General features: G+C 41.7%; 3 protein-coding genes and 1 long non-coding RNA gene across 5 annotated transcripts; 2 read left to right on the forward strand and 2 right to left on the reverse strand.

Annotated features, from left to right (window-relative positions):
* The first annotated feature begins 16,488 nt into the window (after nt 1–16,488).
* LOC110692085 (flavonol sulfotransferase-like) lies at nt 16,489–17,340 on the forward strand. The gene has a single exon (XM_021869069.1). It carries the CDS (start codon nt 16,489–16,491, stop codon nt 17,338–17,340), a length of 852 nt encoding a protein of 283 aa, XP_021724761.1.
* Nucleotides 17,341–19,904: 2,564 nt separating this feature from the next.
* LOC110692086 (protein STRICTOSIDINE SYNTHASE-LIKE 10-like) lies at nt 19,905–39,055 on the reverse strand. Its single transcript, XM_021869070.1, has 3 exons — nt 38,970–39,055; nt 37,139–37,237; nt 19,905–20,442 (listed from the first exon to the last, which is right to left on the reverse strand). Exons 1-3 carry the CDS (start codon nt 39,053–39,055, stop codon nt 20,007–20,009), a joined length of 621 nt encoding a protein of 206 aa, XP_021724762.1. The 3' UTR covers nt 19,905–20,006.
* LOC110692143 lies at nt 25,101–26,094 on the forward strand. The gene is made up of 3 exons (XR_002505399.1): nt 25,101–25,141; nt 25,291–25,347; nt 25,963–26,094. It is a non-coding gene; the product is annotated as an uncharacterized LOC110692143 (long non-coding RNA).
* LOC110692144 (elongation factor G-2, mitochondrial-like) lies at nt 38,450–52,840 on the reverse strand. 2 transcript variants are annotated; one of them, XR_002505400.1, is made up of 20 exons: nt 52,260–52,655; nt 50,378–50,599; nt 48,726–48,847; nt 48,494–48,644; nt 46,300–46,371; nt 45,651–45,746; nt 45,469–45,557; nt 45,192–45,258; nt 43,956–43,994; nt 43,691–43,751; nt 42,776–42,885; nt 42,556–42,699; nt 42,343–42,464; nt 41,729–41,854; nt 41,411–41,531; nt 40,063–40,163; nt 39,912–39,972; nt 39,248–39,301; nt 38,970–39,168; nt 38,450–38,787 (listed from the first exon to the last, which is right to left on the reverse strand). XR_002505400.1 is itself a non-coding variant. In XM_021869145.1 (19 exons), exons 1-19 carry the CDS (start codon nt 52,653–52,655, stop codon nt 39,061–39,063), a joined length of 2,262 nt encoding a protein of 753 aa, XP_021724837.1. In that variant the 5' UTR covers nt 52,656–52,840; the 3' UTR covers nt 38,450–39,060. The 2 variants fall into 2 exon arrangements, 1 of the variants encoding a protein (XP_021724837.1); XM_021869145.1 differs by having other exon boundaries at nt 38,450–39,168; nt 52,260–52,840.
* Between the last annotated feature and the right edge of the window lie 18,951 nt (nt 52,841–71,791).

Below are 71,791 nucleotides of genomic sequence, written 5' to 3' on the forward strand. Positions count from 1 at the left end.
TTTTGGCCATAGGCCTTAGGTAGTTCTTGGTGAACTAAGTATGGGAGAGTAGCCGGCTGTATAGGTACAGGTGGCATGCCCCTCTTTATTGAATGCGTATTTGAAAAGTATGGAGTGTAGCCGGCTGTTTTACCAGTAGGCATGCCCCTCTTAGTACAAAATAGATGAAGTGAAATAGCAAACTTTTATTAGTAGCTCTCGGCTATTTACATCATTCAAAAATAATACTTTTTGAGATTATCTACATTCCAGGTTCGAGGCAAGGGTTGGCCATCTGGTGTTTCCAGGCGGTAGGTACCGTCTCGAACCTCTTCATAAATTCGGTAGGGTCTTTCCCAGTTGGGAGTTAGCTTGCCTGACTCATTAGCCCTACCGACTGCTTCCATTTTTCTTAGAACAAAATCACCCACTTTGAGTGGACGCCTATGCACTCTTTTATTGTATGACCTTGTCATTCTCAGGCGGTAGATTTCATGGCGCAGGGCCGCATTGCCCCTTCTTTCTGGAAGTGAGTCCAATTCTAGACGCATGGACTCCCCGTTCGCCTCTTCGTCATATAGCATTACTCGAAGAGTCGGCTCATAGTTTACAATTGGAAGAACAGCTTCTGCGCCATAAGCTAGGAGGAATGGAGTTTCTCCAGTCGCCCCTTTTTCAGTCGTCCTAATGGGCTAGAGAACATGTGGTAGTTCATCTTCTTTTTAAGACCGTCTGAGATGATTTTATTGAAAGCTTCTACTTGGCCGTTTGCTTGAGGACGGTCGACTGATGCAAAGCAGTGCGAGATTCCTTGATCTCCCAGCCAATTTTTGAGAACAGGCGTCTCAAATTGGGGACTATTATCAAAAACCATAGACATGGGCACCCTAAATCGAGTGATGACATTTTTCCAGATGAATGAAATCACATCCTTCGTCTTGATTCCCTTAACAGCCTTTGCCTCTACCCATTTAGTAAAGTAGTCGACTGCAACAAGTATGTACTTCCTACCGCCTGTAGCAGGCGTATAGGGACCCAGAATATCCATGTCCCACTTAGCAAACGGTAGTGGGCTATGGATGGTATTGAGATCAGTAGCCGGACGATGAATTAATTTGCCAAACCTCTGACACTTGTCACATTTTTTCACCATCTCCATTGCGTCTGCTTCTAAAGTAGGCCAGAAGTAGCCCTGCCGCCTTGCTCGTTGAGCAAGCGACCTGCCGCCTATATGGGAAGCGCAATAACTAGAGTGAAGATCTTCTAAGACCTCTCGTCCTTTTTCTGGAGTAACACATTTCAAGAAGGGTTGAAGGTACCCTCTCTTGTGAAGTTCTCCCTTTATTATTTCAAAACTGGACGCTCGCTTTTTCAGTGAGGCCACCTGGTGATGATCATCCGGCAAGGTGCCGTCTGTTAGGTATGCTCTAATTGGGTCCATCCTGGTGGAACTTCGATCTAGAACCCCAATAGGATCTTCTTCAATACTTCTCTTTTCCATAACTTCCCAGAAGACGGTTCTTGGAGTATCACAGGAGGCCGAGGAGGCCAATTTCGAGAGAGCATCCGCCTGATTGTTTTCGGATCTTGGTACTTGAGTTAGGTGAATCTCTTCAAGGGATCCGACTGCTTGTCGTACCGCCTGCAAATACTTGATCATGGCCGGATGGGTTGCTTCGTACTCGCCATTATACTGGCTCACTATCAATTGTGAGTCAGAGCAGGCGTCTATTTTTCTTGCCCCAGCCGCCTTACACATGCGAATACCGGCCAGCAAAGCTTCATATTCTGCCTCATTGTTCGAGGCTTGGAAGTTGAAACGTAGGCATACTCATACCTGTCACCCTCTGGCGACTGACTTATGACGCCTGCTCCACAACCGTTTGAGGTGGAGCTCCCGTCCACATAGACCTTCCAGACTTGGTCTGGAATTTCAAAATCCGAAGGCCGAGTCATTTCTACATTAAAATCAGCAAAGGCTTGCCCCTTTACTGCTTTCCTGGGCTCGAATGTGATTTCCAGGCTCTGAATCTCTTTTGCCCATTTGATCATTCGGCCTGACGACTCCATGGTTGTCAGTGGCTGCTTGATCGGTTGATCTGTGCACACGACGATTGAATGCGCCAAGAAGTAAGGCTTCAATTTTCTAACGACCATGAAGAGAGCAAGACCGAATTTCTCCACTAAGGGATACCTCAACTTGGCATTTTTCAATACATGGCTGACAAAGTAGACCGGGAGCTGGAAGCCGTCTCTTTCAGCAAGGAGGACGACACTTAGAGCATGGTCAAATACTGCCAGATACATGTAAAGCACTTCTTTGGGCAAGGAACTAACCAGCCTTGGCAAGGAATGCAAGTGAACTTTCAGTTTTTGGAAGGCCGCCTCAGCATCCGGCCCCCATTCAGACCTAACTTTCTTCTTTATTTCCTGAAAAAAGTAAAGGCACTTGTCGCCTGACCAGCTGAGAAATCTTCCCAAGGCCGCCAGACAGCCTGTTAACTTCTAAACCTCTCGGACAGTGCGAGGCGACTGCATGTCAATGACCGCCTGCACTTTCTTAGGGTTGGCCTCTATGCCTCTCTAATTAATGAGGAATCCGAGAAACTTCCCAGACTCAACCCCAAAAACACATTTCTTGGGATTGAGCATGACATGGTGCCGCCTGAGTGTGGTGAATGTTTCTCGGAGGTCCTCCAAATGGTTTGTCTAAAGCTTGGACTTAACAATCATATCATCTATGTATGCCTCGACATTCCTCCCAATTTGGTCAAAAAAGACCGTATTTATCATTCTTTCGAAGGTGGCCGGGGCGTTCTTCAAACCAAACGGCATGACCGTGAAACAATATAGCCCTTGATCAGTGACGAAGGTTGTCTTCTCCTGATCTTTCTTCCACAAAGGAATCTGATGGAAGCCAGAGTAGGCGTCCATAAAGCTCATTAAAGCATGGCCGGCTGTTGAATCGACCAGACTGTCGATTTTGGGCAAAGGATAGCTATCTTTGGGGCACGCCTTGTTTAAGTCAGTGTCATCCACACACATTTGCCAGGTCCCATTCGGCTTCTTTACCAGTACAACATTTGCAACCCAGTAACTCAGTCCGGGAAGTAACATTGTCGAATGAACCCTGCATCAAGCAGCTTTTTAACCTCGGCGGCTGCCGCCTGACTTCTTTCTTCACCATGGTTCCGCTTCTTTTGCCTGACCGGCTTCTTTTTCGGATCCACAACCAATTTATGTACCGCCAGGTCAGGACTGATGTCTGGCATTTCATGAACATCGAACGCAAAGATGTCTTTGAATTCCTTCAAAAGTTGGTGAAAATTTTCACCCAAAATCTCAAGAGCACTCGTCCCAACCTTGACTGTTCGGTCAGGACGTGAGTCGTCCAGCACGAAATCCGTATGCTCACCAGCCGGCGGAGGGAGGAATTCATCCGACCACTCCTCCACCAGTGATCGCTATCTTTTTTCTCTTTTCTCGGCCCCCAATTCGGTAGCCTTTCTTTTCTTGCCGCCTGCCTTTTGAGCAGGCGCATCCTCCTTGACAAAGTCAAGGTCAGTTTTTTCACCACTTGGGCCAGCAACCACCACAGTGGGTTTGATATCCGAGAGGTAGCACTCTCGAGCTATCTTTTGATCTCCCCTTAGGGAGCCGACTGTTCCATCATCCTTCTCAAATTTGAGCAGCATAAGAGAGGGGATAATGACAACTTTAGAGTTGTTCAGGGTGGGTCGTCCCAGGATCATGTTATAGGCTGAGAGTTCCTCAACCACTAAGAACCGAACCACCATGTGACGGCCCTCCCCTTTCTCATCCAGGCGGATGGGTAGATCCACTCGCCCTACTAGGTGTACGACTCCTCCTCCAAACCCTACTAAAGGGTGGGATACCGGATGTATGCAATCAGTCTTGTACTTAAGCTTTGCCAAGCACTTGCTACTGATGAGATTAGAGGAGCTATCGGTATCTATGAGGATCCGGCCAACTCTTTGGTTGGCCACCTTGCACTTAATGACAATGGGGTCATCATGCGGCCCCTTAACTCCTCCTAGATCTTCTTCTGTGATGACAATCTCTGGGAATGAACTCTTGGCGATCCGTTCTTGGTGAACGGAATTAACATCTAGCCGCCTGATATTGTCTTTGTTGCCCCTAATAGTGGGGCCGCCTCCTGAGAAGTCGCCTGCTATGGTGTAGACAACTGCGTCATCAGTATCAGAACTGTCGGCCGACTGATGATTCTTTTTGGCCGACTGCTTGTTCTTTGAGGAAGTGTTCCCCTTAGACTTCTTGACATAGGAGTCAAGGTCGCCTTGTTCAGCCAGGCGGTCCAGATAGCGCATGAGGCTGATACATTCGTTAATTTCATGACCAACATCTTCATGATAATGACAGAATTTATCCTGGTTCCGATTGCTTGCAGAACCCTTCATGGGGGCCGGCTTCTCGATTGAGATCCGGCTCTTGATTTCTTTGAGGATAGCTTGGCTATCCTTGTTGAATGCATACTTCGGAGAGTATGGTTTGAACTCTTTCTTCTTTTTCTTGGCCGGCTGTTTAGAGGAGTCGGCCGCCCAGACTTCTTTCCTCTTTTTCTCATCTTTATTGGCTGACTGCTTTGGTCGGCTTTCTTTTTTGTCGGACCTCCGTCCATCCGACTGCTTTCCAGTATTACAGAGATCAGTCGCCTGTATATAGGCTTAAGCTTCAATCAAAGCTTCTTGGAGAGTCGCAACCCTCTTTCGAACCAGGTCAAACTTGAAGGTCGACCCATCCTTAAGACCTCTGAAAAAATCAGTGTAGGCTACCTCATCTGGCAGCCCTTGAATTTGAATCCTCATCAGGTTGAACCGCCTGATGTATGAACGAAGCCCCTCCTTTTCACCCTGCTAAATTGTCCCTAAATCAAGGGTCATCTTCTTTGCAGGAATGTTCATAGCAAAGTTGGAGGTGAACAAGTAAGCAAGCGTCCTGAAATTATTCACACAACCAGTCGGCAGGTTGCCGAACCATTGTTGTGCGATTCGTTTGAGTGTTGATGGGAAACACTTGTACCAAGTAGGATCATCTAACCCTTGAAGGTACATTAGGTTGGTGAACGCCATTAAGTGGTCTTCAGGGTTAGTGGTGCCATCATAGGCGCCTACTAATAAATTTTTAACTTTGGCCGGCTGGGCGGCCTCAGTAATTTTTTTGGAGAAAGCGGACGGCTGTTCTCCAAGTCATAGCAACCGCAGTTGCCAGTCCAAAGGTTGGACGCTTTTTGCTGCCTGTCCTCCAAACAGAGGTGGCTGCAAGAAGTATTGTTGTTGCGGTACGTATGGCATGTTTGGTACCGCCTGCTCTTTATGAAATCCAAAACGACAGGAGGTACCGCCTGTCTGACTCTCATAATTTGATTGAGTATACCTCATAGAGGTATTGTGCAGACTATCTTGGAAGTCTGAAGTGGAGGCCGACTCTGACAGTTGGTCATTCTTCTTCTGCTCTAACAATAGCCGAGCATCTGAGTATGTTTTCTTTGACCCATCCGCTTGTATATGACGAATGGGCTTCCTCTTCCCTGGTGAGGGAAAACGATATTTTGTTAAGTCGATCACAGGCGGCTCCCACTTCCTAGAGTTAGGGTGGGGGGTCGCCTCTCGACCCTGAACATGCTTCCTTCTTCCTGAATGAGAAGGTTTTCTGGCCGACTGCTCCTTAGAGGGAGCAGGCGTCTTCTTACTGATCAATTCTTGGATCTCCCCCTTGAACCCCCTCATGAAGGTCATGAGTTCATTCCGTGTAATAAAGGCAGATCCTCCGGTCGCCTGTAGCTGATCAGGTGGTGAGCCGGCTGGATTGCTTGGTCTAGCTTGGTAATCTACCCATCCTTTCCTTTCGGTGTGACGGGTGCGTCGGGCCCTTAGGGTCCCGTTTGAGGCCGTGTGTGTTTCAACCTCAACCTCATTATCAGTATCGTGGTCTGAGTAGACTTAAGGGTCATCCTCTGGACGTCTCTCTTCTGGATTCAGTACAAACTTAGATGCCATCTCGAAAGTACTCTCCCCACAGACAGCGCCAAAATGTTTCGGGGTTTTCTAATGTCCTGCGGGAGAGTTACAACTCCGAGACTGGAATCGGGCGCCTGTACCTGCAAAACAACGGAGACTCCGGGAGTTAGGAGCTCCGCCTCCGACGGTCAAGTTAGTACTTGTTTTAGGAGTAATTAATGCGGAAAAAAGGTAGAGTGTTTTCTCTAGGTGAGAGTAATTAATTGGCGTAATCCCCTTTAATGAGGATTAGTAAATGTATTTATAGTCTTGGGACGTGTGCCAGTCCTAGGTTTAGGTCAACCTAGGGCTGATTGGGCTTCCACAAGTCTTTGGTCCTAGGTGGCCGGTTTTCCTACTTGGCATGGGGGAGGCCACGTGGCGTAACACAAGTGGTCCATGGTGGACCGATCAACGCCTGACATGTGGCAGGCTCCTAATGGCCCATGTGGCGGACACATGGCAGGGCCTGATTGGTCCATTTGTCAGACGATGATTGGTTAGGGAAAAATCCCCTAATCACCAAGATGGTAAACAGTTCGGCTGGGGCCGAAGGCTTTTGATTTTTCTTTCTGCTTTTACTAAGTGCCTTTTTCATGCTGATTAACCTTTTGTTTTTGGTTTTTTAGTGTTGCAGAAAGGGAACTGCGACATTGACTATAACAGGCTTGGCATCAACGCTGCTAGGCGAGTGACGAGGAACACCCCTGCCATCACTGATCCTTCGTCTCGGGCCCCCTCTCTGTGCCAGTCAACACTTGAGATAGTGAGCCCTGCCGAGTATTCAAGGCAGAAGTCTTGGTTCTTGAAAAGGGATCCCTTCTATCTCTTGGGCCCAGAAGAACAAGTTGATGCTACTGCTGCTGCTGCTACTATGAGGGCAGAGAACTTTGACGAGCCATCTACTTCTGCTGCTAATCCTAAAGTACTCAGCGCAGAAGACGAGGAATTGTTGAGGACTTCGGTGAGCCTCAACCTTTCTCTCTTTTTTTTTTATGATGTTTGATGATGATGCTCATACTGCTCTTTTCCCCCTTATCTCTTTAGTTGCAGTCTGACGAAGAAGAAGAAGACAGAAGAGAGCCAGCTAAGAAAACATCTTCTTCGGACGAGTCTTCTCCCGAAGAAATGGATGGTCAGAGGAGGAGAAGAGTCGTCATAAACCCTAGGCAGTTTCAAGCTGCCGAGACTGTTTCTAAAAGACCTCGGCTAGGTGAAGACCAGGCCGAGGTGATTAAAGAGAAGACTCCTCCTCCCTCCGAGAATCGAGATGAGGAAGTTCAGCAGAAGACTCCCCCGAACTTAACTCCTTCACCATCTCCTCGGCACTTGGCCGAACCTTTTGTTGATGAGGTTCGGAAAGAAGCTAATGCGCTGATTATCCAACCTGAGGATGATGATGTGCAGATATTGGATAAGGAGCCCAAAAATTTCAATGTTGAAGGTCTGAAGGAGGTCGAGGGAAAAGTTGAGGAAGCGAAGAATTTTGACATGCCTTCGACTTCGGCTGGCAACTCCTTTAGAACCTTCTAATCTTCTGAGATGGGGTTTGAGTCTTCCCCCTTACTGGTCGTTCCTAATGCTGCTAGGAACGCTCTTCTTTCTCATCGAGCCTCAACAATTGAGTTCTTCGGTGACTTGTCTGGCCTATCCGATTTGGAGAAGGCGAGGGTCTGGTCCCTTCGGGCCCCAGCTGGGGTGTCTGAGCCCTTTGTGAGGGTTCTAAACCCATTTGATGAGAATCAGAAGTTGCTGATGCAAGTAAATTTGCTTATACTTAAGCTTTTTACTTAAGTTTTTTCTTAAGCTTAAGCTTTTTCACTTAAGGTTTTTTTTTTTTTTTTTTTTTAACTTCGGCTAATGTAACCTTTGAACCTTGTAGGCCGTTCATAACCATTTTATGGCCATGGGAATGAATGAGGAGTTGAAGGGAAAGGCAGAAAAAGCCGAAGAAGCTGAGTGCCGAGCTCAGCTTGCTAAGCTAAAGGGCCAGAAAGCCGAAGAAGAATTCGCGACATGCCGAGCTCAAATGGACGCGACGGCTACCATCTTCCGCAACTTCTGTTAGGAAATAGAACATTCCATCTTTCCCTGGATAGACGAGGGACAGGCCCTGATCCAGGAATATGGGGCTGCAGATATTCCTAGCTTCAAGGCTCGGGTCGAGCAGAAGATGCAAAAGGAAGCTAAGGCTCGGCAGAAGGTGGCCGAGGATTTTAATGAGAGGGCTGCTTTGGCCGAGGCTGAAGCCAAGCAGAGGAAGTCTGAGCTATGGAGGCTGAGATTCTGCGACTAAAAGATCAGCTGGAGGCAAAAGATGCGGAACTTTACAAGGCCCAGGCCGAGCTAAATGGCGTCTAGAGCCAGTTAGAAGTGCAGACTGATGAGGCCGAGCTAAATGGCGTCCGGAGCCAGTTTTGACAATGGCTTCAAGGTAGCTTGGCGCCTGGCTTTTCATGCTGATCCGAGCATTAACTGGGATGCAACTGAAGAGTGGTCGATGGATCCCAACCACCCGAATCTGCACATAGCCCACGATGCTGAGGTTGCTTTCCTCACTTGTCAGACCGAAGCTGAGGCTGAGGCTGAGAGGGAAGCTGATGAAGCCAAAAATAAAGAACCTCATCCTGCTTCCTCTTCAGCCGGTGCTGGAAGTTACAAGGGCCTAACTGCTCAACATGATTCTGCTGATGCTGAAGCATAGAGATTCGAGCAGTCGTCTTCAAAATCAAGCGGATCCACTTGTGCTTAAATTCTATTTCTGACGCATCTGTTTTTGCCTTGATTTTTGCTTCAGCTTGCCTTGTACAAACTCTTATTTATTTTTTGCTTTAAGTAGTTGTACTAAGTTCGGCAGCTGTGTTTTCCACTTGTGGGCGGCTGCCGATTTAGATTGTTTCTCTGTATTTGGTCTGAAACTTTTAACTTGAACGTGTCTCGGAGATCCGAGCACATTTGAATTATTGCTTTGCTTCATTTCCTATGCCTTGCTCTTTTTCTTACTTTGTCTTCTTGCTTTTTTGCAAAAATTTCCTAAGTACTGAACTTAGGCTCGGATTTTTCTAGCTGAGTGCTTCTTGCCCCCCTTAGAAATCTGAAGTTGAGATCTTCAGGTTTTTGAGGTGCTTTCTTCAACGTTTTTGGTACAGCCGAGGCTTTGCCTTGGCAAAATTTTTGTAATAATTCAAATTTTGAAGTTTCTGCTCATTTTCTTTTCCCTTCTACTTTATTTTTGAAGGTTCTGATTTCGTTGCTTAGAAGTCTTAGACTCCGAGAGCAATATTCTCCTAATCCTTATAATTCATCCGAGGGAATGGCTATCCAAAACACAATGCCAGGGAACTGATTCGTCTAAAGTACAATGCCGTTGGTGGGCGATACTTTGGGGGGTGCAATCATTGTTCCCGGAACTGATTTATCGAAGTAAAATGTCGTTGATGAGCGATACTTTGGTGGTGAAATCATTGTTCCTATTTTTTAGGCAATGCTCCAGATTCGTCCACGACCTCTTTGACCGGAGGAACTAATTCGTTCGAAGTGCAGTGCCGCTGGGGGGAAATACTTAGGGGGTGAAATCATTTATCCTGGTCTCGGCAGGTTTGACAGCTTTCCGAAGTGCAATGCCGCTGGGGGGCAATACTTCGGACAACGCCGAAGGGAATTTTTTTTAAAAAACATCGAAGACAGAAAAATAGAAACTTGCTGAATTGATAGAAATGGTGGCTCAAAGTCCTTTCATTAATTTAAAGAGATGAACTTACATGGATTGATCTTCCCTGAATGGCTTACACATGATAATTCTTAAGTACATCTGCATTCTAGTGATTTTTCAGCTCTGTTCCGTCCAACTGCCGAAGTCGGTATGTTCCAGGCTGAAGCTCATCATAACTTTCATAGGGTCCCTCCCAAGTGGCTGAGAGTTTCCCATGAATGCAGCCTTTTTACACAGCTGCAGCATTCCGAAGGACAAGATCCCTAATTTTGAGAAGTCTTGCGTAGACTCTTCGGTTGTAAAATTTGCTGATTCTTTGCTGTTATGCACCCATTCTATCTCGAGCCGGATCTCTAACCTTGTCTAGAGAGTCAAGGGATTCTTTCATGAGCTGCTCGTTTTCTTCGGCCGAGAAGAGATTTACCCGCAGACTTTCTGTGCCGATTTCCATTGGAAGAACGGCTTCGGATCCATTCACCAACTCAAAAGGTGAATGTCCCGTTGCCACTTTTTCAGTCGTCCGAAGTGACAAGAGGGATCCTAGAAGTTCCTCTATCCACTTAGACTTTTGATCTTCAACTCTCTTCTTGAGAGCGTTGAGAATACGCTTGTTTGCGGCTTCGGCTTGACCATTACTCTGCGGATGACACACTGCAGAATATGCCAACTTGATGCCGAACAGATCAGTATATCGCCTTAGCGGCAAATTATCAAATTGCCTCCCATGATCGAAGAGAAAGACCTTTGGAATTCCGAAGCGAGTGATAATATTCTACAAGATGAATTTCTTGACAGTTTGTTCTGTGATGTTCGAAGCTGCTTCGGCCTCGATCCATTTGCTGAAATAGTCAATGCCGACTATTAGCCATCTTTTCTGATATGGAGCATCGGGAAATGGCCCCAAGATATCCAGCCCCCATTGAGCAAATGAAAGCGGGTTCAGGATCGGCTGAAGATCTCGGGCTAGCTGATGGATGACTGTTGCGAATTTTTGTCATTTTTCACATTTTCTGACTAGCTCCTTAGCATCTAGGATCATGGTAGGCCAATAATACCCAGCCCTTAATGCTTTGTGGGCTAAAGCTCTTCCCCTAATGTGGCTTCCACGGATGCCAAGGTGGATCTCTCGTAGGATGTAGTCAGCATCTGTTGGTCCCATGAATTTTAGTAATTGGGCTAAGAAGGACTTTTTCAACAGCTCTTCTCTGAAGATGATGAACCTTGAGCTGATTCTCTTCGGTTTGGAGGCTAAGTTCCGGTCTTCGGGAATTTTTCCCCGAAGCTTGTAAGCTAGGATGGGGTCCATCCAACTCGACTCTTGTGTGACGGAGTAAATCTCAGGCGCTTCGTCCACACTTCTTTCTCAGCGCACCTCCACATATACAGATCGTTTCAGCTCAATCAAAGTTGAACTTGCAAGTTTGGAGAGTGTGTCAGCTTGTGCGTTCTAACTGCTTGGGATCAGTTCGATTTCGAGACTTCTCAGCTTTGCAATAACTGTTTTGATCTTTGCGAGGTAAGCTATCATTGAGGGCTCTTTGGCCTCATATTCACCTACGTTCTGATTTTCGACGAGCTGAGAGTCTGTCTTTAAATAGACATGCTCGGCTTCTAATGCTATGCACAGATCTAAGCCAGCGATTGTTGCTTCATATTCGGCCTCATTATTTGAAGCTTTAAATGAAAATTTCAGTGCATATTCAAAGGATTTGCCTTCAGGCGAGGTTATGACTAGCCCTGCCCCTGAACCATTTACGGAGGGGGATTCGTCCGTGAAAACAGTCCACACTTTCTTTTCCTTGTCTAGTGTCTCTTGATAAGAACACTCGGGCAGGAAGTCTGCCAAGGCCTGAGCCTTAATGGCTGCTCTCGGCTGGTAGCTGATGTTGAACTCAGTGAACTCGAAGGCCCACTTCGCAAGCTTACCAGATTTCTCGACTTTACCGAGGACTTTTTCCGGCGGCTGATCAATTAAGACCACTATTTGATGGCAATCGAAATAGGGCCTCAGCTTCCGAGCGACTACCACTACTACATAGGAAACTTTTTTGAGTAGGGGATAGCGAGTCTTGGCATCCGTCAGAGTGTGACTGACGAAGTAGATCGGCTGCTAAACTTTTTCTTCTTCCCTCAGAAAAACCGCGCTTATAGTGGCCTGGCTAACTGCCACATATAAGTACAAAGTTTCTCCTTCGACTGGGCATGCCAGCGTCTGGAGTTGAGCCAAATGTTCAAGGAGTTGCTTAAAGGCTTCTTTTTGCTCGTCTTCCCAAATGAGCTCTTTGGTTTTTGGAAGTTTCAGCGCCTTGAAGAAGGGTAACCCTTTGTCCGAGGCTCTGGAGATGAACCTAGACAGGCAGCCATTCTCCCGGTGAGACACTGAACGTCCCTCTTTGTTCTTGGTTCGGGAAGATCAAGTGCTGCCTGCACTTTGGCGGGATTGACATCAATCCCTCTTTTGCTGAACATGAAGCCGAGGAACTTACCTGACTTCACGCCGAAGACACACTTCTTCGGATTCAGCTTCATTTGATTCTTCCAAGGGTGGTGAAGGTTTCGGCCAGGTCCTTGACATGGTCTTTGTCCTTTTTTCTTTTGACGATAAATTCGTCAACATAGACTTCCATGTTACGGCTTTTTTGCTTGGCGAATACCTGATCAACCAGCCTTTGATATGTTGCCCCCGCATTTTTCAATCCGAAGGGCATCATTTTATAATTATACACCCCGACGCTTGTAACGAAGGCCGTTTTTGCTCGGTCGTCGGGATACATGAAGATCAGATGATACCGCGAGAATGCGTCCATGAAACTATGCAGGGCATGTCCGCTTATCGAGTCGACTAGCTGATCGATCCTTGGCAAGGGATAAAAGTCCTTCGGACATGCCCTATTTAGGTCCGTGAAGTCAACGCACATTCTCTAGGTGACATTCGCCTTTGGAACCATCACCACATTGGCCAACGATTCTGGGTATTGGCAGGGTTCAATGAAACCTGCATCCAGAAGTTTTTTGATCTCGGCTGCGATATCTTTGTTCATATTTGCGGAGTAATTCCGCTTCTTTTGCTTAACCGATGGACATTAAGCTTGTGGGAGATGAGGTTCGGGTCAATGCCGGGCATGTCTGCTGCCGAGAAATCGAACACATCTTTGTTGTCCCGAAGGAGTTGGATAAGTTCAACGCCGACGCTCGGATCAAGTCCGAGCCCGATGTTGACACATTTTTAAGTATCCCCTTCGATCAACTCTATTGGTTCAGTCTGATGGTCCAGTTCCATAGCTTTGGCACTGGACTCTTCACAATCTGGCCTGCTGTCAATATCAGCAGGCTTCCCAGACTTCGGCTGGTGTTTTGAGTCTTTCGGCTCATATGAAGAACTAGATTTTCCTTTCCCCAAAGATTTTTCTTGCGTTGGGGTGCCTTGGGCCGAAGCACTTAAGCCTTTAGGCTTCTTTGTGCATCGGTCCTTTTCTCTTTCTTCCTCATCATCCCTATAGTCGTGGCGACTTTTGAATGGCTTGAGCTAGTTACATCTTCGGAGGCTCCTTTTGTCTGCCTTGAATTCTTTCGGAGCGTCCCTCGTCCGAGACATATATCATCATCTGATGGTACGTCGAGATGACTCCTTGGATCTCGTGAATTGTGGGTCTCCCCATAATCACGTTGTACACAGATGGAACGTCAACGATCAAAAACTCGGCCATGATATTCTGGGCTGCTCGGCCTTTGCCGATGGTGACAGGAAGAGAAATTTTCCCATCAGGATATGTTAAAGAACCATTGAATCCAGATACCGGGTAAGGTACTGGAGTCAGGTGCTTGGTCTCTAACTTCAGCTGGTCGAATGCTCCCCAGAAGAGGATATTCGCGCCACTTCCACCGTCGACGAGAGTTCGCCAGACGTTGTGGTTTGCAATGCCCGTAACAATTACCAACGGGTCATCATGGGGGTATGCCAACCCCCGGCAGTCTTTGGATGTGAACGTGAAGTTCGGCACCTGAGACTGGGGTGCTTGGATGTCAGCATGATTTACTAGATGGGCCAAGCCCCTCAAGTGGCGTTTTAGTGCTTTCCGAGAGTATATTCCTCCGAAAATGACAAGGATATTAGGATTGTCTTTTCCTTGCGGCTTGTCCTTTTTCCGAGGGAAATTTAGTTCTTGTCGAGAATCTTTCTCGGCTCTTTTTTCTTCGCGACGGTCCGCGAGATATTTTTTCAAGTAACCTTTTTGGACCATATCCTCAATCTGATCCCTCAGTTGGATACAGTCCTCGGTGTGATGCCCAGGAGATTCGTGGAATTCACACCATCGATCCTTGTATTTCTGCTGATGCCACGATGGTAGTGACCTCGGCTTTTTGTATCTCCTCTCATCCTTAGTTATGTTGTAGATTTTAGCACGTGGAAGAGCGAGAGGAGTGTATGATTCATATCTCCCCATGAATGGAATTTTTTTCTTTCTTCGGCTCAGGAGCAGAGGACGGTTCCGAGGCTTTTGCCTTCCCTTTCCTCTGGTCCTGGCCTTCGGACTGCTATCCTTTTGCCTTCCCAGTCTCGCATTGAGACTGGGATTTAGTTTTGTTCCATTCTTCGACCCGTATGTATTTATCCGAGGCATCTAGAGCTTCCTCCAAGGTCTGCAGTGGATGCATGACCATGAAGTCAAGGAACTTTCCAGCTTGCAGGTCGTTCCGCAATGCAAAAACGGCTAGCCCTTGATCCAAACTTGTAATTCTAGACAAGTCGTTGCTGAAGCGAGTCAAATAGTCTCGGAGGCTCTCGTCCTCCCCTTGTTGCAGACCCATCAGTTCTGCAGTCATTTTCTCTCGGCGGATCGCCTTAGAAAACTTGCTTTTTAATTTACTGGAAAGGTCTTTCCAACCGGTTATTGAGCCTTCCTTTACTCCCTTGGTGATCCACGCTTGTGCAACACCCTTGAGAGTGGTGGAGAAATATTTACACCGGGTCACTTCGGACCTAGGGTCAAGTATATGTGCCCCTCGTAAGAGGCAATGTAGTCCTTTGGATCCGAAGTACCATCATAAGTTATGTGCGCCGGGATTTTTACTATTAGCACATGCTCTTCAAAAATCCAGTTTTGGAAGGGTGAGCTAGTGGGCACCATCACGACCTTTCCTTTGTGTCTAGCCGATAGGACCTCGTTTCTCCCTCTCAGAGAGGTGGAACTGTCTTTTTTCCCTGGCTGTGACGACTCGGGATAGGGCTCAGTTCCCTTAGGATAGGTGAGGCGACTATGCACGCTCACCTCCCTTGAGCCAAGACGTTCATGAACTTTTAGGCGAGCAGGCTCTTGCCACGCAGAGGTGGTATTGCTGCTTTTGTAGCTCTGGGATTTCCGGGTTTCGGAATTTTCAAAGAACTGGGGATTCTTTTTCCTTTCCCGCTCTGTCATTCAAGTGTCCTCTTCCCACTTATCCCCGAGCTCCTTAAAGGGTGGAGTCCGTCCACTTTCCTCTTGGCAGGTCCTCCTTCTCAAATTTCTCGACGGAAGAGGCGAGTGATCACGGGGTTGTGGAAAGCTGCCTCCTTGGGCCATCATGAGGTCCATGAAGACCGCTACGGCTCGCGCAACTTCCTCCGTAGAGGGCCCCGTTTGAGGAGTTGTTCTCGGTTGAAACCGAGAATGGAAGCTTCGAGAGGGACTCTTAGCGTTGGACTGCTTCGGCCGATATGAGCTGGTCGGCTGGCGAGTATGATGGGATAATGAATTCTCCAACGCTACCCTTTCCGGGGAAGAGGGAGCTTTCGAAGAAGAAGAAGTAGGTTCCGGTGATGGTGGAGCAGGTGGATTCCTCCTCACCGTAATTGGACCTCTCCTCGAGGAGGAAGGGTCGTTCCTTTTAGTACTCCTGGCACTTTTACCACTCTTAGTTATTTTTGCTAAGATTGGTTGATTTTTGGCTTGTTTTTTAAATGTCTTCCCCACAGACGGCGCCAAATTGTTTCGGTTGAAAACAATAGGACCTTCGGCTGGTCCTTTTCGGTGGGAGAAGACTGATCTCGGTCCAAGTTATGACTGGGCCGAGGGTTTCCTACACAACAAACACACGTAAACTAGCCTCGGGGGTTGTGCCGAGGAAGGCCCCTCCGATGCTTAAGTCAGTACAGTGTTTTGAGAGAAAGTTATGCAAGAGAGTTGATTGCTTGAGGCTTTGTGTGCATGAATGTAAAGAAAGACAGTTGAAGGCTTTTATACCTTAGCTCAATAGATGAATGGGCCTTGAAATCAAGTGGGCTTGCCACGTTGACTGGACCATTGACTAACTTGGCATTTGGACTGGAGAGTTGAACCTTGCTTTTAGGCTTTTGTAATTAGAACACTTGGACCGGCCCAATTGAAATTACTTGGACCCAAACATCGTCTTTGTTGGGGGCTTACTTCTTTTAATATGTAGCAGTTGGGCTGCTGCAGACTTATACTAACAAAACAAGCTGCTGCTTTAATTCATTCTTTGACTGCCTTTATTTGATTTGTTTGTTAATGCTCTATTATTGCGTGCGTTTGATTTAGCTTGTATAGCAAATTGGCAACTTCTTATTTTTTAGTGAACAATATCTGTATATAAACTAAGAACTCTACGTGCTTCAGCTACCAACGAAGTACAATAGAAAAGTAACAAGAAAAGTGTATAATCTACAATATGAACCTGAATCAAACAAAGTAGGAAGACAAAGAAGTTCAGAAACTGATAGAAAGCCTTCCGAAAGTTCCCTTAAGGGGCTCGGATTTTCAAATGATCAAGTATCAAGGTTTCTACTACTACGATGAAGATGAAATTCCTACATTAAGAAATGCCATCACCTTTCAAAAACACTTTGCTGCTCGAGACACTGATATCTTCTTTATTAGCCCTGCGAAAACAGGTACAGGTTGGTTAAAATGTCTGCTTTTCGCTGTTGTTAATCGTATAAATTATCCAAGTGTTGATCAAATCCCTTTACACTCCCATCTTCATGGAGATCAGCTTGTACACAGCGTAGACTTCTTACCACCAACCATATCATCCTTTACACATCTTAATGAGCTTCCGTCACCCAGGCTCCTTAACACTGCTGTCCCTTACACATCCCTTCCCGAATCTATCAAAACTTCAGGGTGTCGGATTTTGTACCTTTGTAGAAACTCTTATGACATGCTTGTCTCATTCTATTACTTCTTCATAGACTACGCTAAGAAGGCCAAGGGAGATGATTATATACCCCCTACTCTGGAGGATTGCTACCAAGATTTTAGTGAGGGGAAATTTGTTCCTTGCCCTTTCTTTGAGCACGTTCGTCAGTATTGGGAGGCTAGTACAGAGAGAACAGACAAGGTATTGTTCCTGCAGTACGAGAATCTGAAAACCGAGCTCACAATTCAACTGAAGATGTTGGCTGAGTTTGTAGGAATGCCATTTTCTTCCCAAGAAGAAAATGATGGTATCATACAACAAATTATAGACTTGTGTAGCTTTGAAGATAACAAGGCTGTGAAAGTGTGGGATTGGACCAAAGACGATCAGTTTACACCCGACATGTCGGAAAGGATGGCTTTACTGATGCAACAAAAACTTGAGCCTGAACTGTTCTTCAAATTGATCCCATAAGTAATGATTTGCATCCTTTTATTTGTTTACTTAATGCTTTAATTTGCTTCCATTCCTTACTTTACAACATCTCGATGCTCTCTAGTATTAGACCTTCTAGACGTTCTAGTATGTTGAAGGAAATTTGATATTCCTGAAATACAAAATATTCTACACAATTCATGTTCATACAGAGTGGAGAAATTGTATTGTCTTTTGCGTTTGTGTAAGTGTTTCACTTTGTCTTCACTTGGATCTAAATTGTTTTTGGAAAGTCTGTCAAAAACAGTACAACATTTGGATGTCCATTGAAAATAAGTCAACCTTTCAACTATCCGCTTTAAACAGGTTATGACCTATTGATAGCCTATCTGGCAATAACATAATACTAAAACAGACACCAGGAATGACACGTGTTACTTCTTGGTGTAGGTTTTTTTCCCTCCAAAACTTATTTCCAAAAAAAAAAAAAAAAAAAAAAAAAAAAAAAATTAGTAATGAAAGATATTCTTAGTCATTCTATATATTTTTTTGTTCACTATGTATTTATAGATATAACTAAAAATAAAAGATTATAATAGACTTTATAGTACTAGATCATATTATAATATAATAATAAAATGAACTAATTTATCGCATACATTATATATCAAATTAAACATAGATTGATTGTTTAAATTAGTCAACCATAAAAACTTTGATAACTCAATATTATATTTACAATTGATATATCAAATGTATACATATTTCATCTATATATTGTTGGCATTAATCATACATAAAAGTTGCATGAATATGTACTTATCTTTTTTTTTTTCAATCATAATATTTTTAGTTCAAACCTACACTTTTATGAGTAAGGTGTAAGCACATATTTAATTCAAGTAACTGATACTCTAATAGAAAAATTATCTTAATAATGTACTATTAATATTTTTTTTTTTGAGTATATGAGTCATATTTTAGTGAATTTTAGTCAAATTTTACATAAGCCTTCTGTAATAACTAATCATTTTCCATAGCCTTATATAATTGATTTTTTTTTTTCTGTAAAACCTATATATAGAGTTTTTTTTAGTAAGGCTTTTACTAATTTGAGGTGTTTATGATAAATTTGATCCGACTCCTTCTAAAATTAACTCCGCCTATATAATGTTAATTGAAAATCCGTTCCATAATTTTTGTGTTGGCCATTATTGTAAATTACACATATAACATGTAATGATGCATTTATTAATATACTAAAGTCCACTAATACTTAATATTTAAATTTATTTTAAATTATCAACAAAATAAATATTTTTTAAACCGTGCATCGCACGGACACTGTACTAGTTTAACATATTAAATGACATGTATCAATCACCGTATAATATAATAATATATAAAATAAATTTATAACAAAAAAAATGAAGAAAAAAAAAAGCTACACTATTTAAAAACTTAAAATAGGAAAGTTTCCGACTTAGTGTTATGAGGTTTGACATAATTCCACTTTGGTGCCTCGTGTTTTCAATAATTCTACTTTGGTGGCATGTGTTTTTAATAATACTCCTTCCGTCGCAAAATATTTGGGACATTGGACTTTTTTCACTATTTATGTATTAGTTTTGACCATAATCTTTAACTAACATAATAAAAATATATTTTATTATAAAATATGTTGTTTTTTTTTAAAAGGATTATAAAATATGTTGTTAGATAGGGATAATTATAAAGTTTTATAATAAATTTTTTAAATAATTTTCATTAATATTTAATTATATAAAAATAAAGTCAAACTAGTGCATTAGCATGTGTGCAAAGTTGATTCTGGGACAGAGAAGTACCACTTTGATTCTCTACGTTATCAATATTTCCACTTTGGTGTTTTTACCTTTTCAATAATAGGATTTGATTTTAATTCCTTTAAAAAGAGCAACTTTATCAATAACAAATACTTCTTAGGTAATTATTGCTTACTGGATGAAACCCGTGCAATGTACGATTTGTTTGTATTTTTTCAAATATAATAGTTTACTAAATATACATTTATGTAATAAACTTTGTGATATTCGCTTGCTTAATTCTTGAATTTTTTTTATTATAAAATGAATTATTAATTTTGTTTCTCATATTTAGATAAAATTCGTAATGTAAAAAGATAATATTTTATTTCACAAAGTTTTATATGTGGTTGGTCACACCGTGTGATCGGAATTACTTGGTCAGGAGTATATTAGATTTATGTGAGGACAACTTTTGAATTTTTTACACTAACTTTACAACCCTAATACAATATCTAATCCCTACCTTATAAAATATTCTGGTATAAGATTACTCTTATGAATAGTGTGATGCCAGTTGTACCCTTCAAAATATGTATTTACATATATACCCTCATTAACATGTACAATTTTTAATTAATGAATAGTGTTTGGACAATTATAACCTCAAAAATATTTATTTACTTATTTTCTATCATTAATGTTATTTGCGTTGGATATTTATACCTCTAAACATAATTGTTTACATATCAACAACTAAATTTGTGATTTAAGGCCAAACCGAAAGTAATTCCGTGTATGAATAGCTATGACGTACGATGCGCACATTAGCTGCCCTGTTTTATTTAAAAGTTTACGAATGCAATTTTACAAACATTTTTTTTTCTATATATAACCCAAAAGTAGGCTTACAAACAATATTTAGCTAGTGTAGATAATATATTTTTGAATAACAGAACCTATCCACAACTTATTGTGAATTTCATTCACATCACTACAATCTACTATATCATTTGTATGTAAACTTTCTAGTATCATTCCACCCTCGTTGATTTTAATAGGTTTAGTCGGGTTTTGCGCGATCCAAAAATCTCCATAAGCGTTTCGATTGATGATATCTGGTCGTCCTGTAAGTTTCATAAACACTTCGGTTATTCCGGCTTTTGGACTGGTTAGCCAGTACCTTAGCACTTGATATAGAGTTGTTTCCGCAACAAATATGAAGTCTTTGTTCTTGCTCAAACCTACTCCGTTTGCGAATGATAAACCTCTAACTAACACGGTCACACGTATCGTGTTTGGGTTATACTTCATCAATCTTCCACTTCGATCTTTCATATCTATTTCCCGAAATTCCCTATGAATGATTATATATTAACAGTGGCGGACCCAGGAATTTCCGACTGGTCAGTCACAATCGATAATCAAATATGTAAAAAAAAAATTTTACCAAACAACCAAATAATAGTACTAAAAAATACATCCAAATATTCAAACAATACAAAATACAACCAATAGGCAGCATCCTTTTCCACACTATACTCAAGCCAAGTCCAAGTACCAAACCACTTAGCACAAAAGCGACGGTTTTTGCCAAAAATAGAAGTTTGAGGAAATACAAAGTCTTTGGGCTGACAAGGCTTTCTTTGAATGTAAATTCTTCTCACTAAATCTCTATCATCTTTATGAAATTCACTCATCTTACTCCTCTTTCCTGGATCTTGGAATGCATTTTCTCTTCATTCTGAAATTACAAGACTAAAATTAACAAACTAATAACTAACAAGCTAATAAACACCCTAACTATTGTTCTCCGTGTAATAACAGTTTAAACAATTTACAGCAACAATCACAAGAAAAAACTTAAGAATGATTTAAGGTTTATGTAACCACAATTCAGACACAATGTTTTACAATTTCTGAATCCGCCTAGTCTATACGGAACTTCCAGCCGAATATGCGACTAGCACCACTAACCAGTCCACACTGTAATCTAATTATAAATTTATAATCCTCCTTACACTAATAGCTGTCTTATACAATGTCCGGCATCACATAAACTAATAAGTTCAATTTAACAGTCAAAACACAAATAATGCAAATTCAATGAACATTCATCGTATATACTAATTTTAAGCAACAAGTAATGCAAATTTGAACAGAAATTCACAAAAAAAAAAAAAAAAAAAAGAATAAATTGATGATTACCTTGCCAGACGGCAGACGCTGATTGAGGCGAGTAGGCGGAGCAGCAGGGCCAGCAGCAGGGCCAGCACTGGAGGCGACGAGGCGTGAGCCGATGAGCGAAGAGGAAGCGTTAACTACAAATCAACCAAATTTTAAACCAAAGTTTAATAAAATTAACTAATTAGACTGAATTAAATTGAAGATAAGAAATTAAAAATAAAAATTAGAAATCAACTTACTAGTGAATTAGCAATTGCGTCGAAGCGATTGCGAAGAGCAGTGACCACGGAGACGGAGCAGGAAAGCATCAAGCAGGCAAGCAGCAGAGGCAGAGCAGGCGACTGGAGGGTGGCTGGGTGGAGGCAGTCTGGTGAAGATGAAGCGAAGAGGAAGTCAAGAGGCGAAGAGGGAAGAGCAGCTGAGGAGGCAGTGGGCTAGGGCTTGAGGAAGTGTCGGGACTTGAAGTTAGATTTTTTTTTTTATTTTTTTTTTTTAAAAAAAACTTAAAATTTTTTTTGGGCCCTGGTGAGTCATTTGACCCACCAGGCACAAGGCCCAGTCCGCCGCTGTATATTAACATAAAAACGGTTTAGTCATTGCAAGTAAAATGACAATAAAAATATGTACAGTATATATATACTTCTCTGAATTATTTTAAATGCAACAATTCTCATTATACACTTATCAATGCGTTACTTCAGTCGTTAATAACTTTTATAATTACTATATATAAATTATAGTAAAATTTAATTTGAATAATCCAACCTTTACGCGATTTATTTTTAATAATCCGACCTTTTGATTATACATGAATAATCCAAGCTTTATATCCTATTCCAATTACCTGTTTTTCAAGTAAATTTTTTTTCTTTTCTTTTCAATTTATAAAAAATAAAGGAAAAATAATAAAAATAAAAACTCTTTCTCTCTCCTCCTCCTAGCCATCCTCCACTTCCCCTCTGCCACCCATGTACTCTTCCCGCCCTTCCCTTTCCTCTCTGCCTTCCTGCTCGATCTCCCCGTCAACCACCCAACCCCGCAATGTGTGGGCTGCGCGAGGGGTTGTAAAATGGAGTGCAATTGGTGGCGCTAGTGAGGGAGCAACGGGGACGATCTATTGCGGCTGCTAGCAATTGCTGCCGGAGGAGGGTAGTAGCGTGATAGGGGAGAGGGTTGCGCGTTACGCTAGTGTAAGGGGAGGGAATTTCGAACGGTGTCGGTGAGAGGGGAGATGGTTTTGGGCGGTGTCGGTGTGTGGTGGGGGTTTCGGGGTGTACCGGTTTCAACGGTGGGGTTTTGGGGGTGTCTGGTTTCGAGGTGGGTTTGTGGCCGGTTTCAGGTGGGTTGTGCCCAGAAAGGCAGGATGGCCGGGAAGAAGGTGGTGAGGGCCATGGTGGCTGGATTTAATGAAGGGACAAATTGGAAAAAAAAAATCAGTTTTTTTAAAAGTAAAAAAAAAAATTAAGATTTAAAAAATTTTAAAATAAAAATATATATGTTTAGACGAATCAAAACGCGACACGTCGTGGCAAGATAACCTAGTGTTGTAGGTTGGTGACCGGTTTGGCCTGATAAATAAATTGAGATATAAAGTTTGGATTATTCATGTATAATCAAAAGGTTAGATTATTTAAAATAAATCGCGTAAAGGTTGGATTATTCAAATCAAATTTTCCTAAATTTTAAGGAAATTTTGAAAAAAAAAAAAAACCTCCTTTTATAAACATTTTTTAAAAAAAAACTCCTTTTAATGTTTTTTTTTTCCGAAATCATACCTTAATCAAAAAAAATTTTGCGAAGTCATACCTTTATGCTGGAAAATGAGGTTTGACCCTTTTTTCCGGCATTGACTACCTCAATCCACCCAAGAAACCACCTCCCTCCCTAGCCCCTCCCACAAAACCACCTTTCCACGGCGTTGACCACCCTAAACCCTCCTCTATAGCCCTAGCTGATTAGGGGATCTTTCCTCGCCACGTGGACCACTTAATCCCTGCCACGTATCCGCTACGTGGACCAACCAGAGACCACCACGTGTCACCTTGTGAGAGGTCCAGGGTGGACCAATTAGGCCACGACACGTGGCTGACAGATAGCCAACCCGGAAACTGGCCTCTAACGACCCAAATTCCTAGGCAAAGCCCAGTCAGTCCTAGGTTTACTGAAACCTAGTGACTGTTCAGCTCCAGGTGGCTAAAGGATCCACCCCAATCACTAGAAACGAGGTCATGACTCTCCTGACAAGTTTCATAGGGGAGATAAATGATCTTATTGATAAAAAGACGGTTGTCCCTACCAAGGAACACTCGGCCAAGAAGCCCTCTCATTCTGGGAGGAATAAGTCGGTCAAAGACCGAGAGGTCACTCCTTACCCTAAACCATGGGAAGGACAGAAGCCCTTGATAAACTTGGCCAGACTTCGGTACCCTGAGCCAGGGAAGAGGATGGTCATCCGGCATGTACAGACGGATGGTTCCAAGAAAACATATTCCAATGCTCGGATGATAATCCAGCAAACCTCAATGAGTTATTCTCAATCAAACCGAGAGGACCAGACAGGCGGCATGTCCGCTCACTCTTGTCCTCAGATGTTCCAGGCAGCCCTGTATGCGCCTCAACAGCCATACATGCCGTATGGAAAACCATATATGCAGCCTACCCTTTTCGGGGGGCAGGCGACACATAATGTGTAATACCCCGTATTTTTGAAAGGTATTTTAGTCTCGTATTTTGACGTATTATTCTAAATTAATTATTTTCTAAAGAGTATTTTAGTTTTGGAGCCAAAATGATATTTAAATTTTGGCGCCTAAATCATTATTTTACAAAACTAATTAAATTGGATAATCCAATAAATGAAACTATTTTATACTTATTTTATAAATAGTATTTTTGATTTCTCAAAATTTAAATAGCTAAACCGAAATTATATTAATTCGGTAGATTAATTAAAATGTATTTTCAGTTTTCATAGAATAAAAATCTAAATTGTTTTAATATTTTTCTAAATTAATTATTTTCATGAAATATATTAATTTTCGGATTTTATACAATAAAAATCTGATTTAATTAATTATTATATGTCAATATTTTCGGCCACCCTAATTATTTAATAAAAATCTTATTTTTATTCTTCAATTATTAATTTTCACAAATAAATTTTATGGGATTATTAATTTTAGGTAAATAAATTATTTTACAAAACCCTTAAATTAACATAGAAGGACCGAAAATATTGAGCAATATTAAGCTCAATATTTTCGGCCACTCGTGAATTTTCTAAATGGTTTTAATTTTTTTTATTAAAATTAAAAATCCTTTAAAATTCCTTATTTCTATTCTTAAATCTAAAATCTCTTGATCTTATTCTATACTTGCACTCCAAGCTCAAAACCTACTAAATAATATTTAATGACCAAATAAAATCTAATATCCTTCCATACATTTAAAACCCTAATTTCTATTCTTTAAAATTTCCATAAATTATACAACCCTAAATTTCTATAAACTCATCACCTAAACACCTATAAATTCTCCCTCATAAATCTCATATTCTTCACACCAAAAACTCAATTCCCTTCTTTTCTTTTACTCTTCTTTTCCCTCAAACTTTTCCTATTTTTCTTTTCCTCTTTTCTAAAAGAAAATCTGCCCGTATATCTTTGGAGCCAATTTTCGGGCACTTTTGGTCAGTTTTTGGATTTTTCTATTTCACAAAAAATTATTCCTCTGAAAAAATCATTGAGTTTAGGCTCAAGAATCACCCAATTCGGAGTTATATCAAAGGCGTTATGACCTCTGCAAGTTCTGCCTATCCTTTCCAACGCAAATTCAATTTCCTTTAATCCTATTCCTTTATTTTCTTCATGGTTAGTTTTCTAAAATATAATTACCTATTTCACAGTTATAATTTTATATTAAAGTATTATTTTTAAAAGAGTTTTATAGTCCATGCACATTAGATTTGGGTTTATGTCTAAAGAGGTTGTGATAACCGTATGGTTATGTTAATTGCAAGGTGTATTCGTGATTGAACTTTGAAAGTGCGAAGTGGTGATTGATATTCGGAATTAAGGTACGTTATTTGGTTTGATACCTTCAAAAGTTGACTATGAAATTATGTTTTAATATAGTTCTTATGAAATTATGTGCCGTATGAAATTATGTTTTACTATATGAAATTGTGTTATATGATAGCTTGAAATTAATTATTTTGGTTAATCAAAGAGGCTTTGAATTGCGATTAAAATTATTAAAAAGGATTGGATTAAAATTGATTTACAGGTTTCTTAATATTCAAGAATAACGGATTTTTTTTTAAAGGTGCTTTTAAGCAATCAATCGATATGGTTATGAATCCCACTTAGGGAATGGATTAGAGAAGGCTATGGACTTTGCATGACCTAGCCTTTCCTCAAGATTGGCCTTTGTTCATAAAGTAAACCACTTGGGGGGTGTGCACACTTAGTGAGGAATTGGTTTTGGAACGTAATCGATTGAGTTTTTAAATTTGTCTTGAAAGAATTGAATTGGAAAAACTCTTACTTGAGTACGGCATTGGAATTCTTATGAATTAAATATAAATGATTTAAATTATGTTTTACTTATCTTACACATAATCTACTTAGCATAATTTGCTAATACGTGCTTTTGTTTTGGCTTTGCCCTGTTTACCATTTATGGTAAGCAGGTGAATGTTTCAGGTGGAAGTTGATTGATGCATACGGGAGTCCACGAGAATTTCACCTAGCTTAGGAAAAGTTGGAGTCGTTTTTGTGTCACAAATTATGAACAAGTTTTATTTAAAGTTTTATTATTAAGAATAAAGAATTTCCGCTGCAAAAGTATTTTAAAGTATAAGCCTTGTGTTATCACGCGGCGGTAATACGCCCCAGTCTATCTCTACGGTATTTATACGTATTTTCTACATATTCCGTAGAGGGAGATTTGGGGGTGTTACATAATGTCCAGCCCTTGGACTGGCAGCTCCAACTGCTAAGACTTGAGGAACAGCCTTCAGCTTTTTCCAAGAAAATAACTGGGTTGCACAGCCGGCTAAGGTGAAGAATGTGTTGGTAGGCACTTATGATGGTACCTGCAACCCAGAAGACCACCTAATGGCATACACCAACCTTATGTATCTTCAAGGGTTGGACGATGCCACATGGTGTAGATGCTTCCCGGCCACGTTGAAGGGCGTCGCCTAGCAATGGTTCGGCAACGTGCCAGCTAGATGCATCAATAATTTCAAGACGCTTGCTATTTGTTCACGTTAAACTTCTCAATGAATATTCCTGCAAAGAAAACAAGTCTTGACTTGGGAGCCATACAGGAGGGAGAGAAGGAAGGGCTACGCTCATATATCAGGCGGTTTAATCTGATGAAAATTCAGATTCAAGAATTGTCTGATGAGGTGGCCTATACAGACTTTTTCAGAGGCCTGAAGGACAGGTCAACCTTCAAGTTCGACCTCATCAGAAAGAGAGTAGCTACCCTCCAAGGGGCACTGATGGAGGCGGACGCCTATATACAGGCAACCGAGCTCTGTAACATCAGTAAGCAGTCAAACTCAAAGAGGTCAGACAAGAGAGAGAGTCGGCCATCGCAGCCGGCTAAGAAAGAAGAAAAGAAAAGAAAAGAAAAGAAGTCTGAGTAGCTGATACTACTGAACAGCCATCCTGGAAGAAAAAGAAAGAAGCAAAGACGTACTTCCCAAAGTACGATTTCAATAAAGATAGTTACTCCATCTTCATGGAGATTAAGGACCAAGTCTCTATTGAGAAGCCGGCCCCCATGAGAGGTTCCGCCAAAATTCGGAACAAAAACAAATACTGCCAATACCATGAGGACATTGGCCACAACACCAACGAATGTTATAGCCTCAACCGTTTGCTGGATCGCCTGGCTGACAAAGGGGTTCTCAAGTCCTATGTTCTGAGGTCCAAAGTTACCCTACAAACTAACACTGGGAAGCCGCCCAAAAAGAAGCCCCACTCTACTAATAGTTCGGATACTGATGAAACTCCGATCTATACAATAGCAGGCGGCTTCTTTGGAGGCGGCCCAACAATCAAGGGTAACAAGGACTACATCAAACAGCTCTACATCAACTCGGTCGACGAGGGACAGGCGTCCAAAGATTCTTTCCCCAAAGTTGTAGTTACTTAGGATGATAGGGGAAAAATCAGAAGGCCGCATGATGACCCTATTATCATCGAATGCAAAGTGGCCAACTAAAGACTTGGCCGAATCCTCATTGACACCAGGATTTTGTCTGTTCTCATCAGTCACAAGTGCCTGACCAAGCTCAGGTACAAGCCCGAGAGTATGAACCAGGTCTCTCATCCCTTAGTGGGATTTGGGGGTGGTGTGGTACATCCGGTAGGTCGAATAGACTTACCTATTCGTCTGGGCGAGAAAGGGGAGGGACGCCACATGGTGGTCCGGTTCTTAGTTGTTGAAGAACTGACGGCCTACAACATGATTTTGGGGCGTCCCACCCTGAATGAATCCAAGGCTATTATCATTCCGTCTCTCATGCTTCTCAAGTTTGAGAGAGATGATGGAATAGTCAGCTCCCTAGGGGGAGACCAGAAGATGGCTAGGGAGTGTTACCTCTCTGATGTCAAGCCCACTATGGTTGCAGCCGGCCCCAGTGGAGAAACTACTGATCTTGACCAAGTCAAGAAAGTCGCGCCTGCTGCAACAGCAGCCGGCAAGAAGAGAAAGGCCAACCAAATGGTGGCCGAGAAAAAAAGACAGGCAATAGCAACCACTGACCAGTTAAAGGCCGGATGAACTCCATCCCCAGCCGGCTGGTGAACACATGGACATCATCCTGGATGACTCTCGTCCTGACCAGGCTGTTAAGGTTGGGACGGCTGCTTTTTCTGAACTTGGTGCAGACTTGCACCACTTGTTAAAAGAATTCAAAGACATCTTTGCCTATGAGGTGGACGAAATGCCAGGCATCAGCTCGGATCTAGTTGTCCACAAGTTTGCTGTGGCTCCCAAAAAGTAGCCGGTAAGGCAAAAGAAGAGGAACCATGGTGAAGAAAGAAATCAGGCGGCAGCCGCCGAGGTGAAGAAATTGTTAGATGCTGGGTTCATTCGGCAATGCTACTTCCCTGATTGGGTTGCCAATGTTGTCCTTGTAAAGAAGTCGAATGGAACCTGGCGTATGTGTGCAGACTACACAGACTTGAACAAGGCATGTCCAAAGGATAGCTATCCTCTCCCAAAGATCGACAGTCTGGTCGACTCTACAGCCGACTATGCCTTGATGAGCTTCATAGACGCCTATTCAGGCTTTCACCAGATACCCTTGTGGAAAAAAGATCAAGAAAAGAAGGCCTTCGTCACTAATCAGGGGATTATTCTGCTATACCGTGATGGCGTTCGGTTTGAAGAATGCGCCTGCTACTTTCTAGAGAATGATTAATACAGTCTTCATTGATCAAATTGGAAGGAATGTGGAGGCGTACATTGCTGATATGATAGTCAAATCCAAACTTTAGACGGACCATCTTTTAGATCTCCAAGAAACATTCTCCACACTCAGGCGACACCAGGTCATACTCAATCCCAAGAAGTGTGTTTTTGGTGTTGAGTCTGGGAAGTTCCTCGAATTTCTAATTGATCAAAAGGGGATAGAGGCCGATCCAAAAAAAATACAGGCGGTCATAGACATGCAATCGCCCTGTACTGTAAAGGAAGTTCAAAAATTAACAGGTTGTCCTGAGGTATTGGGGAGATTCCTTAGTCGGTCAGGCAACAAGTGCCTCTATTTCTTCCAAGCAATCAAGAAGAAGACTATGTTTGAATGGGGGACGAATGCAGAGGCGGCCTTCCAAAAGTTGAAGGAACACTTGCACTATTTGCCTCGTCAGCCCTTTGTCAAAGGAAGTGTTATACATGTACTTGGTCGTCTCTGATCAAGCTCTCAGTGCCGTTCTCCTTACTAAAAGAGATGGCTGCCAGCTCCCCGTCTATTTTATCAGCCATTTTCTAAAAAATGCTGAGTTACGGTACCCCATGGCTGAAAAACTTGGCCTGGCCCTCTTCATGGCAGTTAAGAAGCTGAAACCCTACTTCTTGGCACATCCGGTCGTGGTCTACACTGACCAACCAATCAAGCGGCCACTAACAACCATGGAATCATCCGGTCGAATGATTAAATGAGCAATTGAAATAATGCAAAGCCTAGAAATTACTTTTGAGCCAAGGAAAGCAGTGAAGGGGCAGGCACTTACCGACTTCATTGTTGAAATGACTAGGCCGGCTGATCCACAAAATCCTGACCAAGTCTGGAAGGTATATGTGGACGGGAGCTCCACAATGAACGGTTGTGGTGCAGGCGTCATATTTGTCCACAATGAAGGGGACAAATATGAATATGCACTGCGTTTTAAGTTCCAGGCCTCGAACAATGAGGCAGAATATGAAGCCCTACTAACTGGAATCCGCATGTGTAAGGCGGCTGGGGCAAAGAAAGTGGACGCCTGTTCTGATTCACAATTGATCGTCAGCCAATACCATGGTGACTATGAAGCCACACATCCGGCTATGATCAACTATTTACAGGCGGTCAAAGAAGAGGTTGGGACACTTGATGAATTTCATCTAAGTCAGGTGCCCAGGTCTAAGAACAATCAGGCGGATGCTCTCTTCAAATTAGCATCATCCGCCTCTTATGACACACCAAGATCAGTGTTCTGGGAAGTGATGGAAAAAAGGAGCATCGAAGAGGAACCCGTTGGAGTCCTTGATCGAAGCTCAACCTGGATGGATGGCATGCGGGCATACTTAACAGACGGCACTCTGCCTGATACTTACCCAGAGATGATCATAATGAAAAAGCGTGCATCCAACTTTGAAATTTATAAAGAGGAACTTTTCAAGAAAGGCTATCTTCATTCACTTTTGAAGTGTGTTACCCCAGAAAAGGGCCGAGAGGTCCTCGAAGATTTGCATTCAGGGTTTTGTGCTTCCCACATAGGCGGCAGGACCCTAGCAAAGAGAGCCAAGCAGCATGGCTACTTCTAGCCTACCCTAGAAGCACACGCCATAGAGATGGTGAAAAAATGTGACAAGTGTCAAAGGTTTGGCAAGCTCATCTATCGTCTGGCCACTGACCTGACGGCTATCCATAGCCCAGTACCATTCGCCAAATGGGGCATGGACATTCTGGGTCCATATAAGCCTGCTACAGGCGGACGGAGATATATTTTGGTAGCAATCGACTACTTCACCAAGTGGGTAGAAGCAGAAGCAGTCAAAGTCATTAAAACAAAAGATGTCATCTCCTTTATTTGGAGAAATGTCATCACTCGGTATGGGGTACCCATGTCTATGGTCTTTGACAATGGACCTCAATTTGAAACGCCTGCTCTCAAGAACTGAATGGCAGACCAAGGGATCTCTCACTGTTTTGCATTAGTCGGTCGCCCCCAAGCAAACGGCCAGGTTGAAGCCTTTAACAAGTTAAACTCTGATGGCATCAAAAAGAAGATTGAAAAAGCTGGCGGCCTATGGGCTGACGAGCTATCGCATGTTCTATGGGCCATCAGGACGACTGAAAAAGGGGTGACTGGTGAAACTCCATTTCTCATGGTTTATGGAGCAGAGGTTATTCTGCCTATTGAGCACTAAGAGCCGACTCTTCGAGTCATGCTTTATGACGAAGAAGCTAACTGGGAGGCCATGCGACTAGCATTGGATTCACTTCCAGAACGCAAGGGCAATGCAGCCTTGCGCCATGAGATCTAGCATCTGAGAATGACGAGAGCTTACAATAAAAGAGTGCACAAGCGGCCCCTAAAAGTAGGGGACTTTGTGTTACGAAAAATAGAAACAGTCGGTAGGGCCAACGAACAGGGAAAGCTGACTCCTAATTGGGATGGCCCCTACCAAATCTATGAAGAAGTTAGAGGCGGCACCTACCGCCTGAAAACACCAAACGGAAGGCAGCTAGCCAGAACTTGGAACGTAGACAACTTGAAAAAGTACTACTTCTAGGATTTGTAAATTATTTGTATGTGAAAGCATATCAATAAAATTTGCAATTTATTTTTCAGTTTTTTGCAAGTCTCCTTAGTGGGGCAAGCCGCCTATCCACAGTCGTCCTTATTTCTTTTAATCACTTACTCTCGCATGAGTAAAAATGTTAAGTCTAGACAACTTAGCAAACTGTTCTTCTCTGAACAACCTAACGAGGCCACAGGCCAGATGATCAACCTAAGGCCCATGGTCGGATGATCCTTATGAAATTAAACTAATACGTCTGTCCCAAAAAAGAGCAGGCGTCCGGCGACATCCATCCGGGTGAATTCGTCGCTGAGAGCATCTCCCATTTGGGTAGCACATTGCTCTATAAATCAAAAACAAACAGCCCTACCGAGTGTCTCCAAGACAACCTCGCAATCGTTTGACCTGAGACAAAGATTAACGTACCGCTTTACTGCGAACACGCGGTAGACAGTTAAAATCTAAGTGAGAAACTGCCTGTTATTGCTTGGGACAATATAGTCGGCATAATTTGAGTAAATAGCTAAGCAAAACTTGGCGAAAAAAGAGGTACCATGCGGCCAAAGCCGCCTATTTCTTCTACTCACTCAAATCAAAGTGACAGAGATTGATTAACCCAAAGGGTTAACTCATGGTCACACTGGCAACCTTGGAATGGAACCTAAACGGTGCGAACCAAACCACCTGTTTTTTTTTTTGGCAAACAGACGGTATTCGGCCACTATTCCTTTTAAAGGTTAGCAAGCAGTAACTGCTTGTAAACCTCTAGGCGACTACTACGGCTGAATATTCCAAGCGCCGCCTGTTTCCATACGAGAAACGATCAAAGGCCTAAAAATTATAAACAGAAAAACAACATGCGGCCACGGCCGACTGATTCTTCTATTTACTCAAGTTCAAGTGACGGAGACTGATTAACCTCAAAAGGTTAACTTATAGTCACTCACCCAACCTACAATGGAATCTAAAAGGTACGAATGAAGCCGCCTGTCCTTGTAATAAATAGACGGCATTCGGCCAATATTCCTATTTAGGCTAGCAACACCGTGGAAGCTACTTTGGTTAAAAACATCCAGATTGGCGCCTGTTCTGTACAAGCACCAAGCAGACGGACTATTTGCGATCAATAAAATAAACTAAGTACAAACTTAGTATATTGCGGTTTACTATAAGGCCGAGAGCCGAGTTATGCTAGGTGCTCACCTGGGCAATGGCCGACTGACCGCCTGGTTTGGGGCAATCACTATAGTGATTGATTGACCTAGAATTAGTAATACTCAAAGTATCAAAAATTCCAAGTCAATCAACTCACCTTCGAAAACCAGGTGCTAGTCGCCTAGGGGCAAGAACAGTCAGTATATAAAGCATTCATGAAAACAAGAAGTAAGCTACATACACTTAGCAAAATTCATGAAAAGCAAAATTTCAAAAACTTCAAAATTTGGAGAAACCGGCAAAAACGGTCGGATGTTTAATATTAACAGTCGGCCAGGAGACCGACAAGAAATGTTAAAAATTGAAATTGTCAATAAACCCCGGCCCCTTGGTCGGGTAATGATACAGAACAAGCGGCACACAGGCCGAAGAAAGTTGACATATAAGAAAAATGGGAGTTCAAACAGTTGGAGGACGTTCAGTGTCGGCAGCCGCTTGGTTTGAATCCTCAACCGGCGACTGTTCTTTCTCGGCATCCGCCTCCTCCTGCGGCGGCTCTTCCTCGGCATCCGCCTCCTCCTTATCATCCTCTTCCTGGTCCGACTCCCCGGAAGTGGAGTCAGACGCCTTATCCTCCTCGCCGTCTGCCTGCTCCATGATCTTCTTGTTGTATTGATCAGTACAGGCGGCGAATTGGCTCTCCCATTTTTCATAGCCGGACTCTAGGAAGAGGGCCGCCCAGGTCATCTTCATAATGGTGCAGCAGTTGTCCATCATATCCTGGACAATGGCCATCTTCTCCTCGCCAGCTTTCTCATTAAGCTTTTGGGTGAGGTCAGCCTCTTGATTCTGTAGGCGGCCCTTGAGTTTATTTACCCGGGCGCGGAGTCCCTCGGCTTCCTTGTCCGCCTCCTTGAGAGGCGCCATCTAAGCTTTGAGGTCCTTTACGGACTTCTCCAACTCCAAGATCTTCTTCTTGGCCGCCTCTAAGTCCTTCTTGATCTGCAAAGTGGCGGACGCCTGGTAATACAGTATGTTAGTGGTTAGAATCTCGTTTTGAGCTATCCGGAACATAGCTTTATCAGAATCAGAGGCAGTCATGGCCTTTGCAGCTTTTACCTCTTTGTTCTTTTCGAATATGGGTTTGCGTAGACCATACACTCGCAGCATAGACTGCACTCGACCAAAAACAGTCGTCAGCTACAGGTGACAAAGAAAATATTTAAATAAAAAAAAGAACTTTTTACTAAGTATACCTCGGCAAGGAGAGCCATGATGGCTTCAAGGTTAAGAGTGTCGACTCCCTTAACAGATTCCCTATCCTCAACAGGGATGGCCTTCAGCATGGACTTGGCCATTTGAACCAGGTCCATCTCTTGAGGGGCATTTGCAAAGTAGGCCCTGATTAATACGCGGCGTAAAAACAGAAAGCAAGCCGCCTGATTTCAGAGGAGTTGGTTGCATGATGAAACTTGGGAGATTTGAACAAATTATACCTCTCGCTTCCTCTTTCTCTCTCGGAGGCCGGCTGCTCCCAAGGGTAGCCACAATTCTTCCCCCGCTTTGGGGAGTCCTTCCTTGCCTTTTGGCCGCCTGTCTCCTAGTGTTGCCAAGAGTTGACACATCCCCAGTCGTCTGTTTCCTTGGGGTCTGGCTGGGAAGAGGAGGAAGGTCTGGCTACGTCGCTCTGCAACACAAGTCATTGAGTCATAAACAGGCAACAGATATAAACAAGAAATTGTGCTAAGTTAAAGTAACTCACCCTGGGCGCCTGTTTGGCAGGCGACTCCTCAGTGGACCGCTTGCCCAGAATGGCCGCGCAGATTTGGGCAACTGTTTTCTTGGAGGCCGAGATTTTGTCCATAGCTTTATCTGCAAAGATGAATCAAATGGTTAGACGCTGAATCAACCAAGTCTTTCAAGACACTCTTAACAAACGGTCCACTACCTCTCGGCATCTCCTCGCTAAGGCCGCAGGCGGCCAGATATATCCCATCATATAACCAGTTATACTTTGGGATGTAATTTTGAGGGATGAACTCCCTCACCCCAGTCTTGGGGTGCGCCTGTATATCAACTTTGAAGAGCCCTCGGTCTAGGATCTCTTCTTTTGCTCTTCGAGGAACAGGCGGCAGATCAGATCTGCCTATCAAGTAAGGTGGATCCCTGTTCCACCTATTGAACTTCTTGTTCTTGACCTTGTCAGAGTGAGGGACTATCTAGAAGGTGTTCCTCCAATCGTTCCACTTGTTCTCCTTCCCCATGGTCATCATGTAGCCCTTGTGGCTAGTCAGCTAGAACCAGCCGGTCTCGCTTGTTTTTGGGGTCCGACTGAGGTAGTTCAGTTGAGAAAATGCTTCAAAGCTTGGCTCTACCTCATGCATCTCACAGCCGGAAACATAGCCCAAGATGTTGAACCAAGAGTTTGGGGCTAGTTGCCAGAGACCCAGCTGGTACCCATTGAAAATCCTTTGTACAACCGGATGTAGAGGAAATCTTAAACCAACTTTAATAGCCGCCTAATAGCAGCCAAAACACTCGTCCCTGTAGCTGGACTTCTCTGGCCAGACTATCGTATCCTCGGCATCCGGCACTGTAAGAATATAACCATGACCCATTACATAGTCAGCCCTAAAACTCCCAATCTTTTCAGACATGGCCCTGCGCCTACCTTTAGGAACGTGGCAATAGTAAGGGGCATACACGTCTCTTTGGGTGGCAGTCGGCTCTTCCCATTTCTCTCCTTTTCCCACTTCATGAATTTCTCTCACTGTATGTAGACGAGAGTGCTTCTCGTTAGAGTCGTCAGAGTACCGACTCGAGATGTTGGGCTCAGAGTCATCACTCGAGCTCTCGGGCAAAGCAGCCGCCTGCTCGGATAGATCAATGATAGGAGGGTCATTCTGAACCTCCTCCCTTGATTATGCCAAAATAGAATCACTTGGGGTGCTTGGGACGCCTAGTGGCACGTCCGAGATCTCGCTAACAAACGCATAAAATGAGTCGTCTAAATTTGTTATCCTGGTCGTTCTCTTTGTTCTGGCCATGGTGTCCTGCGCAGACACATAGACAATCGGATTTTGGGGCAGTTCGCAAAGGGTGGTCAGCATGGGGAAGTCGGCACTCCTAGTTCTAAATTCAGCCGTCCCCGGTGACCGGCTAATCCCTAACCTAGGTCGTGCCGTGTGCTTTTGGGCTACCATTTTTGAAAAAAAGAAAAACAAAGAGAAAGGGCAAAAGAGAACAGGCGGCACTCCTAGTTCTAAATTCAGCCGTCCCAGTGACCGGCTGATCACTAACCTAGGTCGTGTCGTGTGCTTTTGAGCTACCATTTTTGAAAAAAAGAAAAACAAAGAGAAAGTGCAAAAGAGAACAGGCGGTTACCTTTGAGTAGAGAAGTCTGAACTTTTGAAAAATCGTGCGACTGAAGAAGCAGGTGGTCTGAGAACAGGCGGTCTAAAAGCAAGCGGCAGTCGTCCAAAATGTCAGAGCAAAAGTCCAAAGTTCTGTCTGAAAAAGTTTCTAGAATGTCCAAATGATTTGGACATCCCCTACTTATAGGGGGGAATTTCAAGGGTAAAAAAAACAAAAAAAAAAAACGGTAAAAACCGTTAGACAATCATAACGGGACACCTGTCACAGGCGCCACGTGGCATGCCACGTCACCCCTGTGAGGGGCAAATGATTAGGGGATCTTTCCCCACCACGTGGACCACTCTGCCACGTGTCCGCTATGTGGACCAACCAGAGTCCACCACGTGTCACCTCGTGAGAGGTCCAGGGTGGACCAATCAGGCCACGACACGTGGCAGACAGATAGCCAACCCGGAAACTGGCCTCTAACGGCCCAAATTCCTAGGCAAAGCCCATTCAGTCCTAGATTTACTGAAACCTAGTACTGGGCACGTTTTCCAACACCCTATAAAAGGGAGATGTTCCCTGTGAGGAACATCATTTAGAAACAATTAATTCACATACACATTAACTCATAATCAGAGAAAGTCAGACACTTGACACCTCGAGCTGAGCAATTGCACATTGCAGATACTCTCTTGGAATCCAAGAGAGACCCTTTACTTTTCGCACTTTACTCCTCAAACACGTTCTAACTTGATCGTCGGAGGCGAAACTTCTACCCACAGGAGTCTCCGTTGTTTTGCAGGTGTCTAGAGGTCGGTCTTGGAATTGTAACTCTCCCGCAGGACATCAAAAAACCCCGAAACACTAGCCACCGTTCTCTCCTCCACTGTCGGCACTAGCGCCCCTAGTCGCGCCCCCCAAACCCTAAATTTACACTCGAAACACCCTAAACCTAGATTTTGCAGGGTGGTGGAAAAGAGGGGGTTCGATTTCATTGGTGGGGATGAGGATGGGAGGTGGTTTTGTGGGTGGAGCTAAGGAGGGGGTAATTTCGTGAATGGGCCTGAGTAGGGGGTGGTTTTGTGGGTGGGGTTGGGGTAGTCAACGCCGGAAAATTTGATTAAGGTATGACTTTGCAAAATTTGATTAAGGTATGACTTTATAAAAAAAATTGATTAAGGTATGACTCCGCAAAAAAAGAAAAAAAAAATTATATATATATAAAAGGAGGTTTACTCAAAAAAAATTGCTTTATAAGGAGGTTTTTTTGCAAAACTTCGAAATTATAAAAATTTAATTTTAATTTTAATATAGTTTATATATACCATCGATGATATTGTGAACTTGAATCAGTGAAATAAACATCACCACTCTTAGAGTCGATATCAAGGTCATTTAGAAAGCGAAATGGTACCCCATCGGCACTAGTACATGATTATTAATAAAAAAAAAAACCGCCTTTACAATCAACCTTCACTAATCCAAAACAGAGAGGTCATGCTTCCGAATCGAGTCTGGGGGGCAAGTTAGAGAGGATATAAGCATGATTATTACTAATATACATTGCTGATTCAAGTAGTATATTGATATATCCTCTCTGTTTCTCATGATTATTTTTATTAATATACTCCGTTTAAAATTCCATGTTATGCACTATATTGTTAGGATCAATCATGATACATAAAATTTATAGTAGTCAAAGTCATGTCTCAACACACATTGCAATAAAAGTGATACTATACAATTATAAGAAAGCAAAGGGAGTAGTAAAATAATTGTATTTCGAAGTCTTAAGTCAAAATTCATGCATAATCTATCACAAATTCATGCAAAGTAGGGCAAGGGAAAAGATTTCATATTAATCATACCAATGATTTGTTTGAGCATGATTTTCAATCGTTAGTATGAGAGTACCCTCAATGATATGAAGGCTTTTGATATGATTGAATGGATAAAATTCCATCCATTTACCGCCAAAACGATGGAAATAACAAATAACGATTTATCTTGGTGTATATAAAGATGTTGTATGATAGGCAAAGGCAATAATAATTCAACAAAATTGCTCTGTGTTTTATTTGCTTCCTAGTTTCCACCCTAATTTAATTAATCAGTAGCACCAGTTGATTTCCAATTAGATATTAACGGTTAATCCCTAGTACCAAAAGTGTAAATACATAATCGTTCACTAGAGAACTTCCAAATGCAAAACAACTTCCCTAGTTTCTGTGCTCCGACCAACAATAGTCTATAGGCAACCAAGTCTCCTGGACAAGCAACAAACTAGCAACCAAAATGTCCGACTTAAACAACAACGTTCTTAGCTTGTGACTGCATAGAATAAGACACCCTAGGTTTGGGTTGGGTCACTGGGTGAACCCTATATATGAGGTGTTACTCTCATTATTTGGTTTCCTAGTCTTGCGTTGGTTTCACTGCCGATTTACTTAAAAATTGCGCATGTTCCTTCAGATGTAGTTTGATTGAAATAAGTGAAAGCTACTAGGCTCCTAGCAGAGGTAAAGGAAATTCAAAGAAAGAAAGATCAAGTGCAGGAGTGAAAGTGTAACGAAAGGCAGGGAAATTGATCTGAAATTGATCAAGACTTGTGGCTGACTTCGCTGCAAACTTAAGATAAAAAGGAAATACTTTGTAGTAAGTTACTTTGTTCTCTCCGGTTTGGTAAATAGTCTTATTCGTGCCAAGATACGCATATAGCTCCTTGGCTATAGCTATAATTCCACAGACTATACAAATATTGTAATATGCTAAACTGTATCCTCGGTTCTTTATTTTACAAAAAGAACAGAGTTTATATTATAACCACACTGTAGTAGACTAGAACTATCAGTCTAAAACAATCCAGAGGATGATGGTGGGTGATGTCTTTTTTCCCAAAGCTAAAGTAAGAGCCAAAAACAAATTATCAGAGAAAGAGGACATAGGGCGTAGGGCGAGTTCTCAGTTTTCCAAACTGCAAATACAGCATCAACTATAATTAACAAAGAATGTGAGCATACAACTATACAAAGAAAATCATCTATCTTTTAGAGGAATGACCCACATTCCTCAAGTATCAGAGGACCCTGGGGTATATCAATCGGCATATTATTCCAGCTACCAAAATCTGTAGTCAGCATAAGACATGAAACTCACCTACATGCTAACTGAATGACTGTTATCTGAGCATCTTGAATATCCAAAAAAAGCGTATCATGTAAAGTTCTCCTTTCCGTTAACATATCTATTACTGTTCGGCTGCCTTTGTGGCCTTATAGTCATTCACCAATTCCATCTGCACATCTTGAGGAACTGCAGAATGTTCTTTGTATTCCATTGAGAATTCACCTTTTCCCTGTGTTGGAGATGAAAGAAGGTTAAATCACAACTACGTGTGTAACAGAAGTGCAGTATACATGGTGAAAAAAGTTAACCTGTGTCATTGAGCGCAGGTCTGTGGAATATCCAAACATCTTGTTCAAAGGGATCTGTAAAGACAGAGAAGAAATAAATTTTCCTATAAATAACTTTCGCACATTGAAAGTGATAACTATTATGTGACACCAAAATACTATCAAGATTAATTAAATTCTTCCCCGTCCCACAGTCAAATTCCTTGTATTTTCTAAGTTGCTCCCTTTTTTCTTTTTTCTTTTTTTTTTTCTTTTAGATAGATGTTGCTCCATTTTAATAATTTTACTTTTCAGTGAAGTTTTTTTAAGTTTCTAACAAAATCCTTCCAGCAAAACTCTACACGGTTTTTTTAGAAAAATCAGTTTGGAGATGGGTAAACAGTTCACTCATACACACCTAATTCACGCAAGTATTAAGTCACCCCCAAAAGCAACGACACAGAACTACTTGCTTTCTATACCACCTGACTCTCATTAACTAATAACATACATGTGACCTACAAATATTCTTGTGACATGCATATGAACTATAATTACTATGAAACGCTGTTTATGCAAAAAAAAAAACGAAGTAAACATGTAACTCGCAAAATAGACACAATCAGCTTTTGCACTGAAACTAAGGACATCATTCTCAGGTCTTACTGAGGTATCCTGTTTTTGATGTGAGAAGAATCGTACTTACATGTGCAATAATAACAGAATCATCACCATCCTGGTCGTTACCAATAATCAGACCTTTTCTCCTATAAAAAATGCAAAAGGAATGCATTAGACTACAAACAGATAGGAAGTCTTCACATAATTAGGATAGCAGATCAACGAAAACCACTTACTTGTTGATATCACCGGTCACAGAACCTTGAAACTCTGATGGTACTTTAACCTCCACCAACATTATTGGTTCTAGTACCACAGGCTTTGCTTTTGTATAGCACTGAAATAAGATGTAAACAACAAAAAAGATCAACACTGGTATACAAGGGGAAGGAGCACTTTTGTTAATGCAAATTAGTTAATTAGAGTAAGCATGAGAGTTTGTTTGAGGGATAGGAAGTCCAGTGTTATTGAGGATATCAGGAAGGGGCATAGCAAGCAGAAATTGTTTTCCATATTAGCTTTTTTGTAGTTTGGAACTGTCCATACACTCGAGAGACTTGGATTGTAAGATCAAATTACGATCATCTATCAATTTTCCCCATATTCTCTTCTTATACTTCTGATTTTCTGTTTTATTACATGTACACAAAGGGCATGCCCCAGTTTCTCAATAGGAGAAACATTAACGTTTCTCAAGCATGGCAATTTTGTAATTAAAACAAACTTTATTAATATTTTATATATTTTATTTTATTTACTTTTTCCCCTCATCTCCTTCTTCCTCCAGTCTCCTTCTTCCTCAGATCTTTGTCCACAAATCAACTCCATCATCTTCCTTAGATCCCAACCCGCAACCCACCTCTATCTCCATTAAAGCTGTCGAGTTTTTTTCTCGTGAACTACTATTTCCACCACCGTGTTTCGGCGGCTTTGCCGCCAAATTAAACGAAACCCTAAGAAACAATGGAGAAATAAGGGTCATGGTTAACCCTAAAGGGTAGATGCATCATCCTCCTCCATTAAAGCTCCGGTTCGATATCTTCACCGAACTTCTGTCCATGAAGGTTGTTCTTAAGTTCTTCATTGAAGCTGCTCTGTTATTGCTCAGAATTCATTTATTTATCAGACAAAATTACAATATTATCCAACTTATTGACTGAAAATGACAAACATACCCTTTTGAGATACAATAAATGTTTCTCATGTTGAGAAACTTGTATTTTCTCGTACACAAAACAGGGAGGAAAAAAGAAAAAAAAAACAAGTGGAGTTCACTTGACATCTTGCTCATCAATACTAAATTCAAAAAATGATTCATTTAACATTGATGATTTCCAACATTATCAACATACTACCAAACAATAACAACAAAAACGATAACAGAGTACAGCAAAATATTTTACAGATTACACAATAAAAATAACTCACTGAATCATTATTGTATATTTAAGTGAGAATTAACATATGCATTATTTGGAAATATTACTGTTTAATGCCTAATTTTTGGAAAATCAAAAATGCAAAAAAAAAAGGGACCAACAAATTGCAATTGAAGCAGAATTTAAAAAAGGGACATGAAAAAACCTGTCTAAAGGCATATATTGAAGCCAACTTGAATGCAAGTTCACTAGAATCCACAGCGTGGGATGCACCGTCAGTTAAACAAACACGAACATACTCCACCGGATGTCCAATAAGGGAACCCCTAAACAAAAAAAGTTAATTTCTCAATAACCAACCAAACTTATTGCCAAGAAGCACTAAAACATACCCAAAATAAATTTAATACGTAAAAATTACATTAAAAAATAAATAAATAAATAAACTATAAACATCCAATCCTTTCAAAAGAATGTGTTAAAGTAAATCTTTAAATGATAAAATAAACAAATGAGGACTCACGAGTTTGCTGCTTCTCTAAATCCTTTCTCAATTGCTGGTATGAAGTTTGAGGGGATAGCTTGTCCTACTATCAAGTTTTCAAATTCAAACTTGGTTGTCGATCCCATAGGAAGTGGTTCAACATAACTGCAAAAAAACAACATAAAGAGTAGCTTGAAAAATGCAACATACAATTACAGAACTCCCAAGTAAAGAGCATTTCCAGCTACCCAACTTTTTTAGGTACCTTCATAGATCAGTGGAGAGCTTTCCACTATATCTATTTAGGGTGTATCGGAGTTGTGAGTGAAATGAGAGCCAAAATATCTATGTATTAGTTTCTTCGGAGACCTATATTGAAAAATTATGACATCCGCTGGCATGTGGAAGAAATGTATATACTAGGTTATAGCATTTGAAAATTATATAATATTCAGATTTTGGTAAAATTGCCTAGATGATTTCTTTCTTTACCCTCTTATATATCATCTTTTCTAGGAGATGGCATTCTTTTCCATTTTGGTTTGAGAGGGGGTGGCAGGAAAACTCATTTTCACAGGCACGTTAAAATATCTTCAAAAGCTCCAATTTAAGGATCCTTGCACCAAAAAAAAAATCAAACAATTTCTTCTTACCCACACACTCTTCCATATTGACCCTGACCTCCACTTTGCTTCTTATGCAAATAATCAAATTCAGCACGTTGAGTAATAGCTTCTCTGAAATTAACACGAGGCTTTCCTGTTTGTGCTTCAACCTACATCGAAAAAAGGTTAAATCCTGATATAATATACACACTTTATACTTCGTGATTTTTTAAATACCATGAGCTTTATTGTAAATAGTACCTTGTACTCTCTTCGGATGCGCTCAACATAAATGGATAGATGTAGTTCTCCCATACCAGAAATAATCGTCTGCCCACTCTCTGGATCTAACCCCACACGGAAGGTTGGATCTTCCTTCTGGAAACGATTCAATGCTTTTGAAAACTGTCAATAACAGATGCATCAGTTAGATGAGGCAGTACCACACCTGCATCAAGAATTGCCAGTCCCCAGTACTCACCTGCCCTCCAGAATCCTTAGAAACTGGTGAAACAGCCAATGACATCACTGGCTCAGGAACATTCATAGAAGTCATAGTGTACTTGACTGTTCCATCAGTGAAAGTGTCACCTGAAACATAATTATATCTAAACATTAATAAAGAGGCTTGTAGGGTTAAAAGAGAATCAAAAGGGGAAATGGACAAAATTTATTCAAAGTTCTAAACTTCCCTGTTTTTAAATTTATCTTTTAGGACATGTCATAAAGAAATATAGAATAGAGGACATGTCATAAAGAAATATAGGACATGTCATAAGAAGATATGTGTAATTTTTTTTCTTTAACTAAATATGCATAAAAATAAATAAATAAATAAAATTGAGGAAAAATTAAAATAATTTTTTTGAAAATATATGCAATCTGGTTCAAAATTATGCACATAACAATATAGCCAAAAACAATTTCCACACTTAGTCCCACAAACTATATTACACAGACTCGGATTTGGATGTCGTGCCTGGGTAGATCGCAGAATCCAACATGCTACTCCAAAGTAATAGTTCTAAATAGACCAATTATCTCTTTCTCGACTCTGTTTGAAAGCGTGTGATAAAGCCTAAGCCATTTTAAGCTTCTTCTCCATCTTGACTTGTTCTAGATATGGTTATCATATAAAGTGAAGAAAATTTTCTCTCGACACTTATTTTCATTGTTGTCATCCTTCTTGCTTTAAGATGTTTTCATTATATCCCAACCCTAGTAGTCTATAAATATAATTATACATAGAGTACTGTTCAAAATTAAAAAGCAATCATTTGTAAATAAAACTTAAGTTCAACTAATGATGTGCAATTTATCAGTAACCCCTAATAGATTCATACAAGGACAAAGGAAGGGATAATCACTCAATAGCAATCTTAGAAAGTATATAGACCTGTAGCACAATCGACTCCAAATACAGCAACAATTTGTCCAGCATGTGCCTCTTGAATGTCCTATTACATGAGATATCCCAAGTGAAAGTATTAGTAAAAAAACTAACAGTGTCAAACAATAAAATTTCTTAATCTAAAAATCTCTTACTAAGGTAGAAAGGATGCATCAAGACTTGACTATGCATAGGTCAAAAAATTCACTTTGTTGACAAGAACATTCAATGACAAAATGCATATAGAGGATCTTATTGACAAAGCACTAACCTCCATCTCATTAGAATGCATCCGTACAAGGCGAGGAACCTGATGTCAATGCAGAAAAGGTGAAAAAAAAGGCACAATTTAATAGAGTCAATAGTATACATTTATACAATTAATACAACCACTACTACAGATTCAAAAAACAAACAATTTCAGATACTCCCTGTCCCCAAATAAAAGTCTCTTTTCTCCTTAAAACATCGTCTCTAAATAAAACTACCATTTTACCTTTTTCTGTTTTCTTTATTCATTTTAAATCAACCAAAACCCACTATTTTTTTTTAATTCACATTTAACCAACCAAACCACACTAACTTGTTTGTTATATTCATCTTTAATCAACCAAACCTCACTATCTTATTTATTTATTCACCTCCCTTAAAAGCGAGCAAAAGACAAATGGGACACTTAATTGGGAGTAACAAAGATACTTCAAATACTCAGTAAATATAACGCAGAAATTTAGAATAATAGTGTCCAATTCTAACTTCTAAGCAAATAAGAGAAATACCAATATATGTGGCGCCAAGGTAGTGTAATTTAACAATAAAAAGGTTGAACAACCAACCCTTAATCTCCAAAGGAAAAAGGCATTAATGAAGGTAGAAAATTAATGTCCTTTCCATAGCCTCATGAGCAAATAAGGAAGGAGTGGAGATGAATCAGATAGTCCACATATTTTTAGAAAAGGGAAGCACAATATATATTCCCTCCAATCCAATTTATTAGACACATTTCTAAGATTACGTATGCCAATGCATAAAATAACCGTAAATATCTCATCAATTAATAAAATTTATTTAAAAAAAATAAAATAAGTTAATTTAGAATATACACATTGAGAGGAATCTGAAAAGATCCCATGAATAAGTTTTTTTAAATCAAAAAAGCTAGTTGAATTAGCGTTTGTGAACAGTGTCTGAAGTAAAAATGTATCAGCCAATTTGAAATGGAGGAAGTAGGAATAAAAACTCAGAGAATGAGTTCCCTATGCACAATAGAGGGGGGTACGAGGTGCAATCCTGTTTAATTCTGAGTTCTAGTTTGTAAAATTTCTTTTTGTAGATGGAATCGTGGAAGATTTATGCTACCAAGTACATTACATTAAGATTATTTTTCATATTTTAAACCAGTCTCACCCCTTTCTGATGAACATCATACTAATATGGGCGTTGGGAACCTTGACCCATACCACTCTGTAAAGAAGTAACACCAAATGGCAACATCAGACATATATACCTTAAGTCTCTTTCCAGTGTTGATATTATGTATGAAGTCCCCTTTCTTGATGACGCCCTCATATATTCTGCACCAAAATCGAACACCAGCAATATTTTAAAGTCAGGTTTAAAAAGACGGAATTTCTAGTGTTTAATTTGTCTGGACGAATATATGGATCGTTACCACCAGAATAAATATGACCCGTAGTTCGAAACTTGGATACATCAACAAACAAACAAGCATCAACATTAATTATCTATAAAAATTAAAAAAAAAAAAAAGGCATTATAAGTACCTCAAAAATGTTAATTGACCAAATCGTCCTTCTTCCAATTTAAAAGCCAGTGCTACGAGAGGTCCTGTTGTAGACCCAGGTAACAATACCTAAACAAAAAAAACTTAGTTATCATTGATGTGTAAAACAATCACTTGACAAACTAATTTTTAACTGCTTATTTACTACTACCGGACAATTACCTTCTCTTCATTATTATTTTGATCCAAAGCATAGTTGTTGACTTCAGTAGGACACGGCAAGTAATTGAGAACTCCATCAAGAAGTGGCTGAACACCCTGTTATTTAAGACATACAAGAATGTTTAGAAAATACAAAGCAGAGCCATCGATAAATAATAATCAGCTTACTTATCATATATTAGCAAAATTTTATTTCCTATTGCCTTATTGGCATTTTATCTAAATCATCCTCCTACGATCAATGTAAAAAAATATACATTAACAGCAAACATATGCAAACCTCAACAGCTATTTTTAACTCGATAAGAAATTCAACGAATTTTTCATTAAAAAAAAGTCTTGAAACCTTTAGCTAAGTAAATAATAATGATACAAGCAACAGAAAGGAGCACAAAACAATTTGGTACACATTGGTCTTCTAGTAACAGAAAGAGCCAGCAACTCTATGCCTTGATAGCAACAAAACACTTAGGAGGGCAGTATGTCTATGAGACCATATGGAAACAGCAACACTGAATACATGTATGGTAATAGAAAAGAAAATAGGTTGCACATCAAGATAGGGGTGGGGATATTATACAACAATTCAATATAAACAAAGCAGCATGAGAGAGAGAGATTGAAGAAAAAAGGGCATCGATCCAAATACCTTGTTCTTGAAAGCAGTGCCCATGAATACAGGGACAAATTTCCGGGCAACAGTAGCCCTACGTATTGCTTCCTACAAAAGAAATAAAAATCCATAATAAATACATAAAAGAACAATTTACCATTTCATAGCATAACAAGAAAAGTTCTAAGATAGGAAAGATAACATTTAGAACGAATAACTTTCTCCTGCTGAGAGCATGACAGAGTTCACAAGAAAAAATAATAAAAGATGAACTTAAAAAGTATGTCAAATTTTTATGCTGGCTAATCAGTAAATTTTAGTGATACATGAACAGAAGAGATAGGGCCAGTCAATAGACTTTTGTCCATTAAATAAAAAACAGCAAGCCAAGAGCAACATCCATCACAACAAATTTCGTAAATAAAACTTTTGTGCAACTACAAGATGGCTCATTAGTCTGCCGGATTCAAGATGAATGTTGCCTACATTCTTCAAACATGTCCAGCACAGCTCGCAGCAAGAAGACAGGTAAGGGATAGAAACTAGAACCTTTTTCCGGTATTTCAGCATGCTTTGCGCTTTACTCATCTATGTTTCTAGAGGAAACTAAAATCAGGAAGATAATTTTGTCCAACAATCAGTAGCTTCAATACTTCAGGAGCTACTGCAAACTCAACAATCTTTCAATGTAATGTTGGGAAACTAACAGATATTTCTTGAAAAGAAAAGGGGGGAAATCAAAGGCTGACAATGAGCACACTTTTAGTTACGAAGCAATAAATTAATCATTCTTGAAAGAATGTTGTCAAGTGCAACTTGTAAAAAGCAAAAGCTAGCTTACGGGCTCCACCTGAAGCCATAACAATCAGTCAGAAATCAGGGTTCAAAGAGACTATATAAAGACAAGAAGATTTCCATAATGAAGGATCTTTCTAGGCTTTGACAGTTTGACAAGATAGTTGTCTATTCAGGTGATATGTTATTCCGCTTGAGCAACTCAATTAATCTACTTCCGGACGTACTCAAAGCCCTAGATAAGTAATTTCGGAGCCAAATTGTAGCCATATTTAACCCTATATGAGGATCCATGTGTAGTTAGTTCATTCATATGTTGATGTCATAACTCATAACTTCTTTTTTTTCCCTTCAAATTCACATTCTCAATCAAGAAAATGAAGCTAGGATGTTCATCCCAGTAAAACAACAATGACAACAACAACAACAACAACAACAAAACATTAGTCCCAAAAAAAAAGGCAGCTGCAGATTATCTAAAAGGAAACATAAAAATGTAAACTTCAGCTCCCAAAACTAGAAATGATACAAGTATGTACTGCAATTTAGCAGAACAAGAGGCTCTCGAAACGTCTTTGTTAGTTTTAGAGAGACATGAAAGTATAATCTTTGATGAAATTCTTTGATGCTCTTTTGGGTACACTCTATAATGCTCTATCCAGGAAGAAGTGATAATTGTTCCAAGTCAGATGTTCCAAAAACTTTTATTGAGACTTGATTTATAACAAAGGTCTGACACGAGATTTCAGAGAAACTTATTACAATAGAGCAGTAAGCTTCATGTACTGTTTTGAAATGTTGTTTGTACTTGAAGGCAGCTTCCTAATCCTATAACAATATGTTGTATCATTACAGCTTATTTAAGCTATCACTAGGTATTCTCCCCTCAAAAGAAACAATGATTAACAAAGAAAGTTACACCTCGGATTTAGAAGCAAGAATGAAAAAATGTTTTCCATCCATAAACATTCAGGAAGCAGTGCGCCACCCAGACTGCTCCTTCCTTTATGTTCCTTGTTAGATCTCTGTTGATTTCAGAACAGAAGACATGTATCTAGGTCAATGAGGTTCAGTATCCCCACACAGATAATGATCACAAACAAAGAAAGCTGAATTTCTGATTGGCCTTATACTGCCAGAGCCTCAACAACTAAAGCAATACCCACAAAAAAAAAAAAAAAAAAAAAAAAAAAAAAAAAGGAGTTTATAATCATGAACACAGTATCCTGAGATTTGGCTAAAATCTTTCTGCAGTTCCCAATTATAAAATAATTTTTACAGCAATCTCGACACTTGATATAAGTATACAGTAAATTTAGTTTTAGCTGGAGATCTACGCTTTCGAAGAACTTCAAAATGCTTAATAAAATCATTCATACTTCAACTTCTTTAGAGTCTGTATCGAGGACATTAGAGTTTAATATCACCAACTAACCTCAAGATCAGAAGATGATATGGGTTCATCAGCAAGAAACAACTCAGCCAATTTATCATCAACCTCAGAGACTGCCTCTATCAGCTCATGCCGCTTTTCTGCCACTAAACCTTCCATATCTGCAGGAATTTCAGCGGTGACAACTTTTCCCCTGCAAATTAAACATTAATTATATAAGAAGTCTTTATATTGCAATGTAACAAGATGCAAAAGAAAAATACAGCATACACACCCACTCGATCCTTCAAAATAATAAGCTTTTAATTGCACAAGATCCACAAGACCCTGAAAATCTTCTTCCAGGCCAATTGGTACTTGCAGAGCAGCACTATGATGCCGAAGCTTTGACCTAGCCTGTGAATGAGAAAAATTATTCAGCAGCAAGCTAGTCTTGCAAGTTCTCTGTCTAATATAAAAATATAAGACCAAATTACACATATTTTAACAAACTAAATTCTGCAGAGCATTCTATTATCAGTACTAGAGAAAATTTCAAAATATGCCATAGGAGTATCAACCATAGACATAAAGAAGGGCTAAAGCCAATTATCTCGAGCCCTTAATAGTTTATTCAAAGATACAGTATCGGAGGGGTCAGTCTAATATGGAAGTGTAACAAGTATTTTGGGACAGATGAAAAAGGAAATTTTAACAAGTTTCCCAAGACAAACAGAGTATAATTTTAAGCCCAATTCAAAGCCCGAACTAATGATTACTGACCTCAGACACTAGCATAGTCATCACCAATTTAAGGAGAGTATTCTAACAACTTGAAAAAAATAAAATAAAATAGAATAACAAAGAAAAAGAAGAAGAAAGCAAAAAATATGAATTTACCAACTGCACAAAGGGAAGAGAGAGAAAACACATGGCGAAGAAGACAACCGACTTGTCTCTCTCCATTGAAAAAAAAAAAAAAAAAAAAAAACTATGTCTAGTTGCTTCTTTAGATGGATTTCATCTTTGATTAATCAATAGATCTAGGGACTTTCCATCAAACCCTACATCAAGAAAACTTCATTCTTTTCATGTTAATGTAACTTAAGTGCCCAAATTTCCTTCCCTTTTCTTTGATTTCTGGCTTGTATACCAGACATAATAGTATTAGAATGCAAACTATCCTAACTTACTCATTTTCCATACCCGGATCCATGTTTGGGTACTTTGGCAAATATGCAGCGACTAACATAGCTCTTCACAAATGTCTTGTCTGCTTTCTAAATTCTAGCCCAAATATCCTATTTGGCAGGCCAAAAAGGGCCATTGGTAATAACACATATTTGGAAAAGGTATTACCAATACAACCAGCTTAAATCACAGATGGAAAAGCCACAAAGTAGGGCTCCTACAATCACACAGTAGAGTGGAGCACACATGAGAGTGACCAGAATTATAAATGCCTAAAATTCCCATTCTACAAAACAATGGTTTTTCTTGTCATAACAGTAGCCATTAATATGCTGTAAGGCAATTCAGGGTGACTCAAAAGCTTGTCTTCTTTATACACGGAGTTCAAATCAGATAAAGAATTCCAAAACATAATCCCTAGTAGACGATGGAATAGATTTAACATCCTGCAGCCTACAGCCTACTAACTACACTTAAATAACTACACTTATTCAACATTTTTATCACTTTTTATATAATGTAATGTCACTTGTCTATTCACAACACCAATGAAATAGTAGCTATTAGTATATAATATTTAAGTAATTTCTAACATATTCTTAATGTTGCTTACCTAAGAATTGAGTAACCAATACACTCATCAAATGTGAATACTTGAGGCTATCGAGTAGTATGAACTCAAAAAAGCAAAATAATAAAAATATACCTATATCGTAATACAGTATTGCACCTCAAATTATAAGAGATATAGCATACCTGATTAAGAACCTTCCACGGATCAGCTCCCATTCGGTCCAATTTATTAATGAATGCAATTCTTGGAACTTCATACCTCCTCATTTGCCGATCAACAGTAATCGATTGGCTCTGAACACCACCAACACTGCAAAGGACGAGAATGGCACCATCAAGGACACGCAAGGCACGCTCTACTTCAATGGTAAAGTCAACATGACCCGGAGTATCAATGATATTGACCTGAAATATAAGGTTTTAGAATACTAGAAATGAATACTAATCTTGAAAAACTGTAATAACCACATTGCATAAGAGTCACTTACTTAACACAAACAATTTGCATTGGCACATGGACTAAGAGATAAATTTAATATAAAAGTCGTATAAACTGTCAGCTTAATAGCTTAAGTTAGAGTATCATCAAACTAATCAAAGGTTTATCAAGATATAATTTTAATGATACAACTCATTCTTAGATTTTCCTGTGATAAGATATAATCATACTAAACACACTTCCAAGCAACTTGATCAAAGAAAGATGCAATTATTGTGTCATGAAACCACTCGCTGGCCCTTTGCTTTGTACTTTGAAGAGCAGTTCAATTTTTATCGAATGAGTGCAGGGTCAAGGGTTCACTACACTGTTACAAAAGTTAATAGCCTTAAATTCAGCTTTTACAAATGTTAAAGTAAAAGATACATAAGTAAACAAGTTTTCAAGGTCCCATTTACCATCCAATAGAGAAGTAAGCTACACACTACATTAAGATCTAATTAAACAATGGAGCCCCAAAATGCCTTCTTAATTTCAATAATTAAGAAAACTGATGGAGATGTCTTTCCTTTTTCATGCACCTCAACTTATCATATAAGATGCTAATACCCTTAAGATAATTTTGCATTAATAATGCTATGTTTATATACTCCGCATATATTTTTTGAATAAAATGTGCAAATAATTTTGGCTCAATTGTTAGATGCATCATTTTGAACTGAATAAGCATAATAAAAAATAAAAAAAAATTTCAATCTTCAGTTTTTAAAAAGTTGAACACTCAATTTAAAAAAATAGTTGTACATCTATTCTTCTCATCCTTATCGTTCAAAAAACCTTCTCATTCGACCGTAAATGTGAAGTTTAAAGTCACCAATTCACCACCATAGTCACCTTTAGTATCACGTCTTTTCTGACACACCCAACCCAAACTCCTTTGTAGTTTGTACCATCGTCACTCTTGGCAAACCTTGATCACCACCATAGTCACCATCCACACTCTGACCACCACCATCAACACCCCTTTAATTTCCATCAAAACCCGACATACCCCACCCACCAGGAACCCTACACCACCAGTCCACCAATAATTCCTAAAGTACTTGCTCTTTCAAAAATTGAGCAAAGGACCCTAAATTACAAACCCTTTTACTCCACCCATGCGGAACCCAAACTCGTTTTCCTTTATCAAAGTCCAACTAAAAAATAAACCCACAAACCCAAAAAATAACAATTTCTTTTATGAGGTATTTTAACATTTAAAAAAACAATCAAACTTCAATCAACTATCCCAAACAATTATACATAATTTTTATACCCAACTTGTAAAATTACTACAGCAAGCTTTCACATTTTTTTCTACTAATAATAACTAGTTATGAGTTGTTACATTCAAAATCAAACCCACTTTCAAGAACAAATCAAACAAAATTATAACTCAAACCAACCTCATATATCAATCAAAAAATCAGAGTATTGACTTCAGCACATAACAGGAAACAAATGAACAAATCAAATACAACTATAACTCAAACAAACCCCATATATCAACAAATAAAATCATTGACTTCAAACATATAACAAAAAAAAAATGAAAACATTCTAAATTGTGCTAATCATCCATACCTGATAACCATTCCAAGTACAGTAAGTAGCAGCAGATTGAATAGTAATCCCCTTTTCTCTCTCCAAATCCATGGAATCCATTTTCGCACCAACACCATCTCTTCCTCTAACTTCATGGATCTCATGAATTCTTCCAGTGTAATACAAAATTCTTTCCGTCAATGTGGTCTTTCCGGAATCGATATGCGCCGATATTCCGATGTTTCGGACTTTCGATAATGAGTCCTGCAATTGAGAGCCTTTCTCTTCTTTGACGCGGGCAGCGCTGCCGGCGGAGAATAATCGGAAATGGCGGTGGAGGAATGGAGATGACCGATATTGGGTTTGGTGGGGAGTAGATGAAGTGAAAAGGGTGTAGTAGAGGCGAGAAACTGAGGACCTTGCCGATCTCGCCATTGTTGGAGCTCCTGAGCTTTGAGGTCAAGCTAAACCCTGCAAGCTTTGATTGTTTTTGATAAACCCTACTATTGAGGTACTCTCGTATTGATACAATATACTCCGTAGCCTGTAGACTCCATACCGGTCCACTAGAGTTTTTTTTTTTTTTTTTATCGAAAAGATAATAAAAACGGATTTTTCATGAAATATTACCGAGTTTTTTCAAAATTTTCCATATACCACGCAAAAATTTTTAATTCACCATATAACACTGATTTTATGTACATTAACACAGAATGCCATTTTTTCTAACTGTCGTTAACGCCGTTATTAATTAAGGTTAACTGTGCCATGTGGCAGCTTGTAATTGGTTTTTATTAATATTATTTAATTACTTAAATAAAAAATTTAAAAAAAAAAAAAAAACAGCCACCTTCTCCTCTCTCTCTCTCCTCTGACCGAACACCCAAACCCAACTACCCAAAGGCGTGGCAGCCAGCCACAACCCTGTCTTGACAACCCCCGCCGGCGCGGAATCAGACCAGAACCCCGGCGCCGGTGTGAAAACCATCCGGAACCCTTGCGCCAATGTGGAATCCGAACAGAACCTTGAACCACCGTTCCCAAACCCCTGCGCTCCTCCCCTTCCCTTGAACCACCGTTCCCGAACCCTAAAAACCCATATCTCCCTCGAAAAACCCTCCCCTAATCACCGGCCAGTGCCCAAACCCCTGTCCCCTAGTCGGCGAACTCAAATTCCCCTCCCTTAGTTTAATTGAAAATAACCACCCTAAAACCCTAAAACCCCAAAATCGAAACCCTAGATTTTGGTTTTAGGGTTTCGAGGTGGTGATTCAGGGGAGGAGGAGGGTGGAGGTGGCAAGGGTAAGGCCGAATTAGGTTTGCCGGCATTTGGTAGGGGGTTTGGACGGCCGACGGGTTGGGAGGGAGGCTTTTCGAGGGAGGGATGGGGATTTTGATTGAGATGATGGTGATTTTGGGAAAGAGGAAGACGTCGACGGGAGGTTCCAGGTTAGGGTGGCACCGGCGTGGGGTTTAGGGCTGGAAGTGCCAACATGGGGAGGCCGGGGGTTGGGGGCATGGTGGGTGGCTGGGTTGCGGTGTGGTGGTTAATAGTTTTTTTTTTATTTTTTATTTAAGTAATTAAATAATATTAATAAGAACCAATTACAGGCTGCCACGTGGCACAATTAGCCTTAATTACTAACGGCATTAATGGCAGTTAGAAAAAATGGCATTCTGTGTTAATGTACATAAACTCAATGCTATATGGTGAATTAAAATTTTTTGTGTGGTATATGGTGAATTTTGGAAAAACTCAGTGGTATTTCATGAAAAATCCGTAATAAAAATTGAACATTTACAAATCCTTAAAAAAAAATCCTCCATACAAGGAGAATTTTTAGATCTTGCTAACGAACGTCTCGGTATATTAGATAATTATTTAAAATACTTTTTAAATTAGTATTAATTTGGGAATACTTGTCAAAATCACGCGTCAATCAGTGTAATTAATGTTCATTTTAATTTAATATTTCTACTTTTAGTTATCTTATCCCACGTCCTTAGCAGGAAATACTTGTTGATCTTCTTGATCAACAAAAATTGTCAATCAAGAGGGTGTAAATGAGATTTCCATCATTTAATTAGGGACGGTATGGTAAATTTGCCATTTGACAGTTGGCATTCTTGCCATATCATTACTCCAGCTCACAGTTACACAATTCACGCCGTTAACAACAACATTTTCCATCCAACTTTCTCTATCCTCACTCTTCTCAATTTCTCAGCAATGGAGGCAACTTCCAAGAGAAGAGATCACTCAATCGGCGATCGATGTCAAACGTGAAAGCACTCCACCATCATCACAACCACTGAACCACCGTTGTTTCGGGGTTTTCTTGAGGTGTCCTACGGGAGAGTTACAGCACCGGGAATGTACGCCTGACTTCTGTACCTGCAAAACCACGAAACTCCGGTTGGGTGGAGTTCCGCCTCCGAAGGTCAAGTTAGTATGATTCCGGATGAAATTACGCACGGGAGGTAAATTGGTTCTCTCGGATTCCGGGAGATTCCGCAATTAATACTGCTCGGGTTTTGTGTGAGTATTTTTTTTTAATATCAATAAATGAGGTAGATTCCTCTATTTATAGCAGATGGATCTACTCCCCCATTGGGGGTACAATGCCACGTGGCATCCATTGGTTGGATGCCCATGGTGCAATAGGGCGATGACACGTGTCAGACCCCTATAGGGCCACGTGTTCAGGGTAATTTTTACCCTAAACATTTGCCCCTCACTGGTGCTGACGTGGCTATGCCACGTGGCACCTGTGACACGTGCCAACCGGGTAGGAGGGCGACAATTCGCCTTCTTCCCTCTCTTTTTTTTCAAATTTCAAACTAAGGGGAAAAAAGAGGTGACGGTTCACCTTCTGAGATCTCCTATAAATAGGAATCCCCCTCCTTTCATTTCTCACTTTGTTATTTTTGAGAGAAGTTTCTTGAGAGAAAAAACGAGAGCTCCTGACCCCGCCTGCTTGCTCGTGCAAAGAGCCTTTCTTCTTCCGAATACCGCTTGAGTTACGCAGTCCGTCTCACTAAGGTTTCCTTCTGACTCAATCGGTCTTTTTGATTGAATGTTTGATTACGCTGCAGCCGGCTTTTGCCGTCTGGAGCTTTTTTAGGCAATTTTGTTATAAATTGCGTCTATTGAAAATCTCAACCGGTGTAGACCGTCTGAGTTATCCTCTAACACTTATTGAAGTTGCACTCAATAGACCCTCAACCGGTGAAAACCGTCTGGGGCATTAAACAAGCAATCTCATTGGTGAGTTGCATTCAATAGACCCTCAGGCGGTGAAAACCGTCTGAGGTATCTTCAAGCAATCTCATTGGTGAGTTGCGTTCAATAGGCCCTCAGCCGGTGAAAACCGTCTGAGGTATCTTCAAGCAATCTCATTGGTGAGTTGCGTTCAATAGGCCCTCAGCCGGTGAAAACCGTCTGAGGTATCTTCAAGCAATCTCATTGGTGAGTTGCGTTCAATAGGCCCTCAGCCGGTGAAAACCGTCTAAGGTATCTTCAAGCAATCTCATTGGTGAGTTGCGTTCAATAGGCCCTCAGCCGGTGAAAACCGTCTGAGGTATCTTCAAGCAATCTCATTGGTGAGTTGCGTTCAATAGGCCCTGAGCCGGTGAAAACCGTCTGAGGTATCTTCAAGCAATCTCATGGGTGAGTTGCATTCAATAGGCCCTCAGCCGGTGAAAACTGTCTGAGGTATCTTCAAGAAATCTCATTGGTGAGTTGCATTCAATAGGCCCTCAGCCGGTGAAAACCATCTGGGGTATCTTTGATCAAACTTTCTTTTGGCCTGCCTTGCTGTTTTCCCAACCGGTCTCACACCGTCTGGGGGGTGAGCAAGCAATTCCCTTCTAAACTGTTTTGCTGGAACCCCTGACCGGTCTTTGCTGCCTAGGGTGCCTTCAAACAACCTTTTCTTCTTAACGGATACACAGCTGGCCTTCAGGCCGCCTGTGTTGGTTTCTTTCTATTTCTTTGAGTTGTCTTCTTTTGAAACTCAGCCGGTTTATGCCGACTGGGGGGTCTTTGGACAATCTGACAAAAATCCCAGATTATTTGCCTCTGCAAATCTTACCCAACCGGCTTTTCCCGCCTGTGGTATCTTTGGGCAACATTGGTGATTAATTTTCCTTCTTTTGCCAATTTGTAGTTTGCTCAAAGTGATAACGTTTGGGGTATCTTTGGTTAACAACCGTCTCCAAACTTCTATTCAATCTTAAGGTAACGTCTTGGTTCCTTGTATTTTTTGGAGTTTATTTTTGAATCTTTTGGCTGTAAATACCTTAAAATAATGACCTCACCCATTACACACACGGCACACCACAATTTAGAGGTCAGCCGGTCTCCTGGTACGGCTGAGTCTAGGACTGGGGGTGCCGCCTCTGGGTACGGGGAGTCTCCTTGTTCATCTCCAAAACCGACCGTCTCTGTCTCTGTGCAGGACGCAATGGCTCGCATAAAAACAACTGCCTTCGATCCAGAGTACAAAGAGGCAGACTCAGGCGAGCTGCCGCGTGACCCCTGTTAGACAGAGGGGACAAGGGATTCTCCGCCTGGCACCCCAAGCACTCCCAGTGATGGGATTTTAGGAATAGGAATGGGGGGCGACGAAGATGCCGCCTCGCCTTCTAAAGTTGAGCTGGAACACCAAGAGGGTGCCAGCGACGACGCGACCACCTCCTCATCCGGTAGAGAGCAGAGTGGCAGCAGCAGCAGCCTCTTGACGCCGGATGCTGATAGCGAGGCAGAGGAAAGGCCTAATTGGAATAATAAAGGCGACCCATTCCTCATCGCCGTCTCTGCCAAGGATAGGGCAAGCATGACCAATAATTTGGAGGACTTTATAAAAATTCGCCCGCTTGGGAAGAAATGGAAAATAATTGTGCCGCCTGAGATGGGCACTATTGTTTTGGAAGACGAGCAGCCTAATGCAAACAGATATTTTGGCTGCTATGAAGCGGCATTCCTAGCTGGTCTCCGCTTCCCCCTTCATAATACAATAAAGGCCATCCTTCGAGGATATGACCTTGGTATTTGGCAGTTAACCCCCAACTCATGGGTTAACATATTGGGTTACATTGCCGCCTACGAGATGCAAGAAATCAACCCCGGATGGGAGGCTTTCGCTCACATGCATTACTTGAGCAGAAGTCCAGGCGGTTGGAGGGCCTGGTACACATTGACCACCTATCCCTAGTACCTGATGACTTTAGACAAGCCGTCTAAGTGGTCCGACTGGAAGAACAGGTTCTACTTGGTCTCCGCCCCTACTCAGGCGGAGAACCAGGAGTATAGGGTATACAACCGGAAGCCGGCCCTTTTGGGTCACAAGTGCAAAAAGCCTCGTGTCCCGGATGAGGACTATGCGCGAATAATAGAGTCTAAGTTCTTTGAACAGACCACCGCCGCCCTCTCCAATGGGGACTTAATAAGTGTACCCAGAAATTGGGTACCTAGGCACGAGTTTCTTCGAGACGAGGCGTTTCTGTCCGTCTGTAAGCTTAGCACTCAGTTTGACAAACGTAGGTCACATTAGAGATTGCCCCTATTTTATTTTGTAATATCTCGCTCCTTGTTTTGTTTGTTTCTCTAACCGGATGGGTTCTTTTGTACAGTGCGTGGATTAGCAATGCTACCTGCTGACAAGACACCCGCCAAGTCAGCCGCTGAAATCCGCAAGGCTAATGCGGAGAAAAAACTTGCTGCTCAGGCGGCGAAGAAGGTATCTTGCTTTTCCTTTTTTTCTTTCTTCATGAATTTCCGTTTGGCTTCTATGCCGCCTGATAGCTATGTTTATTTTTAGGATGGGAGCTAGGTGCCCCATTCCGTTTCCAAGATAATAAGGCCTCGGCCTGGAGAGGAGCCGCCTGTTCACAACAAGGCGCGAAAGACTTCCTCTTTGACGGTACCCAGCCGTCTGACGATTGGGGGTAAAACTCTCAAGAACCTCGGCTTGGGGTTCAATCTGTCAAAGAGGCAACCGGATGTCCCTGATAAGGAGACGGCGCCGCCTAGGGCATCCGGCGCTTCAGTACCGACTGAGGGCAGCCACGAACCTCAGCCTACCTCCCAAGGTACTCTTGACCCCTTTAACCCTTCTTTGCTTAGCAGGCCTATGCGGGTCAAGTCGCACTCCCAACTCCAGCCAGAAGACTCTTCTGGCAGCTGGCAGTCGATAGGAGGGAAGTATGTTGCCTTCTCACCATCTGTTTCTGGTGCAGATCACTCCCCTCGCTGGCCGGATGTATAAAGGTACGCTTGGGCCATGCTGAAGGCCGTCCCAAAAGAGGAGAAGGAGGCGATCCCAGGGATCCACACCTTCAATGCCGACCAGGTTCTTGCCGGCCTGTCCGAGGTACATAATCTTTCAATTTGTTTTGTTATTATGCCGCCTGGCCACTTTTGACACCTCTGGGCTTTTGCAGTCAATGCTGCGCGTGGAAGGGCTCAAGAAAGCTTATGCCCGCAAGTGTGAGGAGGTAAGACGGGCTAAACGGGATGCATCTGACGCCCATAACGTTGCCCAGTACTCCATGATTATGCATGAATTGAAAACTAAAAGCATAATCATGCAACAGGTGAATGACATCAAGAGGCTCCAAAAGGCGCTCAATGAAGCCGGCACCAAGATCCACAACCTCAAGGCAGAAAAGGATAATGCCGAGGCGGAGCTGAAGAAGGTGAAAGACTCTTCCAAACTCCTGGAGGTGGCCAGGAAGGAGAACACAAATCTCCTTGCTGACAACGTCCGCTTGAAGGAGGCGGCAGCCAAGGCCAGCGACAATTTCAAGGCTACGCTGGAGGCTGACAGAGTCGGCTCATCGAAGAAAATGAGCAAGACTGCATCGCTCGAATGCAGAAGGCTTGGTCCCTGGTTCATCCGGACGCGGAGTACACCGTCTGGGAACTTGCCTATAAATATGCAGATCTTGCCATCGATGCGCAAGAAACGAACCAATCGGCTCTGGAGCCTTATGAGGAGTGGGTCCAAAAGAAAATTGAGGCCATGCAGGCGGAGAACGACTCATAAGGGGGAGAGAATCAAGAGGAGATTGTCCCTCCTGTCCCAGGAACCGCCTTGCAGGCCCAGGATCAGGATCAGCCTTCGCCTCAGCGATCTTTGTCTTCTAATTTTTCGGCCTACGTGCCGTGTATCTGATGTATCTTTTTTCACCGGACGGGGGTCCGGCTAACACTTGAACAAATTTTAATGTTAATATAATTTTATGCCGACTGAGTCGGTCATCTTTGCAACACTTGTTCTATTTTGCTTTTCATTGTTTGTTTGCTTTTTCTCTTTTTTTTTTTTGAACTGACATCGCCGAATGCATTGACTATGCCTGCCCCTGGGTGGGTGATTGTTTAGTGCAAACACTAAGAAAATAGCCGCCCATACATGTCCAGATCAATAATCAACCGATCTGGGTCAGGCGGGTTTAGGTCAGACGCATGTTAATGCGCTGATTGCCGCTTGAGTCGCGCTTAGAGAATGAAATCGGGGTCTATGTGACCACTTGCGCGAGAAGTCTGAGCCAGCCTATGCCGGCTGACTATAAACTTCCCACCGGCTGGGTTACCTTGGGGTAACAGCCGTATGGAATCTTTCCCAAATTGGTGGGAAGTAAATTAAATAGAATTTTCGCCGCCTTAGTTGCCTTGAAGCAAAGAAGGCGGTGGCTTGAATTGTAATTTCCCCGTCTAGGGTACCATGGGGTAACAGTCGGTGAAGATCTGTTAAAAGTTGATTAATGGGCGCATAAGCCGGCTAGGTTGCTTTTTGGCAATAGCCGACTGCCCAACAAGATTTAATTTTGCCGCATGTATTGCCTTGGGGGCAATAACCGGCTCTATCTTGTTTGCAATAGGTCATTCGGATGGTCATGGGCTTAACCTAGCCGATTAAGACCGTCCAACGCTTTTACGCTTAGAACAATATACCACCCGGAAGGGAGATGTTCTCTTCGACAAATTCACCCGGATGGGCGTTGCCGGATGTCTGTTCGGAGGTAGAGCAGACGGTTTAATATGTCGACTTTGTGCCTTTTAACCGGCTAAGTTAGGTACTTAGCGTTTTTTGGTTTATGTTTGGGGCAAACGGTTGCTCGATCTTAGAAAATACCCGTATGTGTTGTTCACATCGGGACTTTGGTACACAAAGAAATTGAAATAAAGTATTTCTCATTAATTTACTCTATTTACAAAAAATGATTACATCTTCCTAGAAGTAGTACTTTTTTAAGTTATCTACATTCCAGGTCCTAGGTAGCTTCCTACCGTCTGGGGTTTCCAGGCGGTAGGTGCCGCCTCTGACTTCGCCATATATTCTATAGGGGCCTTCCCAATTGGGGGTTAGCTTCCCTTGCTCATTTGCCCTGCCAGTGGCTTCCATCTTTCGTAGTACGAAGTCCCCAACTTTGAGAGGGAGCTTGCATACTCTTTTGTTGTAAGCCCTCGTCATTCTCAGACGGTATATTTCATGACGTAAGGCGGCATTGCCCCTGCGCTCTGGGAGTGAATCCAATGCTAGGCGCATGGCTTCCCAGTTAGCCTCCTCGTCATAAAGCATGACTTAGAGTGTTGGCTCATAGAGCTCTATTGGCAGAACAGCTTCAATGTCGTACGTCATTAGAAACGAGGTTTCACCGGTTGCCCCCTTATCAGTCGTTCTGATGGCCCAAAGGACGTTAGGTAACTCATCCGCCCACAGACCACCGGCTCTTTCGATCTTCTTTTTTATGCCGTCTGAGATGAGTTTGTTGAAGGCTTCAACCTGACCGTTTGCTTGGGGCCGGCCAACGGATGCAAAATAATGCGAGATCCCCTAATTTCCTAACCAATCCTTGAGGGCAGGCGTTTCAAACTGAGGACCATTGTCAAAAACCATAGACATAGGCACCCCAAACCGGGTGATGATGTTTCTCCAAATAAAGGAGATGACGTCCTTCGTCTTGATTCCTTTGACCGCCTCGGCCTCAACCCACTTAGTGAAGTAATCTACAGCCACCAGAATATATCTTCTACCGCCTGAGGTAGGCGTGTAAGGACCCAAGATGTCCATGCCCCACTTTGCAAAGGGAACCGGGCTGTAGATTGCTGTCAGGTCGGTTGCCGGACGGTGTATGAGCCGGCCAAATTTCTGACATTTGTCACACTTTTTTCACTAAGTCCATGGCATCCGCCTCAAGGGTCGGCCAAAAATAGCCTTGCCGTCTGGCTCTCTTTGCTAGAGTCCTGCCGCCTATATGTGAAGCACAAAAGCCCGCATGCAGATCCTCTAACACCTCTCTTCCCCGTTCTGGGGTTACGCACTTCAGCAACGGCTGGAGGTACCCCTTTCTAAAGAGTTCCCCCTTAAACATTTCAAAGCTTAGAGCTCGCTTTTTAAGCGTTGCCGCTTCTGAAGAGGCATCCGGCAGGGTGCCGTCTACCAAATAGTCTCGGATGGGGTCTATCCAGGTGGAGCTTCGGACTAAGATTCCAATGGGATCATGCTCGATACTTCTTTTTTCCATGACCTCCCAAAATACTGACCTAGGCGTGTCGCAAGTGGCGGATGAGGCTAGTTTGGACAAGGCATCCGCCTGGTTGTTCTCGGACCGGAGCACTTGACACAAATGTAACTCATCAAATGCCCCCGCCTCCTCTTTGACCGCCTAGAGGTATTTGATCATTGCCGGATGGGTGGTCTCGTAGTCACCATTGAATTGGCTGACGATCAATTGAGAGTCTGAGCAGGCGCCAACTTTCCTTGCCCCTGCCGCCTTACACATGCGCATACCAGCTAGCAGGGCCTCATACTCAGCTTCATTGTTTGAAGCTTGAAATTTGAACCGTAGTGCATATTCGTATGTATCTCCTTCTGGAGATTTGCAAATTACGCCTGCACCACAGCCGTTTACCGTAGAGCTTCCGTCTACAAATAACTTCCAAACCTGTCAAGCATCTTCCGGCTGAGCCGGCCTAGTCATTTCGACAATGAAGTCAGCAAACGACTGACCCTTCACTGCCCGCCTAGGCTCAAAAGTTATTTTCAGGCTCTGAATTTCAACAGCCCACTTGATCATTCGGCCGGATGACTTCATTGTGGTCATTGGTCGTTTGAGTGGCTGATCAGTATAGACAATTACCGGATGGGCCAAGAAGTATGGCTTCAGCCGCTTGACTGCTTTGTAGAGAGCCAGCCCAAATTTTTCAATCATTGGGTACCGGAGTTCAGCATTTCTGAGAATATGGCTGATGAAATACACTGGAAGTTGTTTGCCGTCTCTCTCAGCAAGGAGAATGACACTAAGGGAGTGATCTGAGACGGCTAGGTACATGTAGAGAACCTCCTTGGGCAGGGGGCTCACTAGTCTGGGCAATGAGTGCAGGTGTTGTTTTAACCTTTGGAATGCTGCCTCATCCTCTTCTCCCCATTCAAATCTGGACCTCTTCCTGATTGCTTGGAAGAAGTAAAGGCACTTGTCGCCTGACCGGCTGAGGAATCATCCTAATGCCGCTAGGCAACCGGTTAACTTTTGGGCCTCCTTGACGGTTCGGGGTGATTGCATGTCAATCACCGCCTGGACCTTCTCCGGATTGGCCTCTATGCCTCTTTGATCAATCAAGAATCCGAGAAACTTCCCAGACTCAACACCAAAGACACACTTCTTGGGGTTAAGCATGACCTTGTGCCGCCTGAGTGTGGTGAAGGTTTCTCGGAGGTTAGCTAGGTGATCCGTCTGGAGCTTGGATTTGACTATCATGTCGTCTATATACGCCTCTACATTCCTTCCGATTTGATTGGTGAAAACCGTGTTGATCATTCGTTGGAAAGTAGCAGGCATATTCTTCAACCCAAACGGCATCACCGTGTAGCAGTACAACCCCTGATCAGTTACGAAGGCCGTCTTTTCCTGATCCTTATTCCATAGGGGAATTTGATGGAAGCCTGAGTAGGCATCCATGAAGCTCATTAGGGCATGTCCGACTGTAGAGTCAACCAGATTGTCTATCTTAGGAAGCGGGTAGCTATCCTTTGGACATGCCCTGTTCAGGTCCGTGTAGTCTACACACATCCGCCAGGTACCAATCGGGTTTTTGACAAGGACCACATTGGCTACCCAATCCGGGTAGTAGCATTGCCGAATGAACCCAGCGTCGAGGAGCTTTTTGACCTCGGCGGCTGCCGCCTGTGATCTCTCCTCGCCATGATCCCTCTTCTTTTGCCTAACTGGCTTTATTTTGGGATCAACAGCTAGCTTGTGGACGGCTAGATCCAGGCTGACGCCTGGCATCTCCTCCACTTCAAAGGCGAAGAGGTCTTTGAACTCTCTCAGGAGTTAGAGCAAGTCTGCCCCCAACTTTTCAAAAGAAATTCCCAACTTTAATTGTTCTCTCAGGACGGCTGTCGTCCAGGACGACATCAATGCTTTCACCAGCCGGCTGGGGCCGGGAGTCGTCCGGCCTTTCCCCGGCTAGTGATTGCTATTTCATATTCTTGGCGGGGGCCAATTGGTCCGCCTTTCTCTTTGTACCGCCTGCCTTAGGGACTGGCCCGACTTCTTTGTCATCGAGGTCAGTAGGTTCCTCGCTGGGGCCGGCTGCATGGGCAGTCGGCCTAACGTCTGAGAGATAGCACTCTCTTTCCGCCTTTTGGTCCCCGCTTAGGGAGCCTACTGACCCATCATCCCTCTCGAATTTTATCAGCATGAGGGAGGGGATGATTACTGCCTTGGACTCATTGAGAGTTGGACACCCCAATATGAGGTTGTAGGCAGTCAGCTCTTCGACTACCAGAAACTTGACGACCATGTGCCGTCCTTCCCCCTTGCCTCCCAGCCGGACGGGTAGGTCAATCCTACCTACCGGATGCACTACCCCACCTCCAAAGCCGACTAGGGGGTGGGGAGCCTTGTGCATACTGCTGGGCTTGTACTTCAGCTTCGCCAAGCAGCGATAGCTTATCAGGTCAAACGAGCTCCCGGTATCGATTAGGATCCGCCAACTCATTGATTGGCAACTTTACATTCGATGACAATGGGGTCATCGTGGGGCCGCCTGACCGTACCTCTGTCTTTCTCATAAATGAAGACCTCTGGGAAGACGTCGTTCGACGCCTGGCCCTCGTCATCTGAGGTGGACAACTTCCTGATGTTGTCCTTGGCACCCCAAATGGTGGGACCACCACTAGCAAAGCCACCTGCAATGGTGTAGATATGCTCTTCATCTGTGTTAGAGCTCACCTCCGGCTTCTTAGAAGATTGTCCCCCGTTTTTGGGGTTACCCTTGGACTTTGTCAGATAAGACTTCAAAGCCCCTTCATCGGCCAATCGGTCCAATAGCCGCCTGAGGCTGTAGCAACCATTGGTGTCATGGTCAATGTCCTCATGGAATTGGCAATACTTGCTCTTATCCCGATTTTTGACAGCGCTTTTCAGAGGAGCCGGCTTCTCAATGGTCAACCGGTTTTTTATCTCCATGAGGATGGAGGAGCAATCCTTGTTGAACTCGTACTTGGGGACGTACGGTTCCAACTTCTTTTGCTTCTTTTGGGATGACTAACCTGGGCAGTCAGCTGCCCAGACTTCTTTTCTTTTCTTTTCTTCTTTTCTGGCCGGCTGCTGGAACCGGCTCTCTTTTACGTCAGACCGCCTAGGTTCTGACGAGTTCTTGACGGCACAAACTCCGTCGCCTGTATGTAGGCTTCAGCCTCCATTAGTGCCTCCTGGAGGGTAGCAACCCTCTTGCGAACTAGGTCGAACTTGAATGTCGACCCACCCTTCAGACCTTTGAAGAAGTCTGTGTACGCAACTTCGTCAGACAGTCCTTGTATCTGAATTCTCATCAGATTGAACCGCCTGACATAGGACCGAAGTCCCTCCTTGTCACCCTGCCGGATCGCCCCTAGGTCGAGACTGGTTTTCTTGGCCGGGATGTTCATGGAGAAGTTGGATGCGAACAAATATGCAAGCGTCTTAAAGTTATTGATGCACCCAGCCGGCAGGTTGCCGAACCACCGTTAGGCTATGCCCTTTAGTGTTGCCGGGAAGCATCGACACTAGGCAGCGTCATCCAACCCCTGTAGGTACATGAGGTTGGTGTAGGCCATCAGGTGGTCTTCCGAGTTGGTGGTACCATCGTAGGTACCTACCAACACGTTTTTAACCTTAGCCGGCTGTGCCGCAACGGTTATTTCCGGAGAGAAAGCCGAAGGCTGTTCCCTTAGGTTTAGTAGCCGGAGCTGCCAGTCCATGGGCTGGACGGTGTTTTCCGCCATTCCCCCAAAAGGAGAATGCTGCATGTATGGTGATCCAGCTCCATATGGTTGCTGAGGCACATATGGAGCCTGATGAATCACATGAGGAGCAGTACGGACGGACGTGTCGTGCGTCTGGCTCCTAGGGTGAGTTTCCGAATGCTTGATCGAAGAATTACGGAAACTGTCTGGGTATGTCGACGTAGAAGCCGTCTGGGACATACTCTGACCTCTCTTCTCATGGATAAACAACCGGGCATCTAAGAAGGTCTTTTTTGACCCATCCGGCTGTATTTGCCAGATGACCTTTCGCTGCCCTGATTCAGGGAAACGAATCTTTGAAAGGTCAATTAGGGGCCCACCCCCCCCCCCTTTAGGCTTCGGGTGAGGAGTAGGCACCCGGTCTTTGATTGGCTTCTTTACTGAAGCCCTCTTAGCCGACTGGCCCTTGCTGGAGCCAGCTGACTTCTTGATGATGTCCGTGATTTCCCCTTTGAAACTACTCATGAGGTTCATGAGCTCATCTCTGGTGACGAGGGCCGACCCCTCCGCCGCCTAGGGTTGTCCGGTATGCTTGCCGCCTGGGTTGTTGGGGCAAGCCTTGTCTTGGCCCCGTTCCTTCCTTTCTTTGGAACGAGTGCGCCTGGAGCGGAAAGACCCGTCTGGGGCCATATAGGTTTCGACATTGTAGTTGTCCCCACTTCCGCCTTCATGGTCCGTGTGGACCTCAGGGTCAGCCGTGGGCCGGCTGCCCCCTACGTTTGGTACATTTTCAGATGCCATCCAAGTGGTACTCTCCCCACAGACGGGGCCAAATGTTTTGGGGTTTTCTTAAGGTGTCCTACGGGAGAGTTACAGCACCGGGAATGTACGCCTGACTTCTGTACCTGCAAAACCACGAATCTCCGGTTGAGTGGAGTTCCGCCTCCGAAGGTCAAGTTAGTATGATTCCGGATACGCACGGGAGGTAAATTGGTTCTCTCGGATTCCGGGAGATTCCGCAATTAATACTGCTCGGATTTTGTGTGAGTATTTTTTTTTAATATCAATAAATGAGGTAGATTCCTCTATTTATAGAAGATGGATCTGCTCCCCCATTGGGGGTACAATGCCACGTGGCATCCATTGGTTGGATGCCCATGGTGCAATAGGGTGATGACACGTGTTAGACCCCTATAGGGCCACGTGTCCAGGGTAATTTTTACCCTAAACAACCGTCATATATATTTCATCTCCTCTCTTCGCCGTCAACGACCCCACTTCTACCATTAACGACCCATCTTCAAATATCAAGCTCAATGGAGGGAGCTTGAATGGAGGACATGCATGGTCACCCCTTCCCTAAGGGGTTGACTATGCCATTAATTTCACCCTTTATTCATAGGGTTTTCGTTTAAGATTGGGGAAGGTGGATGGAGATCAGGGAATCTTGGTGTCTGGAAAGCTTCAATGGTGGTGTCGGGAAAGCTTCAATGGTGACGGTCGGCTATAGCACTAACGGACTCGGGACAGACTCCAACGTCCGTTAAATCAATTACAATCCTACTCAGCAGTTGACTAACTACCATCATTCATAGCCCCCCTATGTGGATACTTGCTGTTCACTTCATTTAGAAAAGAGCCATTTTGATTGACATGTTAAATTGATCAATAAGATCAATGGGAGTGCCCTCCGTCCTCAGGGTGTTCGTTAGCTTTTGCCTTCCTAATATATCAAAAGAAAGAATAGAAAGCAAACTAGAGTTATTACAAACACAATATTCATACTAATACTACATACTGAATGACCCACAATATTCCAACCTGCTGCGTGATTTGCCTCTCGGTAGACGTGTTAAATAATCCAATTGAGTAACTGAAAGAGGAGAGAATGAGTGTCTTCGATAATATGCTTAATCTGCTAAGGTACTGCCCAAATGCTTTTTATTGAATTGATGACTGGTAGAGAAATAGGTTATCACCTTTAATTTAATGTTTTATATACCACATTGAAGGGCTAGTTGGACTCCTTTATAAAGAGTCGTAGCTTTCTCTATAAACACTTTGGTGTTGCCGAGATTGTATGTAGATGCATTGATGAATGCTCCGCTGCTGTCTCTAATAATGGTTTCTGTTGCTGCATGCTGAGTTGTTATGAATCGAACAGTCGAATTTGAGCTTGAATAAGTTGTTAGGTGGCGTCTTCCATAAAATAAGAATGGATTATGGGGATTGTCAAAGGTATCTATTAGACTTCTTTGGTGCCACTTACTGAACACTAACTGTGTTCGGTGGTAAATCCTAAAGATGTTAAAGTTTTCATTATGGAAGATAATAGCATTATGCTCTTTTCAAATACTCCAAATGAGGAAGATAAATTTTCTTAAAGTTTTTGGGTATTTTTTCAAGTATATCAATGTTTCTGTTAATTTTAGAAACAAGATTGAGCAATCTAACCACTTTTTTATAAGGGGAGGTTCCAAACTTCTTTGGTTCCAGTGTAGTTTGAGAAACAGATGATCAACTGTTTCATTCTGCTAATTGCATAAAGGGCATATGTTGAACGAAATAATGTTTTTTTTGTGAAGAGTGTTTCGAACACCCACACTTTTATGAAATATTTGCCAAAGGAAAATTTGGAGTTTGAGAGGGTTATCTATTTTCCAAATCCATCTCTGAAGCCCATTGTTGTCATTGGGATTGAGATTAGGAGCATGTAATACCCCTAATATTTTTATATTCTATATATCTACATATATTTTATACAGAAAAGTTCAATATAATTTATTTTTCTCTCTCATATTTTCCAGTAAATTATTTTTCATCTTCTTTAAGTTTCGGTTTAAGGCGGGTAGATTGTAATACTCGTAAATTTTTTGATTTTTTTTAAAGTATAAAATTAGAGTTTCAGTATTTAAAAGGTCTATCTTTGTTTTTTTGATAAAATTATAAAACCTTGTAGTGCGTATATTTTAGTGTAACTCTTTTCGCTAGCACCTGCAGTTATTCTAAAACTCTATTATATTATTTGCAGCTTCATTATTAACTTTCATCCTCTTTATTTGTCGTTTTCTTAGCTTCCTTCCTATCTCTTGTGCATTAGAACAAGCCGTACCTTAAGCTATATTATCAATCAAAAATAGAATTCTCTTAATAAACCTTTTAGCCTTTGATTATTATCATGATTTTTCCACCAAACTTTTATCATGATAATCTTACGTATCTTGTTTAATATGCCGGCATGATGTCGTTCCAATGAAATTCTGCAAACTATATATAAAGTGCTTTCATGATCAATTACCAACACTATTACTAACTTATCCAAAGTTCCGCCTGATTTGCAAGTTGTGAGTCGAGAGGCAATGGTATACCTCTAATATTAGCTTAATTGTGTTCTCGAAAGGTAATCACACTATCAATCTTTTGGTGTTGTTTGATTATAATTTGATTGTATTGTTTATTATATGTAATCACACGAATTTAATATTTTGAGTTGTATGTTTATAATTTATTATCTCGTAATCTCACGAATCTTAATCTTTGGAATTGTTTAATTATACATTATTCTTTGTATTAATTGTACATTGTATTATTGTGTGTAAATATTATGATTTGTAATTTGTATGATAAAGATTTATATATACTTGTATGTGATTAGTGTGTTGTATCTTGTATTATATGATTTAATTATCGTATCGATTGATTGTGTTTTTTTCTTCTTATTTTATGAATCGTTTTCTCTAAAATATCAAGCTTATGCTAGGGTTTTTAATGTTGTGGCTCTAGGGAGTATAATTATTTGAGGTTTTAGAGTTACTTATATTATATTGGGTTGAGATTTAAGTATATTTGGGTATTAGTATTATTGCCCTACAAGAGTTGAGATATTTTATGATACGAGTACGTCAAGTTATATTATTTGGGAACCCGTGCCATTATTGAGATATTGTTTATGAATTTGTGAATGATTATTTGATCGATGTATGAGATTAAAAGGGTTGAGAATTATTATTTTGTTTTTGGTTTGAGACTCGATGTTAATTACCTTAGTCCTTGGCATGTTGGTAAGGAGATGATAATCCTGAGTTAAGAATGAGGTACAATCTATATATTTTTCTATGGTCCCCTGCAATGGGATTTGGCCCATATGTGGTCTGGTTTAAGGTGTTTTTCTAGCTATTGAGAGTATTCAAGTTTTTATACTTGTTGGTTTATTATTCGATTTACTCATGCCTAAGGCTAGGTATAGAACAAGAGCATGGCACACTCATTGGTTAGATGAGTTTAAATGAGTAAATGATCGTATTATTATTCGATGTTGAGTTTGACAAAGGTTATTTTCAGAGTACGGAGTTATTTTACCTTGAGGTATATATGTATGATGTAGTTTTGAACTACACTGTTTAAGTGAGCTAGTAATGTTAATTATTCTATTATTCTTTGTATTCTGATATGTGGTGATTACTCAGCTTTTTGCTAACGTGTGTGTTGTTTTGTTGTGCTATTTGTGTTTACAGCCATGTCTTTTTCTTATGGTGGCCCTACGACGATCTATTTTGGAATTTGTCTTTAATGGTGAGCAGTCAAGTTTGTCTAAGCAAGTTAATCAAGTGATCCTAGCTAAAGGAGCTCAAGTGTTTCGATTAGTCTGTTATAATAAGTTTGTAAAGTTGTATAAATAGCTCACTTAGATTTATTGGTTGTATTGTTGGGATTTTGTGAGCCTTAACACTTGACAGGTTGTTGAGTGTGGCGGTAATACCTCCGATTTAGGTGTTTGCTTCCGTAGTTTTATTTAAAGGTTCTTTATTTTTCCTTTAAATTTTATTTATTATTAGTTAGTAAATCGGGGTGTTATAGAGCAAGCCAATTAGCTGACTTAACGGAGAAGTTTCCATGCATAGTGAGTTCCCAAAAATATTTGTCCATCATATCATTGAGAAGTAGTAGATGCCCATGATTTTGGGTTGTGATGTTTTCAGGAAAAAGAGCCCTTAATTTTTGTTTATCCCATTGTTTATTGGGTAGAATAAAGTATGACACTTTTGGATGAGCTCTAAAAGGCTTTGGTTAGTGTAGACACCTAATTGTGTCTCTCCAAAACAAAACCAAGTGATGAGTACCTTTCACGTCTTTAATTAACGAGTTCGGTAAAGAGTTGAAGAGTCTCGTTCCCTTAGACTTTGACCATGTCTCTAACCTTACCTAAAATGTTTTAATCCAAAATCATTCATTTCGTGCCTTTAAACCCAAAATCATTCATTTAGTATCCTCAAAATCATTCATTTTGTGTCCAACTCATAAAAAACGTCCAAACCAGATTATTTTGGTTCATAATCCTCGCAAATTTTAGTTAAAATATATGAACAATTGCAAATATTTTAACTAAGTGAAACACTATGTAAAAATATACTCCCTCCGCCCATGATTATCTGCACCAAAGGACATATTTGCGGACTCCTAGGCAAAATTTTTAGTGGAGTTTAATTAAATTTGGGTGGGTTTAATTAAGTGGAAAAAAGGAGGGAAAAAAGTGGTCCCTTATTTTTTAGTTTTTGGGTGGGTTAAAGTGAGTGGTAAAAAGGTGGAAAATTGAGGGCCCCTTCCTAGAAGGTGGCACAAAGGGGCTGATGGACCAGGTCTAGTTTGGGTAGGGTGTACCTTGGAACCCTTCCTAGAAGGTGGCCTTGGTTCTCTTTCCCTAGTTGAGGTTGTTTGGCTCTTGGAGCTTGTGGTGTTTGTTGTGGTTTATTTATTTGGCTTCTTTGTAGATTTCAACTTAGCTACTCTTGTAAGTTGTTATCTTCTCTCTTTTGGTAATAAAATCATTCTATTTACCAAAAAAAAAAAATTAAAAGATGTTTAACAAAGTTTAAAAATAAAAGTAAGGGTAAGGTGTTCTTTTTACTCTTTAAAATTTACTAAAAGAGGAAAGAAAAAAATTTGTTGCATATAATACAGAGCACCCATTTGTGGCAAATGTTGCACATAATTGTGGGCGGAGGGAGTATATTCTCTCTCTTCTCCTCCACACTTTCCTAAATTTTGATTTCTCTCTCCTCTATTTTTCACTCTAGTTTATCTTTCTCTCTCTTGAATTTGTTCATCATTTTATTTTTGATTGAAATCCTTCATCACCATGTTTATCACCATTGAATTCCTTCATTACCATTGTTGATCGCCATAGATTAAATTCAAATTTTGTTTTCTTCAACCTTTGATTTGAAACTTTGTTAATGGATTTTCTGCAATAAAGTGAAGCGAAAAATGGCGACTTCGACAAGGAGAAGGTGGTGAAGATGAGGAAGATGATTATTTTCCGGTGAGATTCCAGAC

This window comes from Chenopodium quinoa, unplaced genomic scaffold (genome assembly GCF_001683475.1).
Source record: "Chenopodium quinoa cultivar QQ74 unplaced genomic scaffold, ASM168347v1, whole genome shotgun sequence".
Taxonomy (NCBI): domain Eukaryota; kingdom Viridiplantae; phylum Streptophyta; class Magnoliopsida; order Caryophyllales; family Amaranthaceae; genus Chenopodium; species Chenopodium quinoa.

Coding starts and splice junctions, on each gene's coding strand:
- LOC110692144 (XM_021869145.1), bottom strand. CDS start 52,655: ATGGCGAGATCGGCAAGGTCCTCAGTTTCTCGCCTCTACTACACCCTT. Junction 48,645..48,725: donor TATTTTGAAGGATCGAGTGG/GTGTGTATGCTG, acceptor TTTAATTTGCAG/GGGAAAAGTTGTCACCGCTG. Junction 45,747..46,299: donor GCACTGCTTTCAAGAACAAG/GTATTTGGATCG, acceptor CTTAAATAACAG/GGTGTTCAGCCACTTCTTGA.
- LOC110692085 (XM_021869069.1), top strand. CDS start 16,489: ATGATCAAGTATCAAGGTTTCTACTACTACGATGAAGATGAAATTCCT.
- LOC110692086 (XM_021869070.1), bottom strand. CDS start 39,055: ATGTTAACGGAAAGGAGAACTTTACATGATACGCTTTTTTTGGATATT. Junction 37,238..38,969: donor GTCATTCAGTTAGCATGTAG/GTGAGTTTCATG, acceptor ATCATGTACTAG/TGCCGATGGGGTACCATTTC. Junction 20,443..37,138: donor AGTTCACAATATCATCGATG/GTATATATAAAC, acceptor AATCATTCATAG/GGAATTTCGGGAAATAGATA.